General features: G+C 40.0%; 1 protein-coding gene across 2 annotated transcripts; it reads left to right on the top strand.

Annotated features, from left to right (window-relative positions):
- The first annotated feature begins 15,587 nt into the window (after positions 1–15,587).
- Positions 15,588–56,097, top strand: pitx1 (paired-like homeodomain 1). Of its 2 annotated transcripts, none has more exons than XM_070877217.1 (5): positions 15,588–15,742; positions 19,277–19,340; positions 51,512–51,661; positions 52,507–52,712; positions 54,908–56,097. In XM_070877217.1, exons 1-5 carry the CDS (start codon positions 15,689–15,691, stop codon positions 55,454–55,456), a joined length of 1,023 nt encoding a protein of 340 aa, XP_070733318.1. In that variant the 5' UTR covers positions 15,588–15,688; the 3' UTR covers positions 55,457–56,097. The 2 variants fall into 2 exon arrangements, with proteins under 2 accessions (XP_070733318.1, XP_070733319.1); XM_070877218.1 differs by lacking the exon at positions 15,588–15,742 and adding an exon at positions 15,877–15,923.
- Positions 56,098–72,089: the final 15,992 nt, after the last annotated feature.

Below are 72,089 nucleotides of genomic sequence, written 5' to 3'. Positions count from 1 at the left end.
CCACATCCCCTGAATGAATTTTTTTAAAGAATTGGGAAGATTTGATCCAATTTATAAAGCTTAAATGAACATATACTTCAAGTGCTCTATCAAAATTCCAGACATGCATGCCAAAAACTAATGTATTCTTGCACATAGCACATTTTTGTTTGATTCTGCAAAAAAAATTTAATGTGGAGGATATTTTCCCAGTATATGTGATTCCTCACTGCCAGCATACAGTCAGAAAATGACTCACATAATGCACACGCATACATGGACCTATTTTCTGATGTAAAATAGTGGCTTTTATAAATAAAAGTGAATTTGTGGACTGTTTTGTAAACATTTTTACTAAGGTCCTCTATTTGATCTATACAAGCCAGGAAGGTCCAAGGTTGAACCTCAGCTGAGATAACCAATTTCAGCCTGGTTCTGGAGATGGCACTACAGTTAGCCTCAGTATCCTGGGTCAGGAAGGGGAAAATTGCCAGGATTTTCAGCCCTGATCACGATCCAGCAACTGCCCTTTAGAAATACATCTAAGTGGACATCAAGTGAGGACAGCATCAGGCTCAGTTGCAATGTCCCACAGTCAAGCAGCCTACTGACAATAACTGTCAAAGCTCACACATGAATGATGCCCATTTGGACAAGAAGCTGACTATTCTGTGGAACTGTATTCTAGCAAGGAGTCAATACACCTCACGAGAGGAAATAAAGGAGGGAAATTGGCAGTCAGTGAAATGTCTCCATAAAGAATTCAGTTCCATATGTAGTTTAAAATGATGTGCATTATTTTGCAATGTGCTGGCAGTAGGGAAACACACCCACCCACAGAGCTAAGCGATTCCACAACCAATGGATCAGATCAAAGCTCTGCAGTCCTGCCACATCCAGTCGTTAACCAACTAATTATTATCCATTAACCAACTAACAAGAGGAGGCGGCTCTATGACATCCCCATCCTCAATGATAGCAGAGCCCAGCATATGAGTGCAAAAGACAAGGCTGAAGCGTTTGTAACCATCTTCACCTATGTGCCACATGGATGATCCATCTCGGACTTCTCCTGAGGTCCCCACCATCACAGGAGCCAGTCTTCAACCAATTTGATTCACTCCACATGATATCAAGAAACTGCTGAGTGCACTAGATATAGCAAAAGCTATGGGCCCGGGCAACATCCCAGCTGTTGTGCTGAAGACTTGTAAACTTGCCACGCCTATAGCCAAGTTATTCCAGTATACCTACAACACTGGCATCTACCCAACAAAATGGAAAATTGCCCAGGTTGTCCTGTCCAGAAAAAGCAGGACAAATCCAATCCGGCCAATTAACGCTGCATCAGTCTACTCTCAATGATCAACAAACTGATGGAAGGAGTCGTTGACAGTGCTATCAAATGGCACTTACTCACCAATAACCTGCTCACTGATGCTCAGTTTGGGTTCTCCCAGGACCACTCAGCTCCAAATCTCATTACAGCCTTGGTCCAAACATGCATAAATGATCTGAACAGCAGAATTGAGGTGAGAATGACTGCCCTTGACATCAAGGCAGCATTTTACCGAGTGTGGCATCAAGGAGCCCTAGTAGAATTGAAGTCAATGGGAATCAGGGGAAAACTCTCCACTGGCTGGAGTCATACCTAGCACAAAGGAAGATGGTTGGGGTTGTTGGAGGTCAATCATCTCAGCCTCAGGACATCACTGCAGGAGTTCCTCAGAGCAGTGCCATAAGTCCAAACATCTTCAGCTGCTTCATCAATGATCTTCACTCCATCATAAGGTCAGAAGTGGGGATGTTCACTGATGATTGCACACTGTTCAATTCCATTCGCATTTCCTCAGATAATGAAGTAGTCCGCATGCAGCAAGACCTGGATGACATTCATGCTTGTGTTGATAAGTGGAAAGTAACATTCGTGCCATACAATTGCCAGACAATGACCATCTCCAACAAGAGATAGCCTAACCACCTCCCTTTGACATTCAATGGTATCATTGAATCCGCCACCATCAATATCCTGGGGGTCACCATTGACCAGAAACTTAACTGGACCAGCCACATAAATACTGTGGTAACAAGAGCAGGTCAGAGGCTGAGTATTCTGCAGTGAGTCTCACCTCCTGACTCCCCAAACTCTTTCCACCATCTACAAGGCACAAGTCAAGAGTGTAATGCAACAAATACTTTCCATTTGCCTGGATGAGTTCAACTCCAAAAATACTCAAGAAGCTTGAAACCATCCAGGACAAATCATGCTGCTTGATTGGCATCCATCCACCACCTTAAATATTCACTCCCTCCACCACTGGCACACTGTGGCTGCAGTATCTACCATCTACAAGATGGACTGCAACAACTCGCCAAGACTTCTTCGACAGCATTTCCCAAATCTGCAACCTCTACCACCTAGAAAGACAAGGGCAGCAGACGCATGGGAACACCATCACCTCCAAGTTCCCTCCAAGTCACACACCACCTTGACTTCAAAATATATTGCTGTTCCTTCATCCTCACTGGGTCAAAATCTGGAACTCCCTAACAACACCGTAGGAAATCTTTCACCACACAGACTGCAGCGGTTCAAGAAGGTGGCTCACCACCACCTTCTCAAGAGCAATTAGGGATGGGCAATAAATGTTGGCCATGCCAGTGACACCCACATCCCATGAATGAATAAAATTTATACACAGAAATTTACACTAATAGTTCATTTTACTAATTATCGCAAAATATAAAGACACACTTCATCTCTTTATGTGCTGGGCCATAAGGTTTTATAAGAACATACAAGAACATAAAAATAGGAGCAGGAGTAGTCCATTTGGCCCCTCAAGCCTGCTCTGCCATTTAATAAGATCATGACTGGTCTGATCTTGGCCTCGACTCCACTTCCCTGCCTGCTCCCCATTTTGTGGGCCACTGTGTGGGAAGCAATTTCCTTGGCTGGCAAGAAAGCAAAGGAAAGTAAAGGCGTGATGGTGTCATCAAGGTGTGTCAACATGATCATATTGGTTTCCATTCATGGGCAGATCACTACAAGTCACAAAATAACAGACAGCCCTTGAGATTTTTAAAGGGAAACTTCATAACTTTACTTATGGAAGAATATCTTTAAGACATGTTACTGGGCAATGTCAAGTATGTTTTATTGTGTATGTAATCCTGCTATACCTGATTGGGTGTGCTTGATCTGATGCTGAATTTGTAAAATGGGTTAAATTTTGTCAAGTATCTTTGCAAGTTAGTTTATATAACATTGATAGGTTTGCTCCTGGCAATTTCACAACCTCAAAAAAATCTAGTAAATTGGTAACGTGCAATCTCCTGCTTGTAAATCCATATTGCCTTTCATGATCATATTTGTTTTTGATCATATCTGGGTTATGAGTCTTGTAATAATCTCTCATATTTTTATTGCTATTGATGTCTGGCTAAGCACCCCATAATTCCCAGCATTAAAATTAATCTTTATTTCAAAAGTGAATTACATAATTAATTCTTATCTGTAACTCTCTGTAATCCTGAGTGTAGCACAAAGATGAATTAATATTTTCAATACAAAGTCATTTTATTCCAATCCAATAAGCAATCCCCCACTTCTTTGCTGGAAGCAGCCAGTTTATTAAGAATTAATTGTGAATTATTAATGATGAATCACAGAATCAGGTCAAGCCAAACTTCCCTTCCCCTCTTTCCACATGTGCATATATTGAATCACATCTTCATACCGCTAAGGACGTTAGAAAATAAAAATGCTTAACCTGTAAGTTTTGCTATTTCCTTTTCATTTCAGGATCCCCGTAAGTCAGTTTAATGTCGACCAATAAAGTTATTGGAGTTTCCCCATTTAGAAAGTGAGGGACAAGGTAACAGAGATACAGCTGAAGTAGTTAACTGCTCAGAAAGAATTGGGGTGATACTCAAAAAATAGAAATATTTAATATTTCATTTAGAAATGACACAGGCATGACCCTGGAAATTATCAGCTGGTTAGATAGCCATCAGTAGCAATAAAAAAATAGGGATTATTTTAAGACATTTAACCCATATATTTGAGCCAAAACAAATATGATTCATGAAAGGTGACATGGATTTATGAGCAGATGATTATACCATACCAATTTACTAGATTCTTCTGAGGATGTTAAAATGTTAGTAGACGTGAGCAATCCAGTAAACGTTATATAAAGGCACCTGACAAAGTAGTTCTGAAAGCAGAGAGATGAGGGCTCACAGAATTGGTGAAGTGAATAGAAGACAGACTTGACAATAAGAAAGCTGTATCATTATAAATGGATAATCAACAGAATTGTAGTGAAGCAATGGGGCTCCCTGCAGATTAATGCTCTAGTCAATACCATTCACAATCTGCACAAGTGACCTTGAGGAGATCAGAAGCAGAATTACAATGTTTGCCATTGACACAAGTATGCGTGGGAGGGGGAAACGTGTAGCAGAGGCAGATATTAGTTCAGCACGATCTGGAGAGCCTCAGCAGTTGTACTAATCAATGGCAACTGGCATTTAAAGAGGGAGTCTAACCATTAGGATTCCTTTTAAAAAATAAAATGGTTACAAAGAACTATGATTCATTTTAACATCCTTTAGTTTATTTCTGTCCATTTCTGTTTATTTCTGGAATTTTTCTGTTTAAATAGCGAGTTCTGATAAGATTGTTGAGGGAACTAACTAGAAGCAATTACTGTGTCCAGCAATGTAAGGAAGCTGGATTAACACACAGTTTAAATGGCATGATTGCCGAAGCACCCAGGGTTGATGATTGTATCCCTGTTGATGTTAATTCTACTCCCTAAATACTGGTAACTGCTCCAAGCCAGATTCACCAGTGAAGTCTTCAGCATTCCATGTATAAAGAGAAATATTTAAAACATTACCAGAAGCAGGTAGAAAGAATCAAAAAAGACTTAAAATTAATTATTTGTAAATATTTATTTTTAAAAGGAGTGCTGATGCTGAGTGTACCACTTTTAAAGGGATGTCAACTTCAAAGATAAGTGTCTGGCAAGCCTTCATTTGTTTACAAACGTACAATGCAATGGTGCAAATGTTATGAAAATGTATCACTATGTAACTCACGTATAATGTCGCTGTGATAAATATGACACACAATTCTTGTGACTCTTCTAAGAAAAAGATTAGCCAAATTGTCATGCCACAGCACAATACTTCTTTATGTAAATATCTATATCTCTTCAGGATTGAAAAATATTAGATTTTATTACGAAGAAAAATGTTTGTACTTTAATGGGACGGTTGTAATCTGAGAGTGAGGTTTGCTATTGTTGAGGAGGGACAGCAGGGAATCATTTTCTGAACAGAAAACATGGTACAATGAAGAAACAAAATGGCCAAATGAAGAAATGTGAGGTGTATTTTCCAACCAGAAAATATTAGCAACCCTATCTTTGGCAGATATTAACATCCACCAATTAAGTTGATGGCTGAACAGAATTTTTCTGCAGGTGATTTAGTGAAATTTTAGACAAGAAATTGCTATTTAACCATATTGCCATTTAAGTGATGACAAGTTCAGTAATCCAGCTATGGACTACACCTCAGCAAAATCACGACATGGAAATGGAGAAAATCCTGAATTATCCACGTAGTTCAGTCCGCATAAACAGTCAATCTCAGTGACAGAAAGCTGCTTCCTCTACTGGAAATTAAAAATAGCACTGCTGATGTTTAAACAAATCTAATTTGTACATTTTGTACACAAACATACCTGGAAATTACAGTTGTGTTGCATAAATATCTCCAGACGTATAACAGTTACTGTGTGAATACTTTCAGAAATTTAGCATTCATATAAGAATTAATATCAATACATAAATCATGTTTAAAAATTCTAAACTCAGATAATTATATACCCTGTATGCACTTGGTTGATTTAAGCATGAAATATTGCAAATGTCACACAAGAGCCAACACAAATATATAATTCAGACCTGTTGTATATATTTCTATAAATTTATGATTTTGGAAATCAAATTAAATCATTATTACTTATTTATTTTAATGCAGATTTTATTGCATCCATATCATCACTGCAAGGATTCAGTCAGCAATCTCCCTCCATGCAACTGGAGCTTGTGCTTTTACGAGAGGGTGGCCATCAGCCACCTCTTTGTTGCACCTTCTGCAGCAAGACCATGAACTGTTTAGCATTAAAGGGAGCAGTATTGCTCACATATCTCCACTGCATCATTGTGAACAACACTTATCTGTCACCACCACATCCTTCTCTTTAATGGCGAGGTGCCGCCTTGTAAGATTTGTTCCCTCAATGGATTTTCCAATCCATAGGCCAAGCTCTCTGGGCCAGTAGCCTGCTCAAATTAGGAGGACCCACTCCAATCAAAAAATTCAGCGCGCTTTTCCCCGTGAGCTGTTACTGTAGATGAGCCTACACTATGAGCTATACTTACAAAATCAAGGCTAATCAAGTATTGACTGTGCTGGTACTGCTAAGCTTGCCTTTATTTGTATGAAGCGCATTATGTGTTTATGAATGTTTTAAGTGTTATTGATAGGCGCTTTTTAATGAATGTGAAATTCGAGGTAGCTAACATACATTGTGTGGCACACACACCTCAGATACTTTATCACACACTATGATTATATTGGACATGTGCCAGGTACAAAACTTTTAATTATATAGATATGATAGAGAATGTAATCTTATTTTATATAGTATAAATTTACATAATTTGATTTATAGATATTCAATGCTAGTGTATTCATTATATTGCTACAGTTAAATTTTTCATAGTTTGTTAAGATTTTATGGTTATTGTTTTGATTTTTTTTTTGATATGATAATAAATGGAATCATAATTTTGAACAGTTTTATTATATTCTTATTTTCTTAAATGCATCTGTTTGTGGTATCCATTAGGTTGATACTATCTCAAACTCATTATTTGTAGTTTAGAATAAAGCCAGCAGAGAAAGGATACTTTTGTGTATTAGTCTGACTTTAATTCAAACCCAAGTCTCAGAGGTAAAAGGACAATATGTTAACATTGTGTACTCCTCAGTTCCCTCTCCATGATAGCTTTTTAATGACGTATATATATTTTTGATTAATTGTGTGTGCATGCCATAAGTTTATTGTGCAACTATTTTAAATATTGTGGAACATATCAATTATATCCCTTTATGGTTTAAATTCTGTCCCTTATAAGTTAATGTAAACAAATCACTGCCGCCCTGTCTATGATCCTGCTGTATAGGACATCCTACGTGACTGTGACCATGATGCACTCTCCTTCCTCATTCTTCTTGACCTGTCTACAGACTTTGGCATGGTTGACCACACCATCCTCCTCCAAGCCTCTCCTCCGTCATCCATCAGGTGGGGCTGCCCTCACCTGGTTCCATTCTTATCTATCCAGTCGAAGCCAGGGAATCACCTGCATTGGCTTCTCTTCCCGCTCCTGCACCGTTACTTCTGGAGCCCCCAAAAATCTATTCTTGGGCCCCTCCTATTTCTAATCTATATGGTGACTTCATCCAAAAACACATCAGGTTCCACATGTACACTGACGACACCCAGTTCTACCTCTCCAGCACTTCTACCGACCATTCAACTGTCTCAACAAATTGCTTCTCCAACATCCAGTACTGGATATTGGGAAGACCAAAGGCATTGCCTTCAGTCCCCACAATAAGCTCTGTTCCCTAGCCACCAAATCCATCCCTCTCCCTGGCAGCTGTCTGAGGTTTAACTAAACCATGTGCAACAGTGGGGTCATATTTGACCCCGAGATGGGCTTCCAACCATATATCTGCTCCATCACTATGACTGCCTACTTCCACCTCCATAACATCACCTGACTCCATCCCTGGCTCAGTTCAACTGCTGTTGAAACCCTCATCCATGCCTTTGTTACTCTGGACTTGACTTTTCCAATGCTCTCAAGCCAGTCCCCCACCTTCCACCCTACATAAGAACATAAGAAATAGGAACAGGAGTAGGCCATATGGCCCCTCGAGTGTGCTCCGCCATTCAAAAAGATCATGTCTGATCTGATCATGGACTCAGCTCCACTTCCCCACCCGCTCCCCATAACCCCTTATCCCCTTATCGTTTAAGAAACTGTCTATGTCTGTCTTAAATTAATTCAATGTACCAGCTGCCACAGCGCTCTGAGGCAGCAAATTCCACAGATTTACAACCCTCAGATGAAATTTCTCTTCATCTCTGTTTTAAATGGGCGGCCCCTTATTCTAAAATCGTGCCCTCTAGTTCTAGTCTCCCCCATCAATGGAAACATCCTCTCTGCATCTACCTTGTCAAGCCCCCTCATAATCTTATACATTTCGATAAGATCACCTCTCATTCCTCTGAATTCCAATGAGTAGAGGCCCAACCTGCTCAACCTTTCCTCATAAGTCAACCCCCTCATCCCCGGAATCAACCTACTGAACCTTCTCTGAACTGCCTCCAAAGCAAGTATATCCTTTCGTAAATATGGAAACCAAAACTGCACGCAGTATTCCAGGTGTGGCCTCACCAATACCTTATATAGCTGTAGTAAGACTTCCCTGCTTTTATACCCCATTCCCTTTGCAATAAAGGCCAAGATACCATTGGCCTTCTTGATCACTTGTTGTACCTGCATACTATCCTTTTGTGTTTCTTGCACAAGTACCCCCAGGTCCCACTGTACTGCGGTACTTTACAATCTTTCTCCATTTAAATAATAACTTGCTCTTTGATTTTTCTGCCAAAGTGCATGACCTCACACTTTCCAACATTATACTTCATCTGCCAAATCTTTGCCCACTCACTTAGCCTGTCTATGTCCTTTTGCAGATTTTTGTGTCCTCCTCACACATTGCTTTTCCTCGCATCTTTGTATCGTCAACAAACTTGGCAACCTTACACTCAGTCCCTTCTTCCAAGTCGTTTGTATAAATTGTAAATAGTTGGGGTCCCAGCACTGATCCCTGTGCCACCCCACTAGTTACTGGTTGCTAACCAGAGAATGAACCATTTATCCCAACTCTGTTAGTTAGCCAATCCTCTATCCATGCTAATATATTACCCCCAACCCCGTGAACTTTTATCTTGTGCAGTAACCTTTTATGTGGCACCTTGTCAAATGTCTTCTGGAAATCCAAATACACCACATTCACTGGTTCCCCTTTATCCACCCTGTTCGTTACATCCAGCAAAGAACTCCAGAAAATTTGTCAAACATGACTTCCCCTTCATAAATCCATGCTGATTCTGCCTGACCAAATTTTGCTTTTCCAAATGTCCTGCTACTGCTTCTTTAATAATGGACTCCAACATTTTCCCAACCACGGATGTTAGGCTAACTGATCTATAGTTTCCTGCTTTTTGTCTATCTACTTTTTTAAATAGGGGCGTTACATTTGCAATTTTCCAATTGCTGGGACCTTCCCAGAATCAAGGGAAATTTGGTAAATTACAACCAATGCATCCACAATCCCTGCTGCTACTTCTCTTAAGACCCAAGGATGCAAGCCATCAGGTCCAGGGGATTTATCTGCTTTTAGTCCCATTATCTTACTGAGTACCAGCTCCTTAGTGATTGTGATTGTGTTAAGTACCTCCCCCCCTATAGCCCCTACACTATCCACTGTCGGATATTGTTGCACTCTATCGTAGAGACTGATACAAAATATTTGTTCAGAGTTTCTGCCATCTCCATGTTCCCCATTACTAACACATGAAATTAAGCTCATCCAAAACTCATTTGCCCATATCTTAACGTGCACCAAGTTTCATTCACCCATCACCCCTGTGCTCACAGACCTACATTGGCATCCGGTCTGGCAACACCTCGATTTAAAAATTCTCAATCTTGTTTTCAAATCCCTCCCTATCTCTGTAACGTCCTCCAGGATCTCTGGGCTCCTCCAATTCTAGCCTGTTTGCTAGTGCTGTTGGGGAGGAGTTAAACTAATATGGCAGGGGGATGGGAACCAATGCAGGGAGACAGAGAGAAACAAAATGGAGACAGAAGCAAAAGACAGAAAGGAGATGAGTAAAAGTGGAGGGCAGAGAAACCCAAGGCAAAAAACAAAAAGGGCCACTTTGCAACAAAATTCTAAAGGGTCAAAGTGTGTTACAAAGGCAAGCCTGAGGGCTCTGTGCCTCAATGCGAGGAGTATTCGGAATAAGGTGGATGAATTAACTGTGCAGATAGCAGTTAACAGATACAACATGGTTGGCATCACGGAGACATGGCTCCAGGGTGACCAAGGCTGGGAACTCAACATCCAAGGGTATTCAACATTTAGGAAGGATTGACAGAAAGGAAAAGGAGGCGGGGTGGCATTGCTGGTTAAAGAGGAAATTAATGCAATTGTAAGGAAAGACATTAGCTTGGATGATGTGGAATCGGTATGGGTGGGGCTACGGAATACCAAAGGGCAGAAAACACCAGTGGGAGTTGTGTACAGACCTCCAAACAGTAGTAGTAATGTTGGGGCGAGCATCAAACAGGAAATTAGGGGTGCATGCAATAAAGGTGCAGCAGTTATCATTGGTGACTTTAATATGCATATAGATTGGGCTAACCAAACTGGAAATAATATGGTGGAGGAGGATTTCCTGGAGTGCATAAGGGATGGTTTTCGAGACCAATATGTCGAGGAACCAACTAGGGGGGGAGGCCATCTTAGACTGGGTGTTGTGTAATGAGAGAGGATTAATTAGCAATCTCGTTGTGCGAGGCCCCTTGGGGAAGAGTGACCATAATATGGTGGAATTCTACATTAGGATGGAGAATGAAACAGTTAATTCAGAGACAATGGTCCAGAACTTAAAGAAGGGTAACTTTGAGGTGTGAATTGGCTAGGATAGATTGGCGAATGATACTTAAGGGGTTGACAGTGGATGGGCAATGGCAGACATTTAGAGAGTGCATGGATGAACTACAATTGTACATCCCTGTCTGGCGTAAAAATAAAAAAGGGAAGGTGGCTCAACTGTGGCTATCAAGGGAAATCAGGGATAGTATTAAAGCCAGGGAAGTGGCATACAAATTGGCCAGAAATAGCATTGAACCCAGTACTGGGAGAAATTTAGAACTCAGCAGAGGAGGACAAAGGGTTTGATTAGGGCAGGGAAAATAGAGTACGAGAGGAAGCTTGCAGGGAACATTAAGGCGGACTGCAAAAGCTTCTATAGATATGTAAAGAGAAAAAGGTTAGTAACGACAAACATAGGTACCCTGCAGTTAGAATCAGGGAAAGTCATAACGGGGAATAAAGAAATGGCAGACCAATTGAACAAGTACTTTGGTTCGGTATTCACCAAGGAGGACACAAACAACTTTCCGGATATAAAAGGGGTCAGAGGGTCGAGTAAGAAGGAGAAACTGAGGGAAATCCTTATTAGTCAGGAAATTGTGTTGGGAAAATTGATGGGACTGAAGGCCGATAAATACCCAGGGCCTGATGGTCTGCATCCCAGAGTACTTAAGGAGATGGCCTTGGAAATAGCGGATGCATTGACAGTCATTTTCCAACATTCCATAGACTCTGGATCAGTTTCTATGGAGTGGAGGGTAGCCAATGTAACCCCACTTTTAAAAAAAGGAGGGAGAGAGAAAACAGGGAATTATAGACCAGTCAGCCTAAAATCGGTAGTGGGTAAAATGATGGAATCAATTATTAAGGATGTCATAGCAGCGCATTTGGAAAAAGGTGACATGATAGGTCCAAGTCAGCATGGATTTGTGAAAGGGAAATCATGCTTGACAAATCTTCTGGAATTTTTTGAGGATGTTTCCAGTAGAGTGGACAAAGGAGAACCAGTTGATGTGGTATATTTGGACTTTCAGAAGGCTTTCGACAAGGTCCCACACAAGAGATTAATGTGCAAAGTTAAAGCACATGGGATTGGGGGTAGTGTGCTGACGTGGATTGAGAACTGGTTGGCAGACAGGAAGCAAAGAGTAGGAGGAAATGGGTACTTTTCAGAATGGCAGGCAGTGACTAGTGGGGTACCGCAAGGTTCTGTACTGGGGCCCCAGCTGTTTACATTATTCATTCATGATTTAGACGAGAGGATTAAATGTAGTATCTCCAAATTTGCGGATGACACTAAGTTGGGTGGCAGTGTGAGCTGCGAGGAGGATGCTATGAGGCTGCAGAGTGACTTGGATAGGTTAGGTGAGTGGGCAAATGCATGGCAGATGAAGTATAATGTGGATAAATGTGAGGTTATCCAATTTGGTGGTAAAAACAGAGAGACAGACTTTTATCTGAATGGTTATAGATTGGGAAAAGGGGAGGTGCAACAAGACCTTGGTGTCATGGTACATCAGTCATTGAAGGTTGGCATGCAGGTACAGCAGGCGGTTAAGAAAGCAAATGGCATGTTGGCCTTCATAGCGAGGGGATTTGAGTACAGGGGCAGGGAGGTGTTACTACAGTTGTACAGGGCCTTGGTGAGGCCACACCTGGAGTATTGTGTACAGTTTTGGTCTCCTAACTTGAGGAAGGACATTCTTGCTATTGAGGGAGTGCAGCGAAAGTTCACCAGACTGATTCCCGAGATGGCGGGACTGACATATCAAGAAAGACTGGATCAACTGGGCTTGTATTCACTGGAGTTCAGAAGAATGAGAGGGGATCTCATAGAAACGTTTAAAATTCTGACGGGTTTAGACAGGTTAGATGCATGAAGAATGTTCCCAATGTTGGGGAAGTCCAGAACCAGGGGTCACAGTCTAAGGATAAGGGGTAAGCCATTTAGGACTGAGATGAGGAGAAACTTCTTCACCCAGAGAGTGGTGAACCTGTGGAATTCGCTACCACAGAAAGTTGTTGAGGCCAATTCACTAAATATATTCAAAAAGGAGTTGGATGTAGTCCTTACTACTAGGGGGATCAAGGGGTATGGTGAGAAATCAGGAATGGGGTACTGAAGTTGCATGTTCAGCCATGAACTCATTGCATGGCGGTGCAGGCTTGAAGGCCCGAATGGCCTACTCCTGCACCTATTTTCTATGTTTCTATGTTTCTATCCCTGATTTTAATTACTCCACCATTGCCGTACCTTCAGCTACCTAAACCTCTCCTCTTTTAAGATGCTCCTTAAAACCTACCTCTTTGACCAAGTTTTTGGCCAGCTGTCCTAATAGCTACTTGTGTAGCTCAGTGTCAAATTTGGTCTGATAATACTCCTGTGACCTTGGGACATTTTTGCTACTTTAAAGGCGCTACTTAAATGCAAATTATTGTTATTGGTGTCCCTCTTTCTAATTTTCACAATGCACATCCATGCGTTTTATTGTCCAACTACAGACAGAATTAATTAGGAAAAAAAGGGTATAAAATCAACATTTTCTGTAATAATCTCTCCATGGAAATTCACTCATAAATAAGCAACTCTATATTACCATAAAGTTTTGACTCTATTTCTCCATTTAATCAGTTTGCAAATACTCATGCAGTATAGACAGAGCAGTACTATATAGCGGCATGATCCAACAACTGAATTAAAAGGAAATGGAAAGGAAAGGACTTGCATTTATATACAGCACTCTTTATGACCTCAGGAGATCCCAAAGTGTTTTACAGCCAAAGAAGTACTTTTGAAGTGCAGTCATTGTTGTAATGTAGGGAAATGCAGCAGCTAATTTGCACAGCAAGTTCCCATAAACAACAAGAGCAGGAAATCTTTTTTTTTGAGATGTTGTCAGTTGAGAGATATAGATTGGCAAGGTCACCAAGAAATCTTCCCCACTCTTCTTCAAACAGTGCCATTAGTTCCTTTACATTCACCCGAGAAAGCAGATAAGACCTTACTTTAACATCTCATTTAAAAGATGGCACCTCTGCCAGTGCAGCACTTCCTCAGTACTGTACTGAAGTAATGGGCTGGATTTTGTGTTCAAGTCTCTGGAGTGGAGTTTGAACCCACGACCTTCTGACATGGAGGCAAGAGTGCTACCACTAAACCAAGGCTGACATCTAACTAGGTCTATGCATCACACAAATCATTTACATATACATTTCATATATTTACATTTATACTCAAAACAAAATAATGTACTGTAATTAATTGAAATGTGTATATGTCACTAAGACTTTGGTTATATTGCAATACCAATCTGAGAAAACTGTTTAGTGTGTAGCTCAGCCAACAGCATTTTATGCGGCAGACTGAAAATTGCACTCTGACCACCTGGAGAGTGAAGCTCTGTAGATGCTTTCACGTGTGCACAGAGCTCCATTCTCTCTGCCAACACATTTTTCATTTTTTGAGAGCTCAAGCAGAAGTGTTCACTTCATTAAAAAAGAATATACAGTAAGTTTAGAAAGTACACTGGAGGTCCGTCCAGGAGAACATGAGGCATTTTTTAAAACTTACTTGACATGACATTGGAATTTTACTTCGGACAGTGTCGAGCACAAACCTTCCTGTTTGGATCTCACACTACTTGGCTTCCATATGATGGCAGTCAAAATGAGGATTTGACTCTGGAATTATATTGTCACTTTTGCAGAGCTGAAAGTGCTGGGCATCAGTGCAAAAAAAGCAGTAAAACTGCACGCTAAACTTCTTCAGTGGTTAATGAGATGAAGATATGAAATATAGTTTTATTGTAAAATAGTAAATTCACGAAATATATAGCTGACGAAAAACAACATCAGTGTTGCAATGTGTTTAGTTTATAAATAACATTCAATTTAATAAATATATTATCTTATAATAATGTACCTCAAAACACCCACGGTGCAAACAGCAAGGTGGTGAATTATTGGAGCGCCAATAAACTGCCAGGACTTGTGACACGAATTTTAAATGCAGAATTCGTTCCTTTCACCGAGTTACTTATTCCAGTCCGGCTGCAAGGCTGCGCTGTCTCCGTCGGGAGGTTAAGAACCCCGCCCGCCCGATACCTGGTAGCTCCCGGTGGCCAGTTCAGAGCCGCACTAACAGAACCCAGCAACACATTTACCGCAGGCTTCTCTAGCACAGGTGGTGCGTGGCATGGTGAGATCGGTCGCAAAAGGAACGGGTGAAAGTGTAAACACTTGAGACATGTAAAGGGAGCGCTCTCTTCTTGAAAGATTGCAAATAAATAACAAATAAAAGTTCGCCAAACACACCATGACTGAGATTACACACACAAATATAAATAGGTTTGACCTTTCCACGAAGATAATGTACCTTATCCGTTTGCATAGACTCTGGTTTCGTAAAGGATTATAAAGGCAACATTTCAATTTATATTTAAACATAAGTAGATGAAAGGTGTTCATGATTTGCACAGGGTTAAAGTGACGAAGGATATAGCTGCAATCGTTCTTATTATGGGGGATGGGAGGAGTGTTGCCGGTGCTCAGTCAAACCCCAGCCCGGTCTGAAAGAAGCAGCTCCGCTTGTGTTTACCAAACGTATCAATTGCGCCCATTCTCTCTCGGCTATAACTATTGCTTTCCAGCGCACAAATCTGGCACACTCACTCCCCCCTGCAGCCCTCTTGCAAAACCTGTGCTGACTGGGCACTGGGCCATGTCCCGTGGGTGGGGAGGCCTGACGTCATGTGTCAAGGCGAGCAGACAGCTGCCGACCCAGAGCAGCCGGACCGAAACTCCGATCCCCGATTCAGCACAGCCTATCCTGCTGCAATACCCAGGGTTATGGGGGGGGTGCTGGTTTTTGCTATTATTTTAATTAATGTGGAATAGCACGTATCAAGGATACCAAAGCTTCAACTCATACAGATCAATGGTGAGTCCACAGCTTATTCCTAACTGTGTGAAAGACAGAATGAGGAAATGAAACACGTGCGTTTGTACAAATGTTGCAATTTCTCCTAATTAAGCTCAATCACTGCGTGATCCTCGCGGAAAGATTCCCAACATTTCAAAACCATTTCCCACAAAGACCAGCACTCGATTTTGTCGGGAATGTAAGTAAAGGTCACAGTAAAGCAGCAAGTCTGAGGTTTGACTCGTTCGCTGGTTTTAATTCTCTTTCTTCCCTTTATAACTTAAAATGTTCTTTTTAAAAGTGTTTTGTTTGCTGTCAATAGAAATAGACATTATGAAGAGGTTAGTTTCTTGGTTGTAACTCTGAAGCTGGGCTGGGGACGCTCGCCTCTGATACTTTGGCTTATTTCACACTGTGTATAAATTATGTCGAAACTCTGTAGTTTGTCAGACCTGCCACACGCACAAAAAAATGTTCGAAAGTATAATTCCAGAGGGTTTACATCATGGAGAAAAAGCAAGACGCTGATAAGCAAACAAGGGGAGTAAATCATTTTTTGCGTTTATTACCTCTGTTAAAAGGGTTAAACTCGGTTGCTTCCTACTTTGCGATATGTGTTTGAGACCAAACCTCGCCGAGATTTTAAAATCGAAGTGTTAGTGTCAATCTGTCGGAGAGAGAAAGGTGTCTCCCTAACAGCAATATTACACTTACACGAATTAAACACTCAGCATGTACCTCGACTCAACCTGCAAAGCCACCGTCAAGCGTGGTTCAACATGTTACTGTAGTGATGTAAAGAAAGCGAGCAAAATAAAATAACATACATAGTTTAAAACGCAATATGTCAATATGGGGTTAGAGCAGATTGCAGACAGTCAGAGATTCGCACTTAAAAACAAAACAAAAACGCACTATCATAATTATAACCCGGGACAGATCCAACTGGAGAATGAGTTATGTTTATGTGACTGGAATTAAAGGCAGTCAAGACTCAAGATTATACTCCCAGAGAGGAATGATATTTCTATCAAACAGGAGGCAGTTCCCACATTTCCTTGGTGTTGAGGTAAACAGAACCAACTTTGGTTATAGATTTTACCAATAATGTGGGCCGGGTGTATGTGTGGATCAATCGTTATCATGCTGTATTTGCGATTGACTTCACTTTAGTTTGCAAGATTTACGTCAAAATAGGTGTTAAGTGATTCTCTTTTCGGCAAAGCTTCGGAAGCCGAGTGCTCCATAATTGACATTGGACTGTGAAATCGTCTTAAGAAATGCTTTCGATAGTAATTTGTAATTCATTTTTAATTTAAAAATTCAGTATTTAGTAAAATAAGGTGTGTATTGCTGTGTTATACAGTAACGCTCTCGAGTCAGAGAATCTATAACTTGCCAAATATAACCCCAACACTCTAGTTAAAAAAAAGTTAGCGATAATGGAATACTCCCTTTAAATGTAATTTAAATTTGGCCCTGTGAATAATATTTGGCCCTGTGGATAATCGATTGGTGTTTTCTTATAAATGCGTTACCAACTTGATTCGCTGAGTTTAATTATTTTCCACTGTAATATATATCAATTATTGTAATTAATTTAAATTTCAGTTTAATTTAGCAATGGTTATTTTTTTTGTTCAAGTTCTGTCTCCCATCAAATAGGGGAAACGGTAAAATCTTGTTTTTAAATGCCCCTTTATGCAGTATTTTAGAATTGTTTTAGTGGAGTCCTGCAAAGCATTTCCATGAAGTATAAATTTAAACCTACAACATCTTACAAGAGACAAATTTCATGAAAACTGCTTTACCTTGAACAGTGTCTCAAAATAACCGTCGATAAACATTACTGACAACCTTTCAAACCAGCAATGGACAGCGATGCGATTTGATTCAACATTTGTGTAAAATGCTCAACAGCCAGTTCTTAAACACCAGATCTGTGACACGGATAGAAACTCCTTACAGAAGGCCGCATAACTACTTGTTCAGATATGGTGTATATAAAAGAGTATTATTTTTCACGGTCCACGCCTGAGATAATTTCCTACATGAAATATTACCTTTTCCAATAATTTATAACACAAACGCCTATTATATAAATATGTATTTATTGAAACCTGAAGTTTTATAGAAGGAAATGTAGTTGGATAGAAATGGGCATGTTTAGATTCGACACATTTCAAGAACTTCAGTATTATTTAGAAACTGATATTTACAAATTAACAGATGTAGTCGCTGAACCGCTAGCTTTTTCTAAATATTTAGTTACATTGTTTTTGTGATAGTGAATTCTTTAACACTCATTTTTAAAGTTACCTACGTGCTTCAATAACTGAAATATCGGACACACAACCATGTTATGTGAGTCATGACGGAAAATCATGTTTTATGCACTTAATAAACAATCAAGTAATAGCTGAGAATTATATGGCGTCAGGTACTTACTTGTGTTTCGGAACCAACTCCGGGATGAAAAGGATGGGGTGGGGGATCGGTTATGGGTAAAATGTTGATAACTGATAGCCAGTCCTTTGCAGAGAGTTCTGTTGATCGTATTATTCCATTGACGCGATTTCTATCTAGGGTAACAATCGGGCCGGTGTATTTGTTGCTTTTCTACTGATGGGGTACATAAACAGATACAGTACACTGGTGCTTCTGTCGGCATAGGGGAAACAAACTGGGATCTGTGCAACCAAGTATTATAGTCAGCATCATCAAGTAATGTTATCGGCTGAAGGAAAGGATTTGTTTCGCAAATTATCGATACAATTAGTTTAGTTCATTGCAGCCCTTGTGCCACTGTTCGGTGTCGCTTGTAATCTGGGACCTCGGGGGCCAAAGTACAAGGGTCAAATGGCTTGACTGCTCGATTTGCTAATTAACTATCAGATTTCAGTTCATGGAGAACACTGTTACGATTCTGTTTAAAATGTTTGTTGTCTAGACTTTTCTAGAGTTTGTAGCTTTTGGAGCAGAGAGAAATCAGGAGACCAAGAATATCTTTACAAAATCGTGACCAAACAAAAAAAAAGTGCTGGATCTGCGGTCGGTATTCAGTGATTTGTGCACGGAATCTGACCATCAAATATTGACACAGATTCCTTTACCTACCACGGGCATCTCCGGAAAAATAATTAACTGCAGCGAAACGAAAAGCTATTAATTTCGACCAATTGTTTCCTTGTATATTTTTATTCTTACTGCCGCCAAACGCTCAGGCATGTGTCGGCTTCCAACTCGAAACACTTCCATATTAATTCAAATGGAATAATTGCAGTAGCAACATGCACGAGGCTTCGGCAATTCGTGGATGAATTTACTGAAATAACGCCAAAAGCGAACCTATTAAAGTAACAGCAAATAATAATTGTGGGCCTGTCCGCTCACTTTACCGTTTCTAACTGGTGAAATAAGTTGACTGAGGGAAAGTGCTGATCGTACACAATCGGCAGTAATGACCCAGCACGTTAATAATTCTACACACCTCTGTTAGCAACCAAATGATGAGACTATTTTCAGCAAATTTCTGTTTGATTGTTTTCGCAGAGATCCAAATTCTGCACCAAACGGAAACGTCACCTGAAGAGTTTGCCCGTCTGCGTAGATTCAGGTAAGGGACATTTCCAAACGTCTCGTTTATCGGAAGTTCTTTATCGTGGAGCAAATGGGAAACCGGATCCAGATTGACCTCTGTTTTAAAAGCAAAATGCTAAATATTGCTATGGAATTCAATCAAGTCAATTGAACCCTAATAACTAAAGTTCAGAAAGGGGTTTATGTACAAACCATCCTCCTGAATCACGGCGATAATTAATGAATTACATGTTTAATGTATTCTACTTATTAATTGGGATTGTTTGTTGATCTTATTTTCAAGATCCCGATGACATAGTTGGTCTGTGAAATGCCTTTACAGTTTGAGTAACGTATATTTTAAAGGATGTTTTAAACATAGAAACACTCCCACAAACGGGCAAACGATTCATCCCAACTTCATTCGAGACGGGACAATCGTACTTGAAATTCAGAAATACCAACCATTAGTATCTGATCTGTTCGCGCGTTTTGAAATGAGATATTGAAGAGTAAACACAATTCCTTTAGACTTTTTTTTAAAGGCTTTCGATATGAAAAGACCACGTACAGTATTACAGATAAGAGTCGGCGGTTAACTCATCATGTGTCATCTTCATATAATAAAACTTATCAATTTTGTCCAATTATCATTTTACAAACGCATGCCGATCGAAATAAAAATCGCGACTAAATTAAACTATCAGTAACCACAACCACTTGTACAATTCGAATTGTCATTTATCAATAATCACACTAGTACTCGGGAATAAATGCCGAGGTTAGAGACTGATAATACTGTTTTAGTGTTGCACAGATCTGTCTATAAGATTCATTACTTTTCCCCTTACAATTCTAAATTACTTCATTTTGTTTTTGAATAATACCAAAAAAATAAACGCTTTGTCAGGTAATGGTAACGGACAGAATAACCGAGTACATTTATAGGTTACATCTACTTGCCGATTCAAACAATCTAGGATCTGTAGAAATCAGGATTGAAATAGAAGAAAGATTACTTCAGCAATTAACATTAAAAAGAGAGAATCTTGTGTTTCAGTTTTTCACTTCTTGCAATTATAAACAAGTGATAGTGTACATTAAATATCTAAGGCCTCTGATCTCTTACATATTCTAAAGTTTTCAAATAATGAAGTGGGTTCTCGGGTTCAATGATAATCACCTTCACCATGCATGTGTTACTGCGGCCACAGCTGTAAAAGTGCTTGAGGATCAAAGAAACCAAACCAAATATCTGGAGGAATATCCTCTTCCACCTCATGAACAAGGAATTCCAATAAAGTTTCAATAAGCAAAAATAAATTGGCTGCTAGTAATTTCTAAAGACTTCACATCTTGACTGAAATGTCTGTCATTTACAATTGACTAGAATCATCTAAACAAATTCTTTAGACCAGTGTGATTTTTTTTTTAAAATTAAGATAGAATTGGAAAAACTCTCCCCAACAGCTGTGAAACATTCAAAATGCTAGCAGATGCCTAGATGTTGTTAGTTTGTATATCTTTTCTTGCATTATCCTTAATTCATGGGCATGCTTCCTATTTGTTCTCTAATTAAAGTTTTATTTTTTTTCCATTTGAATTACATTTTATTTCAAAAGCCAAAATGTTTCACAGATAATAAGATAGCTGGAAATCTGCAATATAAACAAAGTGTCAGAAATCGAAATGTTATTTAAGTAGATATTTCTTCCTTTAGATTGTCTTAATTGCCATTCTGACTCTTCAATTTTAACAAAAAAAACTTCAAATGAACAAATATAATATCCAAAGTACTGTTGCTCTGTAAAAAGGTTGCTTCCCATCCACTCCTGCTAGTACTAAATATAATAATCTCCTGCCTTGTTCACTGATGACAACAAGTATTAATAGATACAATTCAATAGACAGTGCAGCCTGGCTATGTGCTCAGCGGTCTTTCATTCCTTTTCCCCCCATTGTTAAAGATGTTTTTGCAGTGTAACCTTTTTCAGATTTAACATGCAATAACTCACTTCCAATCACATACTGCAGAGTTTATGTGAAGCTGGTATGTCAGTAATGCATTTTGATGAAATGGGAAACGAAATACAGTTTCCTGAGCGTGCCAGTCACCCTGGGAGGGAGTCTTGCCAACAGTGCATCTTTTAAAAGTTAATCACAAATTACGTCTAACTTCAACATCCATTTTGTTTCGTTTTTAATTTGTCTACTTCTGTTTTAGTAGCTTTTCTTAAGCTGGAAGGGGGAACTAAGTGGGAGGAGTTACTGAGTGTGAGATAGCTGAATTATCATCAGGAGATACTCTTGTTAATTCAGGGCTCTTCAGTTATGATGTCATTTCAAGTCTATATATTAATTTATCTCCTTCACACTGTTGGATGCAGTATCTTCTCCAAGCCAATTGACACATAATCTCTCTCACTAACCCAGGGACTGGGAGAAATTTAGAACTCAGCAGAGGAGGACAAAGGGTTTGATTAGGGCAGGGAAAATGGAGTACGAGAAGAAGCTTGCAGGGAACATTAAGGCGGATTGCAAAAGTTTCTATCGGTATGTAAAGAGAAAAAGGTTAGTAAAGACAAACGTAGGTCCCCTGCAGTCAGAATCAGGGGAAGTCATAACGGGGAACAAAGAAATGGCAGACCAATTGAACAAGTACTTTGGTTCGGTATTCATTAAGGAGGATACAAACAACCTTCCGGATATAAAAGGGGTCAGAGGGTCTAGTAAGGAGGGGGAACTGAGGGAAATCTTTATTAGTCGGGAAATTGTGTTGGGGAAATTGATGGGATTGAAGGCCGATAAATCCCCAGGGCCTGATGGACTGCATCCCAGAGTACTTGAGGAGGTGGCCTTGGAAATAGCGGATGCATTGACAGTCATTTTCCAACATTCCATTGACTCTGGATCAGTTCCTATTGAGTGGAGGGTAGCCAATGTAACCCCACTTTTTAAAAAAGGAGGGAGAGAGAAAACAGGGAATTATAGACCGGTCAGCCTGACCTCAGTAGTGGGTAAAATGATGGAATCAATTATTAAGGATGTCATAGCAGCGCATTTGGAAAATGGTGACATTGATAGGTCCAAGTCAGCATGGATTTGTGAAAGGGAAATCATGCTTGACAAATCTTCTGGAATTTTTTGAGGATGTTTCCAGTAAAGTGGACAAAGGAGAACCAGTTGATGTGGTATATTTGGACTTTCAGAAGGCTTTCGACAAGGTCCCACACAAGAGATTAATGTGCAAAGTTAAAGCACATGGGATTGGGGGTAGTGTGCTGACGTGGATTGAGAACTAGTTGTCCGACAGGAAGCAAAGAGTAGGAGTAAACGGGTACTTTTCAGAATGGCAGGCAGTGACTAGTGGGGTGCCGCACGGTTCTGTGCTGGGGCCCCAGCTGTTTACATTGTACATTAATGATTTAGACGAGGGGATTAAATGCAGTATCTCCAAATTTGCGGATGACACTAAGTTGGGTGGCAGTGTGAGCTGCGAGGAGGATGCTATGAGGCTGCAGAGTGACTTAGATAGATTAGGTGAGTGGGCAAATGCATGGCAGATGAAGTATAATGTGGATAAATGTGAGGTTATCCACTTTGGTGGTAAAAACAGAGAGACAGACTATTATCTGAATGGTGACAGATTAGGAAAAGGGAAGGTGCAACGAGACCTGGGTGTCATGGTACATCAGTCATTGAAGGTTGGCATGCAGGTACAGCAGGCGGTTAAGAAAGCAAATGGCATGTTGGCCTTCATAGCGAGGGGATTTGAGTACAGGGGCAGGGAGGTGTTGCTACAGTTGTACAGGGCCTTGGTGAGGCCACACCTGGAGTATTGTGTACAGTTTTGGTCTCCTAACTTGAGGAAGGACATTCTTGCTATTGAGGGAGTGCAGCGAAGATTCACCAGACTGATTCCCGGGATGGTGGGACTGACCTATCAAGAAAGACTGGATCAACTGGGCTTGTATTCACTGGAGTTCAGAAGAATGAGAGGGGACCTCATAGAAACGTTTAAAATTCTGACGGGTTTAGACAGGTTAGATGCAGGAAGAATGTTCCCAATGTTGGGGAAGTCCAGAACCAGGGGTCACAGTCTGAGGATAAGGGATAAGCCATTTAGGACCGAGATGAGGAGAAACTTCTTCACCCAGAGAGTGGTGAACCTGTGGAATTCTCTACCACAGAAAGTAGTTGAGGCCAATTCACTAAATATATTCAAAAGGGAGTTAGATGAAGTCCTTACTACTCGGGGGATCAAGGGTTATGGCGAGAAAGCAGGAAGGGGGTACTGAAGTTTCATGTTCAGCCATGAACTCATTGAATGGCGGTGCAGGCTAGAAGGGCTGAATGGCCTGCTCCTGCACCAATTTTCTATGTTTCTATACTGTCATAAAGGGAGATATATGTGTGCTTATTGATGTCTTTCAGTCACCTCTGTTACCACGGCTTAATGCTTCAAAACTATTGGTTTTAAGCATCCAAGAAACTGACATTTGGTGTAGAACTCCCCTGATGTGTCACCAGGATGTTTTTCCATGATAACATTAAGGGTGAGAAAACTAGGCAATACTTCTCTACTCCAAAAAGTTACAGGATATCTATTTATTTATACACTACATTCACTTATAGTGACACATTTAAAGGACATCTATACAAAATATTTGCCCTCAAATTGCCCTTAATCAGCAATTTTAAAGCATGGCACACAGTAATAAGGGACAGCTGAGGCTCCATATTGCCACTTTGATGCAAAGTGGTTTTGGTTGAGCATCAATGCAAGAGTGGCAATATAAAAGCAGCCTCAGTTATCGCTTAGAAGACTGTCGAATGCATTAAAGCCCTAAGGTATAAGATCCTCAGGAGGCTGTCTCCCACCATTTTGAGTTCCCAAAGAGTATAATATAAATTCAGTCTGAGTGGCACCAATAAGTGTACAGGTACCTTTCTTTATAGCATTTTAAAAAATTTAACAAGGGAGTAGAATGCATGTCCCCTCTAAGTGTAGAAAACACTAAAATGTACTGAGATTTGGAGTAACTACAACAATTTTAAAATTGTGGTTCTATAGATCTTTCTAGTTCAGTGTAACATAACAGCATATTTGATTTTGTTGCTTTTTCATCCTTGTTTTCATAAATATTTTACTTTGTTATTGCTTCAGCTCTGCTATAATTATTTGTTGGCTGAGATTGAGATTATGGTACTGGTGTGGAATTAGGCAGAGTTTGGAAAGAACTCTTACAGATCTAAAGTTATACAGTTTCAGTCCCCATTACAACCATGAATCATAGAGTAATGAATTCAGAAAGTAACAGTCTATACTAAGTAAGCCTGTTTGCCACCCACTAACAAATATCGTTGTTGCAGTTTATTTAATATTATGATTGGCACAGTCTCAAAGTGCATTAGATTGGAAAATCCCCAGGTATAACAATCTGTATTTGTTGTCATGCCTACTTCGAAAACCAATGGTCACATTATCACTAACTCAATGTAAGATGCCAACAAGATATAAGCCAGAAGCTGGGGCTCAGAAGTGTGGAATTAGCAAGCAGTCATTTCACCTATTAATCTGGGTTCCAATCCAGCTGAGACGAGTTTTTTCTCTATATAACTGTGTGCTGTAAAGGTCTAAACAAAATGAGTTTGGGTGTGATTCAATCCAGTTCCTAGTGAATGAGTTCAAATCACAAACTACCCACAAATTGACCTAAATTGGCAATAAATTGACAAGGTCAATCACAGGGCTGGTTAATGTAGGAAATAGAAATCCTACACTCGTTCAGTAGGAGGGAGCTCCTCTGAGGTTAGGTTTAAGGCACACTGAGGAAACAATAGCTCTAGTTTCTATGTGTAGCAACCTTGTAAAGACATTGGGCCATAATTTGCGACCCCTATGGTGCGTATGCGCCCGGTGGGGCCGTGCAGGTTCTGGGTTTTCATATGCATGCATGAAATCCCAGAACTTGCGATCTGGCAAGAATTTTCTTGGCAGATCCAACGCATCCTTGGGAAAAGGTCATTCGTGGGTGAAGCGAGTTGGGCTATTCCCAGCGAATGCCCGTGAAATTCTTACGCCTTGTAAAATTAGTTGTAAGTCCTGCTTTTACCAGTGTAAAAGTTTTAAAAAAACATTAAAATAAAATTTTACCAATCTTTTATACATTTAAAAACCCTGTGCAATAAGGAAAGTTTATCTTTAGCCCTGTTAAAACAGGTACATTTATTTTTCAAAACTTAAAATTTTTTTGATTTCAATATTTAATTAAATGCCATTTTAATTAATTTTTAACTATAATTTTTTTAATTGGTTTGGGTATTTCCATTCATACTTATGGGGTTTCTGTACATACGGAATCCCCAATAGCATGAATGGGGATTCTCTTCTATCATTTGTTGGGCCAGCCCTCATGATCCCAGGAGTACTTGTGGATCGCCTGAGCCCCAAAGACACATGGGCCTCTTCCCGTGGGTACCCGGAGAGTCCCTGGACTGTGAGTCTCCATACCTCCTGGAATATCAGATACGTGGGCATTTTATTTGCCGATCGGAGGCAATTCCCCGTGGGAAGCCTCCGACCGCAAATTCAAGACCATTATTTTTCAATGCATTTGCAATGTCACTAAATGTAGTTACTATTACTATGGACATTGTTAGAAGTTCGTATATGACTGTACTATACCTGACCTGGGTGTGCTTGATGTTGACATTTGGTTGAAATGTTTTCCATTCCCTCAAACTAACATTTCTCACTTCAGTGGGTATAGAAACCAAACAAAAATATAAATTTGAAAAAATATATATTGGGTAGGTATGATTCTAATTCTAGGTCGAAGATGCAATCTTATCATGCAACAGAAATAGTATTAAAGGTTAGATTATAAAGCTAAAATCCTAAACACTAGACTGGAAATATTTGATTGTATATTTTGTAATTATCCCTGTTGTTCTAACAGATGGCTCTTCCATTTATTTTTACTTGTCACTATTTTCTTAAATATTTTATTACACTCATTCTTTGTGCCATCTCCTAGTCAAAAGTATAGACAGGCCTCTGATAATGCTACTGTTGTGCCACCTTCTAGGTGGTGTGTAACAATTCACTCCCCCTTGTGTTGATTGTATATCTGGGGAATGGCCTTGCCTTTGCTCAGCATTTACCTGTTACAACAACAACAACAACTTGCATTTATATAGCAGCTTTAAAGTAGTAATGTCCCGAGGTGCTTCACAGGAGTGTCATCAAGCAAAATTTGACATCAAGACACATAGGAGATATTAAGACAGATGGCCAAAGGCTTGGTCAAAGAGAGAGGTTTTATGGGGCCTCTTAGAGGTGGAGAGGTTTAGGGAGAGAATTCTAGAGCTTAGGCATGGCTGCTATTGAGGTAGCGATGAAAATTCGGGATGTGCAAGAGACTAGAATTGGAGGAATGAAAAGATCTCATGATTGTAGGGCTGGAAGGGGTTATAGAGATAGGGAGGGATTTGAAAACCAGGATGGGAATTTTAAAATCGAGATTTTGCCGGACCAGGAACTAATGTAAGTCAGCGAGCACATGGGTGATAGGTGAAAGATATTTGGTGCATATTAGGATATGTGCAGCAGAGATTTGAATGTCCTTAAGTTTACAGACAAGGTGGGAGGTCAGCCAGGAGAGCATTGGAATAGTCAAGTCTAGAGGTAACAAAGTCAGGGATGAGATCCAGAAGTTATTATTGTGGAGAATCATGTGCATGAACCCAGATCCATGCACTCTGTCGTGTATTGATGTTCCAAGGTGCTGCACTACTTCAAATGTGGTTGTTTGACCACATTTATGAAAGTATTTTAATAACTTCTAAGTGACCAATTCTAAAACTGCTTCTATAAATATCATATTGAATGGTGGTGCAGGCTCGAAGGGCTGAATGGCCTTCCCCTGCACCTATTTTCTATGTTTCTATGCTGTAATCAATAAAAACTAATAGCATTAAGACAATTGATGCTTTACACAGAAGTCTGCACAATTCTTCTTGTTGACATGTAATATCTGAAAATATTGTTATTTACATTGGAAATGTCAATCTTTTTCAAGATTATGACTAACATTTTATTATTATTCTTTATATAACATGTTTGAGAACTCCAAAAATATTTTAATTATATCCAAACTAAAAAGATAATTTCAAAAATATGAATATCATTGCTAGTTTGTGACACACATTTTCACTCTGGAGATGAATCTTAACTTGCACTCAATTTCATTGTTCATGTGCCATCCAGCCAGCCTCACATATGCAGATATTTATTACATCCTCTACATTTTTCAGGAACCAAAATGTAGCTTGATATCTGCAGAGAAGATAATGCATAATAATTTTCTGGGTATGCTCCAACATTTCTGTTTTAACTATTACTGTTTAATAGAGTCAAAAATAAAGGTAATTTTGTGGCGTAGATTTAAGACATAGCTATTCCAACCAGCTGTGCTATAGTGCAGAAAGTATCATGGCTGCACCTACAACAGTGAGTCCATATGGTGAATGCCCAGTCTCAGCCATACTGTCAAGAAGATGTTACGGGGAAGGAAAAAAAAAGTATAAATTACCCCCAAATTGTTTTCTTTCTTATCCTCTTGCACACCACTGTCAGAAACCTGGAAGCATGTTGCTCACCAGCCTACCCTCTCAATGTATAATGAATGTAGTGCGAGAATCCAAAACTCGGATTCATAAATATAAGATAGTTACTAATAAATCCAACAGGGAAATAAGGAGAAATGACTTTACTCAGAGTGATAGAATGTGGAACTCGCTGCCACAAGATGTGGGTGAGGTAAATAGCTTAGTTGCTTTCAAAAGGAAACTAGACACATACATGAGAGAAAGGGGACGAAAAAGATGCGTTGAAAGGCTGAGCTGAGGCAAATGGAATGGGAGGCGACTCGTGTGAGTGTCAACATCAGCACAATCTAGTTGGGCAAAATAGCCTGTTTCCATGCTATATATTTTCTATGTAATCCTATGTGTAGCTTGGCAATACATAATATACAATGGGGAAAATATATTTTACAATTAAACATGTATTAATATTTTCAACATTTGTCCTCTAATTCCCCATTATAAAGTGGGTGCAATCTCATGCACAGCCAACAAATCGCACAGTAGAGCCTTTGCACTAATAGAGCAAGTCTCATTATTTAACTTCTATGATCTTTTCAGTGCAGTTTCTCAATATACACTTTGTTCCACATTAACAGTTATAGCTATTTGAGAGCACTTCTAAAGCATTTGGGGTATATTCACCCAACTGTTCAAACCAAACAGCTTATCAGGCGAATTAAATTATCACTGACATTGACCGTAGTGACAGCTGATATCTCCCAGGCCCAAGGGCCACTAACATGAAAGCAAGCTCTTTATTTCCTTACAGTATAATATTGCACAAGAATTCTGCAGCCCTCAACTGCTGCTGGTGGTGGAGTTATTTTAACCCCCTGCTCATTTTCTGTGTTTACAGAAACCTTTTAAAGATCAACTGCTTCAGTTGTTCCAGTCTATTACTTTTACTGCAGTTGTCTCAAAATTGATTTCCCAATTGTTTTCCCAGTACAGGTTGAGCGTCTGAAATCCGGAGTTCCGGAATGTTCCGGAATCCGGACACCGGGCTGATCCGTGGCGGGGTCATCTGGAATCCAGAAAATGTTCCAGAATCTGGACTTCTTTTTAAAACCGAATTAACTGCTGAAAAAGAATTTTAAAATAAAAACTTTAACTAACTTACCTTTTTTACAGATCTTCAAGGCAGGTTTTTCCCGGCCGCTGACACCTGACCTCGGCCCCCTCCTTGCCCTTTCCCAGGCATTTCTGAATTAGGGACGTCAGAAAGACGTTCCGGATTTTGGGTATTTCTAGATTTCGGAATGGCCTCAGTCCCGAGGTTTCCAGATTTCGGATGCTCCAACTGTATACCTGTATTACTTCTTTATAAAATTTCTGATTGTTGTTTCAATGAGTTGTAAGTTGCTGTCAAATATTTATAGAACCAAAAAACATGCACAGAAGTGAACCTTTTGCACTAGATTTTATACAGCTGCCATTTGAGCACCTATTAGCATTTTGTCCTTAAAGTAATAATTCCAAAACACACAGATTTCAGAAAATTGACTAAGTGCTTTACATCATGGTGGAAATATTGGTTTATCTGAACATGAGATGATATTGTGCAATGGTGCCCCTTTTAATGAAAAGCATCAATCTGATCTTGTTTTCTAAGGCTCAAATTATTAGCTTTATTAAATAGGTTTACTATTAAAGTAACTTTTTTTTAAACTAGATGCATGTACACACTCACACATAAATATATATATATATATATATATACATCTCAAGGTCCAGGTCGCTGATTGTAACGTGGGCAGGTACAGCAGGAGCGGCGAGTGATTGGGGCCCAGGAGAGGCGTGAGTTCGGGGCCTAGAAGAGGCGAGGGCCCAGGGGCAGCACGGGCCAGCCTACACTGTGATATGTGTGCGCACTAGGTCTGTGCAGCAGAGCTAGTCTCCAGTCGTCTTGGTTAATCCTTGCCACTGGAGCAAGACCTAGCTCTGTCAAGCCCGTGTGGTGGCTGGTGTTCAATGGCCATCACACGTTTTTAAAAAAAAAAATCCATGCACAGGCATCTTCCACTTTACAAGATTTAGTTCTGGACTTGGAATATTAGGTCCTTCATTGAAACACCTGTGAACTTTTTGGCGTGGAAGCAAGTCATCCTTGATTCAAGGGACAGCCGATGATGATTATGATCAAGGTAGTCCACCAGTCTAGCCAATAGTTTGTTTTGGGCTAGATTTGTTTTTCAAGTGCAGCTAGCTTAAATTAGTCAGCAATCAGTATATGGCAGGTGCATACCGTGTAAAATTGAGATCCATGATCTGGCCAATTGCCAAACAGAGGTTTCTTGACTGAACACCCATTTGGCTGAATTAATTTGTTTAGTGGCTTCACTTCTGTTATATTTAGAAGGGGGTTCATCCAGTTCTTGTAGTTCAACCGAGTGTGGTAGAGTTTCTGCTATGGCCGCAATCGCCGATTTGGACATAAGCTGCACTCAAAATTGTGCTAATTTTGTGAAGTTTATTTATTTTCTCAAGTTTCTGCTCGAACTTACTTGCATATCGCTGAATGCAAAATCTACCATGAATCAGTGCAATTGAGCAGTGTTTTAGAATGTAATTTTTTTGCTTTTTAAAAAAAAAAATTCCTTGATATATTTTAGGAGTGGTTACTTGGTTCAGTTTGATACATTAATACAGATGAAAGTGGGTTTATCACAAGGAATAAGCATTTTAATCAGAGTATCTAGTCCACCACATGTGAGTAAACTGATTTTAAATAATTGAATATGAATTTAGAAAAAACTGTACAGAACCATTTGCTAGTTACATTGGGGTATAGTAGTCAATTCATTAATATTTAAAAATGTATATTTAACAGCTTTTAAAATGTGCCTATCAGTGTCCTTTCACCCAAAAGAACCAGTTTGATTTTTAGAGCCTCCTCGACTGAACACCTTAAATTTTCAGTTGATCAGAGAGAGCAAGCATGGATTTGTGAAAGGTAGGTCGTGCTGAGAAACCTGATTGAATTTTTTTTGAAGAGGTGACTAAAATAGTGGATAAGGGAATGTCTATGGACTTCCAGAAGGCATTTGATAAAGTCCCACATAGTTAACAGTCTTTTAAGGTTGAAGCCCACGGAATTGAGAGCAAATGATTGACCTGGTTAGGAAATTGGCTGAGTGGCAGGAGACAGGCAGTAGGGATAATGGGTAAGTACTCAAATTGGCAGGAGGTGAGTAGTGGTGTCCCACAGGAATCTGTGTAGGGGCCTCAAGTATTCACAGTATTTACTAACTTAGATGATGGCATAGAAAGTCACTTATCCAAATTTACCGATGACACAAAGGTAGGCAGCATTGTAAGCAGTGTAGATGGAAGCATAAAATTACAAAGGGATATCGACAGATTAAGTGAATGGGCAAAACTGTGGTAAATGGACTTCAATGTAGGCAAATGTGTGGTCATCCACTATGGACCTAAAAAGACTAGAACAGGGTACTTTGTAAATAGTGAAAAGCAAAAGGTGGAGGTCCAAGGAGACTTGGGGGTCCAGATACATGGATCATTAAAATGTCATGAGCAGTTACTGGCTAGCCTTTATATCTAGAGGACAGGAATACAAGGGAGTAGAAGTTATGCTGCAGCTGTACAAAATCCTGGTTAGACCACACCTGGAGTACTGAGAGCAGTTCTGGGCACCACACCTTAAGAAGGAGGGAGTGCAGTGTAGGTTTACCAGAATGATACCCAGATTCATGGGTTAAGTTACGAGGACAGATTACACAAATTAGGGTTGTAGTCCCTAGAATTTAGAAGGTTAAGGGTGATCTGATCGAAGTTTTCAAGATATTAAGGTGAACAGATAGGGTAGATAGAAACTAATACCACTGGTTGGGGATTCTAGAACTAGGGGGCATAGTCTAAAAATTACAGCCAGACCTTTCAGGTGTGAAATTAGGTAACACTACTACACACACAGGATGGTAGAAGTTTGGAACTTTCTTCCGCAAATGACAATTGATGCTAGATCAATTGTTAATTTTAAATCGGAGATTGATACCTTTCTGTTAACCAAAGGTATTAAGGTATATGGGCCAAAGGTGGGTATATGGAGTTAGGTCGCAGATCAGCCATGATCTCATTGAATGAATGGCAGAACAGGCTTGAGGGGCTGCATGGCCTACTTCTGTTCTTATGTTCCTATGAAGGTCTGCAAATGAGTGCAATTAGCGCAAACTCCCAATGATGATTGATTCGATCTGGTTGGGATTGTGGGCGGGGCCTGCTTCTAGCCTTATGTTTTTTAAACTAGCACAAAAGATAGTGGAAACTTGATTTGCACTAAATGTACTTAGCACTTAAAATTCTGCGATCTTTTGTGCTGGTTTTGCCGATTTTGTGTGAATTGTGCCAAAAAAAACAATGCAACCAAGCAGAAACTCCAGGCCAGTATTTGCATTTGAAAGAAATCACACCTTACCACAAACCAAAGAAACTTCATGAATTACTGTTCAAATGTTTTCATCCCTATTAAGATCTTCAAGAAGAGAGGGAAAATGGGGGCAGGGGGTGGGGGCACGCGTTGGGCAGTTGGGAGCTCTCACTATCAGGACTACATTTAATGAGAAAGACCTGCCATCAAGACTTCTTTGACAGTGGGATTGTGTTGATCATGACTCTCTTAAAGAAGAACTATCATCACTGCGACTGTTTGTAATATGCAAGAAGATGAAGACAAGTGGACAGATTTGCCTTGTTAGTGGGTGCTGACTGGTGGAGTTCCACAAGGATTTGTTCTCACAATATTCATAAGCTTAAGGAGGAAGATGCAACATTTGCTGATACAGGAAACATATTCCATTATGTACACAGTTGATGGGTGCTCATTTCCAAAGATACAAGAAAGAGGGAAAAGTAAGATTATTACCATTCACTGAAAATATCTAGCCAACGTCAAGACTGTTATCAACAAAGCTAATCATGTGCTCAGATGCATTTGATTGTTGTATCCCTCTAACATATATTGAGGTTAGATTTGGAATACTGAGTGCAATTTGGATTCCCTACCATCAAAAAAAGATTGTTGCAATGGAATAGGTTTAGAGAATTTGATTTTCAATTCAACAAGGAGTTTTGCTTGATTTCCATTGAGCATCAGAGACAACTTTCACAGATCCTGATCATGCTGAAGGTTACCTGTGGTTAGTTGGCTACCTCAAGTGAATGAATGGATTGGGTAGTGACCATGCTGGGCTAAATCATAAATCTGTGGAGGCAACAAGCTTCATGTATTGAATGTCTTTTCTTGTTCCATACTTAGACGTTGTTGGAAGGTTAGGCCAAACGGCCTCTCCCATTCAATAACATGAAAAAGTATAGAATTACATATTAATAGCAAGAAACCGTCTTTAGACATCATGGACCTTCCTATTTGAAAGTGATAATAATGCAAAAACAAGCTTCTCCTCCACTGTTTTTTTTGTCTTAGTGCTATTTTAAAAAAAAAGCACTATCAATGAGTGGGTTAGAAATGAAATAAGACGCGGCATAAGCATAATTTGTAAACATAAACACATACATAGTCAAAAGGCTTTTTAAGGCTTAGTTAATGTACAGAGTATTTGGTTTTGTTCAGCATTACTACCCTACAGTAATTTTGTCATTTTAACAGTGTGGTCTGACAATCTAGCTGACTAGGAAAGATTTATTTTACACTTTCATTTAATGTGATTTTATGGATTTTATAAAAGAAAAATGGTAAATTTATTCCTAAAAGCAGCCTTGTGCATTTCTATTTACTACAGAGAAAACATTTAATTTTATGGGATTTACATGTTCATGTTTTTAAAAATTGCCATATTCATTGAATTTCAAAAAAAGTCATGCCAGTAGGAGACCAGTTTGACAGTATTCAATCTCCATTTCTCCTCCCTTTTTTGCTTCCTATACATGTTCCATCAAGTACATAATTATAGGACTGCAGCAGTTCAAGGCGGCTCATCACCATCTTCTCGAGGGCAATTAGGGATGGGCAATAAATGCTGGCCTTGCCAGCGACCCCCACATCCCATGAACGAATAAAAAAAAAAGTTTACCTGTTGCCCTCTGAAAAGCTTTTCTTTTTTTATTTTATACAAGAAATATATGCACACTTAGGGCTTGGTTCCATACAGAGTACAGGCTAGAGAACACAATTCCCAAAACTTGTGGGAAAATGCAGTCACAATTATATAAAGTTAGAGTCCTATATGTTAGTGTGAGCAGTGCTAAGTAATAGGTCTGGGTCTTTTAGGGAGAGTGTGAAGAGTGCAGTAGCAATAGGTTCTTGTTGGTATTGTGCAGGATCTTGAAGTGCCTCCTTGGGTTATCTGTGGGCTGGTCTGGTTATGGGTGGGAATGGCCTGCCTAACTGTGTTTCTCCAGCTTTAAGCTGTGCCTGGCAGATGTTCCACATGTACTTGTACCACATTTGTTGTTGGGTGTCTTCGAGGGTGCCACAATGGCACAATGCATTTTATACTGCCAGGAATAACATCTGTGTGAACTTGAAAATGGAAAACAATGTTCCAGGATTCAGTGAATACAAAAGTCTGAGCCTTAAAAGTAGAGTCAACTTGACAAATCTGAGTTAGCAATGCAAACAAGGTAATACAAAAAAACCTCAGATTAGAGGGGAAAAATTGCATAAACATCACAAAAAAATTCATATAAAAAAAATGGAAATGCTTCTTTTCAACTAAACTTGTAGGAAGCTCATAATAGTGGTCAGTGCCAGCACCCCTGTAAGGTGCTTGGTTCTGTTCTGTATCTCCTTACGGAAATGCAGCTGAAATAGTGAAAACAAAATCGGGGAATGGGTGAACATTGAACGCCGTCCCACTTTTCCATGACACTATAAAATAAAGCTTCAACATCCTGCATTAACTCCCACAGTCTTTTTAAAAGGTCAGCAACTACAAAAAAAAACTAAGTAACAGGCTTTGTTTTGTTCTGTCCATTCCTGTTAATTTTTTATAAACTTTGTTTAAATATAAATTCAAATAACATGAATAATTTACTGAACCCAACAGTGTGAGGGAAGTAAATGAACAAGTAGTCATACAGTCATAGACCCAGTGATGATTCAGCATCAACAGTTTGTGTTAAATTAGTTCCCTTAAGTTGAACTCAGTATCCCTAGTGAGCCCATTCCATCAAAAATGACATCAGTACCTATTTTGTTAAACAAATATATCCAAAGAAATTTTTCTGGATTTAAAAAAAATAATTTTTTATTTTTAATATTGCTCCTCTATGATGAGATTCATAGAATCATAGAAATTTACAGCATAGAAGGAGGCCATTCGGCCCATCATGTCGGTGCCAGCCAACAAAGAGCTATCCAGCCTAATCCCACTTTCTAGCTCTTGGTCCATAGCCTTGTAGGTTACGACACTTTGAGTGCTTATCTAAGTATTTTTAAATGCTATGTGGGTTTATTCCTCTACCACCCTTTCAGGCAGTGAGTTCCAGACCCCCACCACCTTCTGGGAAAATATTTCCACTCAAATCCCCTCAACCTCCTACCAATTACTTTAAATCTATGCCCCCTGGTTGTTCACACCTCTGCAAAGGGAAATAAATTCTTCCTATCCATTCTATCTAGGGGTCTCAATTTTATACAGCTCAATTGGGTCTCCCCTCAGCCTCCTCTGTTCCAAAGAACACAACCCCTGCATTTCCAATCTTTCCTCATAGCTAAAATTCTCCAGTCTAGGCAATGGCCTCATAAATCTCCTCTGTACCCTCTAGTGCAATCACATCCTTCCTGTAATGTGGTGACCAGAACTGCACAGAGTACTCTACCTGTGGCCTAACTAACAGTTCAAGAATAACCTCCCTGCTCTTGTATTCCAAACCTTGGCTAATAAAGGCAAGTATCTCGTACACCTTATCTGCCTGGCCTGCTACCTTCAGGGATTTGTGGACATGCACTCCCAAGATCCCTCAGTTCCTCTACACTTCTCAGAGTCCTACTATTTATTGTGTATACCCTTGCCTTGTTAGCCCTCCCCAAATGCATTACCTCATACATCTCTCGGATTGAATTCTACTTACCATTATACATTAATGATTTAGACGAGGGGATTAAATGTAGTATCTCCAAATTTGTGGATGACACTAAGTTGGGTGGCAGTGTGAGCTGCGAGGAGGATGCTATGAGGCTGCAGAGTGACTTGGATAGGTTAGGTGAGTGGGCAAATGCATGGCAGATGAAGTATAATGTGGATAAATGTGAGGTTATCCACTTTGGTGGTAAAAACAGAGAGACAGACTTTTATCTGGATGGTGACAGATTAGGAAAAGGGGCGGTGCAACGAGACCTGGCTGTCATGGTACATCAGTCATTGAAGGTTGGCATGCAGGTACAGCAGGCCTTCATAGCGAGGGGATTTGAGTACAGGGGCAGGGAGGTGTTGCTACAGTTGTACAGGGCCTTGGTGAGGCCACACCTGGAGTATTGTGTACAGTTTTGGTCTCCTAACTTGAAGGACATTCTTGCTATTGAGGGAGTACAGCGAAGGTTTACCAGACTGATTCCCGGGATGGCGGGACTGACATATCAAGAAATACTGGATCAACTGGGCTTATATTCACTGGAGTTCAGAAGAATGAGAAGGGATCTCATAGAAACGTTTAAAATTCTGACAGATTTAGACAGGTTAGATGCAGGAAGAATGTTCCCAATGTTGGGGAAGTCCAGAACCAGGGGTCACAGTCTAAGGATAATGGGTAAGCCATTTAGGACGGAGATGAGGAGAAACTTCTTCACTCAGAGAGTGGTGAGCCTGTGGAATTCTCTACCACAGAAAATTGCTGAGGCCAATTCACTAAATATATTCAAAAAGGAGTTAGATATAGTCCTTACTACTCGGGGGATCAAGGGGTATGGTGAGAAAGCAGGAATGGTGTACTGAAGTTGCATGTTCAGCCATGGACTCATTGAATGGCCTACTCCTGCACCTATTTCCTATGTTTCTATGTTTCTATTCTATGTTTCTATGTTTACCACTGTTCTGCCCACCTCACCAGTCCATTGATATCTTCCTACAATCTAAAGCTTTCTTCAGTGGGTAGCACACTTGCCTCTGAGTCAGAAGGTTGTGGGTTCAAGTCCAAACCCAGGGACTTGAGCACTTAAATCTAAGCTGACACTCGTGCAGTGCTGAAGGAGTGCTGCACTGTCGGAGGTGCCATCTTTCGGATGAGATATTAAACCGAGGCCCCATCTTCTCTCTCAAGTGGACGTAAAAGATCCCATGGCATTATTTCAAAAAAGAGCAGGGGAGTTGTCCCCGGTGTCCTCGTCCATATTTACCCCACAATAACATAACAAAAACAGATTATCTAGAGCTTGCTATGCGCAAATTGGCTGCTGCATTTCCCACATTACAACAGTGACTACACGATTGGCTGTAAAGCACTTTGAGATGTCCGATGATCGTGAAAGGCATTGTATAAATGTAAGTCTTTCATATTTCTTATCAACCTCATTGTCGAATGGTACAAACTGCATTGATTTTTGCTGGAATTTAATCTTTGTAAACTTTTATAATCAATCAAATCATAAAGATTATAATAAATCATGATTTCTAATGTTAGATATATTGTCACTAAATATATAACAAATATAAATTAATTTTCAAAATACATCTTAAATGCACTATATACTACTAGAATATACAACAGGCAACAAGTGAGAGATGATAATAACCAATGTTCCCTTTACGCTGCGCGGCCACGCAGCGCTCTGAAGGTCCCGCGCAGACAGCTTGCCGACTTTTAAATACAAAAAAACGCGGTATTTTGAGTGGGCCTCGTGGCTCCCAAAAAAATTACAGGGAACATTGATAACTAATAAAGCATGGAATAAGAAGTGTTTGGGCCCCATCATTTTACAGACCGCACACAAACTGCGTGTAAACTGCTCTATCATCTCTACCACTTATTTGATTTGGTGCAAAGCTCTCCAACATTTCTTTCTGACACCCCAAAATCGTGGAGCAAAACTCCACAATATCCATTAGATTTAATCTCTTACCACAGATGGCATTTGCACAGCTCCAGCAATTATAGTTTTCTGCAGAGATTTTGATTACCTCTATGCTTATCCCTATACACTTCAGTCACATCCATAACCATACATTTACCAAGTGGGAATGGATTTTTAGAAAGCAGCTGCCTTAATTGCAACAGAAGTACAAGTATAAATATTGCTGAGTTTTACCCAGCTGTCTTTTAGGGAAGGAGAAAATTTACAAAATTTTCCCTCGGTGATTTAAGGTGAAAAGAATTCATGACAGTGAAAAATCTACATAGTCTGTGGAAAGAGCAAGTTTGATGGGCCAGATAGTTTCTAGTTTCATCCTTTATCATGTTCTTAGTTTTCCCCTCCCTTTTGCTATTTCTTGTCTTGCCCTCTTCCCTCATTCCATCCCTTCCCTAAGTTTCAAGCAGAAGCGAACAACATAAATGGAAGGTTCTATCTTCTGCCAACTCATAGCTCGCAGATAAAGCTGTTTTTATGTTTTGCTTTAACATATGCAGAGCCTTCAGTATCTCTGCCACCCATCTTTATATTTGTTCAACCTATAATATCGTTCAGTGAAACAGTTCATATCAAAAAGTGGATTGAGGATTGGCTAACTAACAGAAAACAGAGTCGGGATAAATGGGTCATTTTCCGGTTGGAAATAGTAACTAGTGGGGTGCCACAGGGATCAGTGCTGGGGCCTCAATTATTTACAATCTATATTAATGACTTGGATGAAGGGACCGAGTGAAATGTAACCAAGTTTGCTGATGATACAAAGATGGATGGGAAAGCAAATTGTGAGGAGGACACACAAAATCTGCAAAGGGATATAGACAGGCTAATTGGGCAAAAATTTTGCAGATGGAGTATAATGTGGGAAAATGTAAGGTTATTCACTTTGGCAGAAAAAATAAAAAAGCAGATTGCAATTTTTCTCCATTTTAAATTATAATCTGCTTCAGTACAGAGGGACCTTGGGGTCCTTGTGCATGAAACACAGTTAGTATGCAGTTACAGCAAATAATCAGGAAGGCTAATGGAATGTTGGCCTTTATTGCAAGTAGGATAGAGTATAAAAGCCAAGAAGTCCTGTTACAACTGTACATGGTATTGGTGAGGCCACACCTAGAGTGCTGTGTGCAGTTTTGTTCTCCATATTTAAGAAAGGATATACTTGCATTGGAGGCTGTTCAGAGAAGGTTCACTAGGTTGATTCTGGAGATGAGGGAGTTGACTTATGAAGATAGGTTGGGTCTATACTCATTGGAGTTCAGAAGAATGAGAGGCAATCTTATTGAAACAAATAAGATAATGAGAGGGCTGGACAAGATGGATGAAGAGAGTATATTTCCACTCATGGGGGAAACTAAAACTGAGGGCATAGTCTCAGAATAAGGGGCTGCCCACTTAAAACTGATGAAGAGCAGTTTTTTCTCTCAGATGGTTATAAATCTCTGGAATTCACTCCCCAGAGAGCTGGGTCTTTGAATATATTTAAGGCGGAGATAAACAGAATTTTGAGCGATAAGGGGTATGGGGAGCGGGCAGGGAAATGGAACTGAGTCCATGATCCGATCAGCCATGATATTATTAAATGGTGGAGCAGGCTCGAGGGGTCAAATGGCCTACTGTTCCTATTTCTTGTGTTCTTGAAAGCTAGGAGATTGTGTGGCACGGTTGGTCAACATATTACTTTCACTTCTGGGTTTAGATTCAAATCCAACCCAATTTGTGAAATGAAGGTCGCTTTGCTGCCTATGAAGCCCCTATATGAATTACATTTGGACAGTTATAGCCCGGTTATATTGGGATAGATCCATGGCACAAATTGTCAATAAATAAGCAGTTTTACTTAGAGAGGGACTGCAAGGATTAATATGTGAGGCAAAAAATGGCACATTCGTGCAGAAGGAGGTGATCTTCCTGGATTGTGGCAGTTACATATATGCATTCTCTGGATAATGATCAGGGAGCATTACTGATTTTGCTTATCCCTAGTCCAGAAAAGCCGAGATCAATTATAGACTGAACTAAAACAAAGATTTTAAAAAATACTTGCATTTATGTAATGCCTTATCAGAATCATCACACAAGCATTTCACATGCAATTAATTAATTTGAAGAGTAGTGACTTTTGTTATGTAGGCAAAGCAGCAGCCATTTTTCAGACAGCTGGATACCTACAATGGGATAAATGGCCAGTTAATTTGTTGTTGTTGATTGAGGGAGGAATATTGACCAGGACACTGGAATAACACTCTGCTCTTTTTTAGATAGTGATTAAATGTTTAATATTTAATATGAAGAAAGGACCTTGGTTTAACATGCATCTAGAAATTACTTAAAGCAGATCAGGCTTCAAATTTGGGATATTACTGGTCTGTAAGGCACATTATGCTTCCATTGAGCTATCAGAAAGGGAAATCTGTCATTCTAAGAGTTAAACATGTATATTAAGCTACAGCTTGATTTTAAATATAGAATGGTTTTTCGAAATGTGTGTTAATGTATTGGGCTGTATTAGTAACTACTCGAATACAATAATCAAACTAGCAAAGCAACAGTCTGTATAATCCTGCTTGAGCATATCTTAGGCCTGCTGTTTTTGAAGAGTCATCAAGACAAGCAACAAGTGACAATACAGACATACACAGATCCATGCTGTGCAATCTGAAAATGTCTGTCTTTATTAATGAACCTATAGAGACATGGGTCTGTTTACTAAAGATATTCAAAGGCACTATCATTTGTTACAGGCAGTTTACAAGGACATAAATTATGTCAACATGAATCATACCTTCACTTGCATGTAACATCATGGCAAAAATGATGTATGGTTATTTCCTTCTAAGTTTGCCAGGTTTGTCCAATTCTAATGAATGGTTACATTAACACACAAGATGTTAACCTAACTTTCTATTTCAGATCCTGATCAACCTGCTGTCCATTTGCAGCTGTTAATGTTTTTATTTAAGATTCACCAAATACTTTTTTTCATGAAGACAATGCCACTGCAACTCATCCAACATAGCTGGAATATTCAAAAGCAGAAAGAACTTCCTTCATAAAAGATTCTCTAACCCAGCTGCAAATCCAGCCCTTGAAATAACTGGTGTGCAACTTTATCAAAACGTTAAGAACAGAACAACACATTACACATTTACTGAAATTGCTCCATTTTTAAAAAATAACTCTCTAGTCTTTATCGGTGCCAACATTGCATCAGTACAAGGAAGGTGAGGTGATGCAATATAAATGTGATGATTTTTTTAGATGATACAAGCTGTAGTTTTCAACTGTCAGAATGATCAATTACGTTTGGTTTTTAGAAAAATGCCTGGGTTCTTCACTCAGTCAAGAATGAACTTACTGTTATGGCACCTGCTGGAGTCAAACGGTAACTTTGTATTCTCAGGTGCCCTATGCTGAAATAGAAGCAATGTATTTTTTTTCTTAATTTATAGGACCACATTTTCAGTAAAGTTGCTAAGATCTACAATGTTAATAGAGAACACTTAGTGACTCATTTCCTCAGGTTGTTAATGTTCTATGTTGAGAAAGAATGTATTGTGTCCAATTAAGAATTGGACCATTTTTTATTTATATTGACTGTTACCTAAATGTTAAAAATTAACAAGCTGGATTCGTGCCAGACTGCAATTAGGCAGTTTCTCCAGGTCCCATCTCTCTCTCTCTCTCTCTCTCTCTCTCTCTCGCTCTGTCGTTATACTACCAATTTAGTGTTAAATTTTCATCAGCATTCACATACATTTGACACTAAATTGGTGGTGTAATAGCCCAGTAAACCATTTTCTTTTCAAACCAATGTCCCTACAGCATCTCTAGTTGGAACGTCAAAAAGCAAAGTTCTACTGAGCAATAATGTCTTTGCTCCAGTCGGATAGTTATAGCCAGCCTAATCTCCCAGGAACCTAATCACAAAGATGGTGGATTTGACCAGCGGAACCATTGTAGCCAATGCCATGCCTATAGTATTTTGATATCTACCAAATTGCCCCCTACCCAGGCAGTTGACTCAGTATGTGCAATTGTGCAAAGCACGCCAACGCAACTGCACTGGGATATTAATGATCCGCATTAAAAAGCACCTGCAAAATTTGTATGCAATAAACTTCCCACCTATAAAAACACCCGGGAATAAACATTTATCGAAACAAAAGTGTGATTCCCAAAGAGTATTTTAATCCCTGGGTTGGTACCAAAAAAGGAATTCAAACTACAGTTATCCTAGAATAATTTAAAACAGCTTAACAGACTCTCACACCTTCTGGATATCTTTCTAAAGTTGACAAATATTGCAGGCACTGTTCAGAAAGTTAAATAATTAGTCCAGCTTATATCTATGAAAGTTAAGATCCCGGTTGATAGAAACACTGGTATGGACAAGAGCGAGACTAATAATTACCAGGAGCAGTTTTGGGACTGGCAGCGTGTTGCTCCCCCAATGCTACCGGCAAGTGGGTGCCTAGGGCTATGTTTTCTCAAACTCAAACATCACGTACTGTACACCGACGCAGCGCACTGATAATTCAAGTTCCAAAAGAAACCAAAGCATTAATCATTCTGGGCAAACGTAACGTATGCGCTGTTAGCACAACTTTATACTGCTGTCACGCATAGAACAGTCTAAATGAGTATTGTTCCATCCCCCTAAGATTTGAGCCGCAATATTGAGTTGATCTCCTTCATTCGGAGAAATAAAATACTGGTCGGGATTTTTTAAGACCTGTCCCGTGCATGGAACATGTAAGCTTTCTCTCTTCTCTTCTAAAGCCTTATTTGGGGGAAACCAATGGGCCTCGTTGTAAACTATCTCCTTCCAACTCTCAATTCCAAGACGAACGACAGGTGGATTTTAAAATGGCAATTTTAAGATCATCCAAACATATGCCATCTATAAGGGAGCCGGTTAAAATAAAGCCTATAATAATATCCTAATGCAACTTCCCTATGCTTCCTTTGTTTCTATAATCTTGAGTTTTGTATAAAGAGTCAAAAAAAAACCTCAACTATTCAGTTAGCGGAATAAAGGCGCCACATTTTACTCACTGAGCAATTATATTTCTATGAGAAAACCCCAAATAAACCCTACATTTACAAAGGCCTGGCCTGATTGAAGGTTGTGTCTCATAGAATGAAAGGGCTAGTGTAGAAAGCATTGTATGTGTGTGTTGTAAAAATGTCAAGAACACTAAACGACAGCCTTTTCGCTAAACATTGTTACTTTTTTCAAAGTAATTGCTACATAACATTAAAACAAATTTCTGAGACCACCTACACCCTGTTGTACTGAACTGCTTCCCATTTTGATTGATTTTATTGCAATATAGCTTTCAACAAAATAGCTATACAGTAATATTAAAATCCCAGGATATTATTGTTAAAAGGTAATCACTAAATCCAACTTGCTTACCTCCTGCTGCCATGAGGAAAACAAGTGGGATTTTAATATTTATTTAAGTGTATAGAGCCCGGCAGTACTGGGATCATTGGTACTATCCACTAGATAAGGCGAGAGAAATTTCGTTTCTAATGGGTAAGAATAATCTGAAATTGGAAAATAAGTTTTTTTTTTTAAATGTTAAACAATTTCACAGACCAGAAATGGTCCAAATTGCAGCAACTTCGTCAATTCTGGAGCGTTTTTCCTTGTTGAGGTACTGGTGAACATTAATTTATCTCCATGAACCTGGAACTGCTCGTATATCCAAGGCAACAGTAAACTTTCAGTTTATTTGACATGAAAATAAATTAAAACGAGTCAAAATGTTTGAAACCTTGGTAACAATTAAGTAATACAGTGTCATGGATCTTACGAGCTTCTCTACTGTAAGTGTTAAAATACCTGTTAAAAATGTAATTTATGGATTTCCCACAAGGATCAGATCGAGTGGCCCTGGTATGTGAGATGATAAATTACAACCGCTGCTCGATCACTTCCCGTACCCACCAGAAAGGGCTAGCATGTTGTGGGGTTTACAGACCTGAGCCCAAGAAAATAAAGCGCTAACTACAGGTGTGAGATCCCTCGGGTGAAGGATAAACCCGTCTAATTGATGCATCAAAATGAAAGTATTTAAAACTAATACTATGCAACAACAGCAAGGAGTATTTATATAGCACTTTTTAACGTAGTAAAACGACCCAAGGCGCTTCACAGGAGCATTATCAAACAAAACTTGACACCAAGCCACATAAGGAAATATTAGGGCAGATGACCAGAAGCTTGGCCAAAGAGAGAGGTTTTAAGGAGCGTCTTAAAGGAGGAAAGAGAGGTAGAGCGACTGCCAAGTTTAGGGAGGGAATTCCAGAGCTTCGGGCTCGGGCAGCTGAAGGCACGGCAGAGATCTCGAAGGGTTGTATACAGACACCTCTCCGTGTTAAACGCCCGAAACAATTGATCTCAATTATGTCTGTGATTCCTATAAAACAGCAGTCCGATTAATTTTGTTCGAAGTGAAATTATTATTTGAAACTGTGCTTCGTTTTAAGATTCCAGTGTATTATCTCATTTAAATGTAGTATTCCATATTCAACAAATATTAGCACGGCGTGTTAATATTTTATACACTTATGAATATTATAGTCCTTGCTGGTTTGGTACCGATGCCAACACATCGATTGAAACTGCCCCAAAAGTTGACCTAGACTTTGTTTCCACCGTTTGCTCAGGCTGGTAATAGCTTATTAATACCGATCCTGCTATCTTTACAATATTAATAGTTGAACGATGCACTGAGACAAAAGAAATACATAAATCAAAGGATTATGCTTGGCCAATTCATGCATATATATATATTTTTTTAAACTTTCGGCACATGTCTAGATTTGATTCTGTGTTTTTGACTTGTAGGTCACAGCGCAAAGATAAATATATCGTCCGTTCATTCGGCACAAAGCATCGGTGCCACACTAGGATCCAGAGCAACAGTTGTGGGGGGGGGGGGGGGAAAGCACCTGAGCCTTATCAGGATTTTTTTAAAGAAATTATACTTGCCATTTCTTATCGCGTCAATGTATCAGTTTTTCCCATAGCCGGGAGGCAATGCCCTCGCCACTACAACTCGGCAGCCTTGTAACGCCAACTAAACAGCTGAGCTGCAATGAAAGTGCATTCAATGAGAGCCGGGAGCATACTGCCCTGTTTATCGGGGTCGCCCTAACATCGAAGAAAATAGCAGAAGAACAATCTCTCCACAACTCTGACAAGAAAATTACTACATAATTTACTCATTTACTTATTTCGCCGTTTGAGACCCAATTTAAGGATTTAGACTAATTTGACTCCCTGCTTTTCCAGACCGAAGGGTCAAATATCGTCGTAAACCTGTTAGTTTGCAAAACGCCTTCTGTGTTGCTCTTCGCATGGTGCAACTCACATCCCATGATTAATTAAACAACTTTTTAAAAAGAGCGCGAGAATATTGCTTCCCTGTGCCCAGTGCATATAATCTATGTTAAAAGATGTGCCATTTTTAAGCTGGCCTTCCCCCCCCACAGATATCTGCACCCCACCCCACCACCACATTTATGGCTGTGTGCGCGCCGGCTTGGTGAGAAGCTGGCTGGTCAGTTCATACCGTTCTGCAATTAAAAAGGCACGACATTTTTTCTTTAGAAGAAAATATTTAGAGATTTCAGTAGCCAATTACGAGGTTTCAGGGCAATTTCACTTCTAAATCTTTCAAAACACCTCCGAATGAAGAAAATGCGAGAAATAAAATACAGCAAAAGAAAAAGCGGGAAGATGCACAGAACAGTACCAGCAGGGAGTCGGATTTTCGGAATAGAGTTGATCAGATACACTACCTGATCAAACACGGAATCCCAACTTTCAATTCAGATCCGTTGCACTGCAGTGCATTCCCAATAATGCAAAGTTTAAATTCTGATCCTTTTAAACTAGGCATTATTCTCCGTTACTCGTGTTTAATGCCCATCTCCTGGACCGTGATCAATGCGTTCCTCGTGTGTACAGACACCGACTCATGTTCGACTCCTTGTGTAAAATTTCCGTTTGTTAAGGCTTCCCTATCCGATCCGAATGACCGATTAAACTGTGGTACAAGGATATTTTTAGCTCGAGTTTGTAAGTTTCTTGATCCCAGCATAATCCTAATTCATGCAGAACATTCTTGGCTAAGTAAATATGTTTTGGGCATTCTAAAATGGAAGACAATGTAGGTACACTCCCCGTGGTAAATCCTTTACAAGGATTATTGTCCGATTCATTACAGTTTTTTTTTTGCTGCTAGGATTACACAGCGTGGAAATCTGAAGCACTAATGTAAATATAATTTGCTTAAAATAGTTAATTCCTTTGACATCAGTCAGTGATCTATGTCAGAAAATAACTACGGTAAGTCTTTGGAATGTTTAGTCGTCTATAAATACCCCATTAATATTGTCCTTTTATATTTCAAAATGTAATTCTTTCACATATTTAAATGAAAAACACTTTAATAAGGAAGACGTGTCACCATATTCTGCCCTACCTTTTACCATTTCAGTTTGTAAACAGTGTGCTATTGCCTTCCAAAGTTGCAACCCAGCTATTTTCAATAATGCAATTATCAAATCCGGATTTGCATCGCTTTTGTTTAACGAGTTTGAATTGTTCAGGCTTTTCAGCAATATCTGCGTTGCTGTTTTCCATTTTCAGCCCTTTCTATTTGATAAAAAGTACTGCTGTTTCCTCAGAGCGTGGGAGAGTGAAACGTGCATTGTGAGGTTTTGAGAACAGTCACGTGGTCACAGGCATGCACCTGGGATCAACAGCTATAGATTAAAAACCATCTGTGTCTGAAGCTGTTTTATAACAAATACCAAAATATATCTAAAAGAAAGAACCATGAATTAAATTAAACCCAGTACAATGGCGAGAATGCAACGGTTATTTCTCATCTCGTTTAAAACTCGTAACTTTGCTTCTGAGCTTGGTAATTAATTTAATTTGTTGAAAGACGTACATAAATTGGAATTTTACTTTGAAATAACGGCACCAAAGTTTTATGTCAAAAGAGTAGGGGACAAAAACAGTGAAATTATGTCTGTTAAAAATGAATAAATGACACCATCAACCTGATTCAATGTATTACATGGTATGATACCGAGCCTTGAAGACCAAGATAATCCCAAGACCAGCTCCTGGTCTGTGCAAACCTAACTTATCAGCTGGAATGATGGTGGAGTCCTTGGGCGAGGAAGGTCAAGAATTAGCCAGTGTGCAGGCTCCTGGTGGAGGTTTTAAAAGTTAGGGATAGTTTTGATAGAGTGAATAAAGAAGACTGAATAAAGAAGACTAACTCCTCTGCTTGAGGAGTCAGTAACAATGGACGATCAATGTATTTTCTTATTTATTTGTTCTCAGGATGTAGGTAACGCTGGCAAGGCCGCATTTGGTACTCAAATTTATTAGCCAGAGAAGGTAATGATGGGCCTTCTCCTGTTGTCAATGAATTTCAGTGTTTTTACGTCCATCAGATTTACTAGTCCAGTTTACTTCACTCTAATACAGCAGTTTTTCCCAAGTCAAGATACCCTCCATGCTTCTTCTACCAATTAGAATAAATTTGACGATTGTACGTGGAATACTTTCTTTGTTGATCCTCACCAGATGGCCGATCCAACTCCACTTCCTTTTACCGATCGCACCTTCTATTGGGGTTATGTCCATTTCCTCATACAGTTTTCCATTTGATAACCCATTTGGCCAAATAAATTATTGTATAATTATAATTGAAAATATCTCACGGTCCAGATATCAGTTGCAACCTTCAATTCTCCTCCTTTCTTACTGCATCAAAATATAAAACAATCAGTGTAAGAAAGAAGTTGAATTTATATAGAACCTTTCACGACCTCGGGGCCGATAAAGTCACTGTTGTAATGTAGTGAAACACAGCAGCTAATTTGCTCACCGAAAGGTCCCACAAACAGCAATCAGACAAATGGCCAATTTAACTTTTTTTAGTGATGTTGGTTGAGGCATAACAGTAGGCCAAGACATCATGGGAAATCGCCTCCCCTTCTTCAAAAGGGAACATCGATCTTTGACATCCACCTAAGAGGACATACAGAGCCTGGGTTTAACATCCCCTCCAGGCATCTCCAACAGTCCAAAATCCCTCAGTCCTGCACTGGAGTGTCAGCTTGGACTATGTGCTCAAATCCTGGAGTGGGATTTGAACCCACAACCTCTGACTCAGAGGCGAGAGTGCTAGCATTGAGCCAAGACTGACACACTAAGATTTGAGTGGGGCAATCATTTCCACAATTGATGTGTTCTCATATTTTAATTTTGTAGCCAGAATTAAAACATTTTTAATATTAGTAGAATATAATTAAAAAAGCAAGTCCTGATCATTGCATTATTTGGACTGCAGTGTTTCTTACTAACCACAGAATCTGAAGATTATAGGCATTAATCCCACATTCTATGTTAGATGGGCACTATCTTAATGAAAATGTGTTTGACAAACCCTTCCAGTATTGTGTAAAACAATAAAATTACATAAATTGTGTTAAAACTCAAGTCACTCGTGTGATATCAACGTGAAGAAAATGAAGCGTGTTTTTCTTTTCACCAATGGCAACAAAAGGCTCACCGGACAATTCTCACGGAGAGGGTCATTCGTATTAGTTTAATATTAAGGTCGCTGATTTGTAGTTTCCATGAAAAAATGGATGTTGCATGATATGGTCTCCCCAAAAATCAGTAATTCTCCAGAAAATCCTGTAATCCCATGTAATAAAAACAAATGATGGCTTATTCAGTCATAGATAAATAGATGAAATTATGGAATTGGATCCCCAAGTGCAGATGACAATCCCCCAATTGCATGTAGTGAAAACAGCATTTTAATTATTCAGTCAAGGTTAGCATTGGGGCAAAACTATTTAAAATCTTACCAAATGGAATACTTTATAGTGATGTAAAGCACCATAATTAGTGTCCAAGGTTATGTTTATAATACAGTTGAATCGTCCCATTCTTTTTAAAGAAAACATATATGCAGCTAAGGAAACACGCAAAGGGTCCAAGCTATGATTCCAAATATCCAACACCATGCCAGCTCCTCCTTAGTATTCCTACACTGCGTAATGCTCGAGGCAATGGCGACAATAGTGGGCACCTCTTCTACAAACACAATTGCAGCCAGAAAGCCACGTAAGGAAAAGAAAATAACTTCCTGCTATCCCGGAGACGCTATAAATCCTTACATGAGTCAAAAATACCTCAAGCAGAACCTCCACTCCAAATATTCTCTAGAAAGACTGAACATAAGTAGTTAGGCCATAAGTAACTAAATCACGTTGTTACTTATATAAAATCTGAAATTGTATTGGTGGAGTTCCGTGGATTATTTGCACTGGGTGGGTAGGTGATTAGTTGGTCAGTTGGGTGTTACTGTATTGTGATGATACAGAGCTCTGAAAGATCCAGTATTGCACAGCAAGAACAACCATTCCACAATATGGCTTCATCTGAATGCCACGAATGAAATGACAGAATACGTGTGTGTTTCCTAACAGTTAGAAAGCTACTGAAGCAAACTCATACTGCACAGTTGCAAAGAAAGGACAACATGACTGTTTAAACATTGCCAACGATTGCAAATCTATATAATTTTACACAACAGTTGTATAAAAGTGTAAACATTTTGGCTGCAACACTATGCTAGTTTCAAATGACTTTACAATCCGCTATCAAGCTTTGTTCTCGCTATTTATGATGCCGTTTGAACCCGATGCAAAATATTTCCAGATATCCGTTATTTATTGTATAATTCCACTTTCTAACACTGTCTCTCCTTGTGCCCCATTTACTGTCTCTCGTATGTCTATCTATCTATCTAAATATATATATATATAATACAAAAAATAAAATAAAAAACAGAGCAAAGCTTGCTAATTGCATAAGATAAATTCATTGAATTTAAAGCTCTGACCAACCATCCCTTCCTCGTTGAAAACCCTATACCAATGTCACTATTTGTAATTATCATAGCTGTCTACGTAAATCATGCAGGGTCTGGTACTATATATACACAGTTGCTAAGCCACTTCATTATCCTAAAACGGGCAACAATTTGGCCCCTAAGAAAAAATAAGAAAACGTACAATGGAAACATTTTGAATATGTTTATTTAATATACGCAGAGGAAAATTATGGTAATAAATATTTTATGTTGTGTCCACTTTCTCCATATACCTGTATCACATATGTGGCCCCAAAACTGTGGGATATAAATCATATTTTCACACGTGTGAAGTCATAAGTATATTCAGCTGCAGAGCTAGGACTACTTTCTAGCTAATTCATCTAGCCCGGTAACTAGAATATGAGCCAGCCTCGAACGCTCCCAAGCCCCGTCTGCGGCAAGTGCCACGGTGAGTGGCGCCCCAGCCTCAAACTCAACCTAACAGATATTGGATTTATTTCTTAGTTGTCCTGCTCATTTTAAATAATGTAAAAAAAAAACACATTTGTTTGAATGCATCATTGTCCTTGTAGGGGAAACCAAGAGAACCCAATTACTGAAAAAATTAAGATTGGTTTTATTTCTATGTTAACAACATATACTGACTCTGCAATTGGGCATTGATATGAAAGACCGACGAATTCAATACTTCATCCACATTTTAAGGCATTTTGAAGAGTGTAACGATTTCTGAAGGGAGGCGAGAAGAGCATCATAACGTAATGGAGTTATAAAGTGCACTAAACGCTAACAATAATCCCCATTCAATTCATATAAAAATCTATTTTTGAATTCATTTATTAATTCAACTGTTTTACAATCAGAATAAGGAATGGTTGGCTGCCGGAATCCTGGATTATTCTATGATTTTAGTTCTGGGAATATTGTAATTCATTAAATTATCGTTCATAGTGCATTAATTATGAGTGTAGTGGTACACAGTTAATTGATTGAATAATTCAAAGGTTTTAGGAATTCTGAAATCTTAATTCTCTGGGTCTTTACTGCAAAATCTTTAATATTAAGTTGTAATTATTGTCGACCTGCCGCTTTATTGAATTTGGAAAGAAAATCCTTAATCGCCACTTTACAATTGGACTTGTTTAACGGGCCCTGTTGAGGTGAATTGTGTCTTGTGATTTGGCGGACGCTGGGAGCTTGTTTCCCCAGATTAGCTCAGTCGAGTACTGATGTTTTGTGGGTGGTGACTCATCAGCAAAAACTAGGAGGAATCTTCTGGCGGTGGGAGGAGTTCTATATCAGCTCCACCACCTTATCCAGGCGGGTCATTCCTGCTCTCCGCACAGTATACAAATCCAGCTCCTGCCTCCCTAACATAATCCACACAGGCTTCAAATGTTCGGCTGAAGCATTCAGCCTGACTGTTAGAAAAGACATCATGTTTCATTGAAAGAAACAAATATATATTTATTTTATCTGAACATTCGGATCTTATCCTGTGGATATAAATTAAAAGAAAAATCGATGAAATAGTAAAAGAACGGTGAACTGTTTTTCAAGGTGCGATGAATGTGGAGCGACTAGCTGAAAGCGGAAGATCCCAGGCGCCTTGTGACATGGCAGCTTCTAGTTTCCCTTTGCTGCGGTCGGGTGAAAGCAGAGAACGATTAGAAAACACAGCTAGCGAATCTTCGGACACGGAGGCTGCAGGTAATGGGTGCACCGAGTTCCTTTATGTTGGTATAAGGAGTGCTCCGGAGGGAACAAATGATCTTCCGACCGTCTCTGATATCAAGTCTCCGGAATAAAGCCAGACACCAAGATTTATTAGTGTTTGCCCCTCGTGTAGAAATGAAAGGAATGATAACCGTGCATAATTAAATCTAAAAGTAAACGTCAGATTTCCGTGAAGCTATTTTTACCTTCTGTTCATTGCATGATAAAGCGAGATAAATACGTGATCGAGGGATAAAAGCTGTCATCATAAAAGCACATTTTGTTCTGTTAAATGGTAAAAGTTAATGTTTAACCCAGTTCGTTGACAGAGTGACAGAATGAAACAGGTTTACGTGTTGCACACATGACTGCCGTTTTAGGGCTGTTTGCGAATGGCTCCTTGGTCAGCGGGTTTGTCAGAGACGATTCTATGATAAAGTAAAATGGAGCCGCGTTGTATGCTCTGAACCGTCAGTATACAAATGAACATTAACCGTCGATAAACTAGCATTAACTGCAGCTTTCTGTGACCGTGAAGTGTTTTCTTCCTCACAACAATCCGCGTGCCTTAGAGCAATTCCTAAACAGAGCAATCTTGATTTATAGTAATATTGACACTTGGCCACTGTCAATAATTATCTTTTACTGATCCCTTGTTGCTATTGCCGGTCCTGCACGTGAGTCAGTCTCGTATTTTGATGGAATTTGATCACTGATAACGCACTGTGTTCATAACAATGAACTGTTTTCTTTGGTAATTGTACCACCGCTTTTTTATCGGGCTCTGGCCGAGTTATTGTAATGTGCAAATGTTGCATATCTATGTTTGTGTTTTGTAGATAAAGAAAAGTCGATGCCGAACAAATCAGAAGATTGCAATACAGACGATCCATCCAAGAAGAAACGGCAGAGACGTCAGAGAACACATTTCACCAGCCAGCAACTGCAGGAGCTGGAAGCGACCTTCCAGAGGAACCGATATCCAGACATGTCAATGAGAGAGGAGATCGCCGTTTGGACCAATCTTACCGAGGCCAGGGTTCGAGTGAGTATCTTTAACCTCTTGATTAGTTCCATTTATTTTTGTAAATACTGACATGACAAACTCAGAGTATCAAGGATTAAATTGCACAGCTAGGGATCTAGACTTCACTATAGCCATATGAAATATTTCCTTATTGGCCATCCTACAATGAAAGTGTTGTTAAAATGTTCGACTTACGGTGAGATTATATAGCTAAATATCGCAGTATTTCTTGAGATTGTAACAATAAAAACCATGTGGAATTAAAGTACCTTTATATAGGAAAATACTATTTGCTGCAATGATGCTTATGAGATTAAACGAGCTAGCCGAGTAGTTGTTGTAGTAGTGCAATGGGAATCAATCATACAGGACAGTCACCGTGCTATGGTCCCAAATAAAGTAGAACAGAACCCTGACTGTCTGAACCGAATTAGTCAGGCAAGCGCCATTTATAATAAAATATGGAACATGAAAATTTAATGCATTTCCTCAACATGGCTGTCTTTTGGAGCTTTATTCGAACTCCAATAATGCCCCAAGGATATATTAAGAATATTTAATCAGAGTAAACTGTCCGAGCTCTCAAATCGCATGTTCGTGCAAGCCTTGGTGATGAAGATCAGTGGATACGAATAATATATTATAATCCACATGGTTACATCATGCATTTGTCTTTAAATAAACTCGTGTGTTTGCCCCTGAGAACTCTGTTGACTGGTAAGCAGACAAGTTTTAATGTGTTGCAAACATTTGCAGTGTCAGCTCTATAGATGGAAGAAACCACTGTTAGGGAATATTTTTGTATTCCAACAAGCCAAATTGAGATCATGGCGGTTACAACCATTACCAGGGAAACAACCCGTGTTAGTGAGCGGGTAATAAGCACCTATATATTTCGCAGTGTGTTTTCACCTGAAATAATGACAATAACCCCATTGTCTAGTATTTTTCAGACCGTAAAATTAGACACACATGTTTTGAAATTTCTGTTAACCCTGCTATTACGACATCTTACAACATTCCCTAAAACTAATAATTATCCAGTTAATTTAAATGTCATATTCTATTAATTTTCAGCAGTAAGAATAGCAGAACAGCTCAGTAAATTAAAACGAGCTTCCATAATTATAGGATCATTGATTTATTTTCTACATAAATGCAGCTTACGAGAAGGTCCATGGGAATCGCTATCAATTGAAGAGCGAATTATTCGAGAACCTCTGCTGGTCATATAACTTTCTCCTTATCTCAGTTATACAAATAAAATGCGATTTTAACTGAAGAAAATCGGGTGGGTTTCGCCGGTTGGCGCTCATTATATTGCTGCTCCAACAACGATATACTGTCCTGTCATTAATTATGCGTTTAAATATTATTTTATTTTCACTGGCGGGAAATGAATTTTGTTCAACGTTGCCCTTCTTCCCGGAAACAAAGTGAGCTCGATCAGTGGGGCAGTGATTTTACAAGTGACATTAATCGCAGGCGGAAAGTTATTAACGATGAGCTTTACTGAGTTCAGAGGAATAGAAATATATCGAAATCGCATTATAAAATAGGCAGAATGTTTCACATCTGAACAGTGGACTGTTCTAGAAAGGAAGCGAAGCGTTTTCTCTGAAACTGGTCTTTGAACCCTTTCTCAGAGCGCTCGTTGATCAGTTTAATGAAATTCAGAATCAATCATTTTGGTGCTTATCAATGTAACTCTCTCTATAAACAGATAAGGTCACGGGCACCAAACCGCACGCCTTTTAAAAAATCCTGCTAAATAAGAGATGGAAACAAAAACCAAGCGAATGGCAGTTTAAAAAAAGAACGATTATAGTAGTAGTTTGAATCGCACAAAAATAAACTACCATCTGTTGGCCACTGTTGACATCTCGAACATTTTCAAATCGACGGGTTTCTTCTGAACATTTATATCATGTGATATTCATACTGCGAATGCGATCTCTTCGTCCGGAGTGCCTGTACTCAAGTCATCTATAGGAATACAGTGAAACGGTTTACGCTCTTAAGTTTACACTTTTTAAAAAAAAAACATGAACTGCCAAACTTTTTGTGATTTGTTGCTGCGAACTCAGCTGTTTTAAGCAGAAGCAGCAATTTCTTATTTCTTGTCGCGCTATATCACTGACAGCCTCGTGCAGTATATATGAGTACAGCATTGATCATGTTTAATTCTGATTGGGCACTGTCTTCCTCTATAGGTTTGGTTTAAGAACCGCAGAGCAAAATGGAGGAAGAGGGAACGCAATCAGCAGGTGGATTTGTGTAAAAATGGATTTATGCCGCAGTTTAACGGCCTGATGCAGCCTTACGATGACATGTACACCGGTTATAGCTACAACAACTGGGCGGCCAAGAGCCTGGCCCCAGGCCCGCTGTCCTCCAAAAGCTTCCCATTTCTCAGCTCCATGAACCCATTGTCTTCTCAATCTATGTTCTCTGCTCCAAGCACCATCTCCTCCATGACAATGCAGTCCACTATGGTGCATTCGGCTGTACCAGGAATGCCAGGCTCGAGCCTCAGTAACATTAATAATCTCAACAGTTCCTCTCTCAATTCAGCCATGTCCTCGGCTGCCTGCCCGTACGCACCACCGACTCCTCCTTATGTTTATCGGGACACTTGTAACCCAGGCCTTGCTGGTCTCAGACTGAAACCCAAGCAACACAGCAGTTTTGGATACAGCACTTTGCAAAGTCCAGGGTCTAGTCTTAATGCGTGTCAGTATGCAGTTGACAGACCCGTGTAATATGCAAAATAACTGGACATTTGATGCAGATTCACAGAGGGGGGAAAAGCTCCAGTAAAATAGGATTTTATTGCAACATTTTAATGGCGTGTGCGGGTTGCCACTCTCCTGGATTTCAATCACCATTCTGTTCAATTCTCGGAAAAAAACATATTTAATTGCAAGAACTTGAGTGCGATTTCTTTTTAATATTCAGTTGGGTACTGTAGTCCGGGTATCCGTGAAAGTCTTTTTTAAGCTTAAGTTTACTATTAATACTGAACAATTGAAAGTGGATTTGTGTATATATAGAAATCAATTCTATTATTGTTATATGTTGCAATACGTTGATAAATATAAAGTTTTAAAAATGTTTAAACAAACAAAAAAATTGCATGTCTATTGCTGTACTTCAGATGAAGGAATGTTATAAATTACCGCCATTCCTAACTCCACAGTAAATAAAACCTACCTCTAGCCTGGGATTATTTCACCCCAAAATGAAAATAACTCGAATTTTAAAAAGTAGCATGCTATTAAAAATGGACTGTGTTTTTACATTGAATTGCTTTTAACGGGATAGATTTTTTAAACCCCCACGGAGAGTATAAATATTATCTATATATGTTTTAAAAGCTGAACTATCTTTGCTATGTCTCCACTTCCGGTCAGTGTCAAAAACGATGGCCGATTTCTCTTCCTGGTGGCAGTTCGGAAGCAGGGTTGTACAGTGTAGATTGCTGTAATAAAATCTGAAAACATTTAAAAAGAAAATTATCTGGATGAATTGATTTCTCTCCACCCCGGTCCCCTCAGAATAAAATGTATTACAATCGGCCGAAAGTTAAGTGCAGTCCATAATAATAGTGACCCAACTCCTCTTGTCCCTGATTAAGTAGGGCCCGCGGCTTTTAGCACCAGTAAGATATCAAGCTGTTTCTATTCGAACCGTGCTGGACAATGTGCACCGATTGCATTTTTATACATGTGTCCAATTCATAAATTTCACGCCCAGTTGTAACTTTGTACCACAATTTATCAGGAAGAAAGCTTTAAAACAATTCTTCGACCGCATGCTTTGGAAAACGATATCAATTTGCAAATGTGTAAAGATATAACCGTGACCGAATCATAAAAAATGTAACGCTTACAAAACTCCACGAGTCATTCCTTTATCCGCCGTCAAATGCCCACAAAAAACCAAAAGAAATAAACACACAGAATTGAAATAGGCCCTTAGTTAGTTTTCGTCTAGGGAACTGACAATGAACTTACAAGACTGGCAGAAATTGGAATTATAGTGAGACTATGATCGGAAAGTAATGCACTCGGATGCAATGGACTTTCATTGTTTTGAAGATGATATTAACCAAAGCCCAGAGTACAAAATATAAAGCATAACTCGACGTCGTAAATAATAACGAGACACCGCGTACCATCCAGTTTTAACAGTGATTTTTTAAATGATACGGTTTATGAGTTGTGTTAGTGCAGAGAAATGATTTGTTCCACCTCATACATCGATGTCAAATTTTACCTTGTGTAAAGTCTAGCATTTAAACGGTTCACTCGAAGCAATTTATTAGAAAATGCCCCCACCCCCTGTTAAAATCTGTCTCCTGTTGGGTTTTGTTAATAATGTAACAGAACTTTTCCTCCAAGCACCGTGTTTTTAATAGCGTCATTATTAAAACACGCAGAGATCAGGGGTTGGTTGGCGTGAGGTTTTCTACAGCATATGTAAAATGATTTTACTATAATTCAATCGAGAAATATTAAGACGAATGTTCCTCCTGTGGCTATTCACAAGCTTGATTTTGCACAGCCAAACTAACTAGCGAATTATTAGATTCGAAATTACCGATCACATATAGAGTAATCATTTGTACAAGGAAATATAGTGTAGATATACAGTTATGTACACAAAACCTCACACGTTTAAGTAAAAGCAGTGTTTTTAAAATATTATTTATGAGCTTGACATTGACTAGACTGTGGTGCAGTGTCTAACACTCAGGCAGGCCAGGGTAAGAAATAGCCGGTGCAAAACTCCTCATCCACAAACCAACTGGAACTAGAAAGCCGTTATTATCTCCGACTCTCTACAGACCCTCTGTGAATCCATTAACAGTTAACATAGAAAACAGGCAAAGTAAGATCGGGATCATTACCGAAAGGTCCAAGCCTTAAAGTGACCAAAGTAAAAAAAAAAAGGGTGGGGGAAGGGGGCGAGGAGTGACATAAATCCCAAGCGCCCCGGGGCCAGACACCTGATTTTTTTTTAGAGATTGTATTTCAGTTTGTAGGATTAAAAGGAAAACGTTTAAGAAATTAAGTCTGGGGCGGGGGAGAGGAGGGGGGACTCCAAACCAGCTGTGAAGGATTACTGGCAGTCGGCGCCAGATCGAATTGTTTCTGTTAAAATTGTGTTCGAGCGGTGCTGGCCTTCAGAAGAGGCAAACCGAAGGATCTTGACCTCAACTTGCACATCGGGGTGAGTGAACTTCCTTATAATGTCGCCTGCTATAAATATACAAATAACGTCGAAACGGTCTCTTCTTTTTAACTTCGCAACTTTTCCCGTTTGCTTTATGTTCTATTTATTTGTATGTACTTTTTTATACAAAAGTTATCATTCTCCAGTTGACCCAGAGCGGACCTTCCATCTGTTTCCACGTGGTTGCATTGCAAAGAGCAGCGACAGGTCTGCCCTTTCAGTTTCAAGTGGCTATCGTGGCCTTTTTACCCGAATCTGACTCCCTTGTAAAGTCAGGTTGATGCAGAAATGCATTAAATCTCGATTACAGAGAGAAAATAACGGGAAATGTTTCAAAGCGTTAAACTGGTTGCAATGAAGTCTGAGACAGCCTCGTTGGGAATAATATCGTTCAGTTGGGTTTGAAGATTATATTCAACGGGGGTGGGGGGGGAGTTTACAGAATTCGAATATGCAACGTGTGTTTGTCAGTTCAGCATAATGCTTCGAACTGTTCCCAACCACAGGGTGACCCAAGGACAGAGCAGTCAGGCTTTCAGTGTGCGTTGAGATCGCCTTTGTGTTGACAAGATCGAGTGCTTTCCTCAAGTGCCCTATAAATTATGAATTTATAATAGTATCATAGTTTGACTCCTTCGATTGCAATTGTTATTGTAAAAGTCAGTCATGATATTTGCTCGAAGATATTGCATCGTGATTCCAAACAAAGCCCGCTGCCCTTTTTACATTTTTAACTTTGCCCCATTTCAACAGTCGCAGATACGCAGATCCATGTTACTGCTATTTTTATGAATCTGCTTTGAACATAACATCGAGGTAAATGTATTTTTTTAAGAGACTAGTTCCAATGCTAATTAATTGTTTTTCATTGAGTTCGTGATTGTGAATAAATCGTGCCCATGAAACAATATTTACTGAAATATTATTGATTGAATGTGACACGCTGCCCTGTGTTGTTTCCTTTATTAACAGGCCTTTGTGAAATCGGTGCTATGATTGTATTGACATTTTGGCCTAGGAGACGGCAAAACAGGCGATGTTTTTTTTCATTTAGTAAACTACGCGTGGCTTTTTTCCCCACCTTTTACAATTTTGTTTCTAAAATAAGAATCGCTAAAACTTAAACGTTGTATTTATTTGGGACTCAATGTTAATTACGGAGGACGAAAGGTTTATAAAAATTGGTACACTACAGAAGGTCTGAATTGAAGCAACGTCCAGTATTTATAACCATGTAACATCTACGCTGTGTATAACTAGGGTTAAATGTGAAGACTTCAGTAAACCATGCTTTTCGAAGTTACTCGAAATAATTGTAGACAGTTGAAGTACAGAGATGTATCTTGCGCTGGATTCCAGATTTAAATGTGGGCCTGAGTCATGATGAACCCGTCAGACCTAGCTACTTTATTAGTAAGAGAATGCACTTTCTGCACTGCGCTGGGAGCGCCCAGAACTGTGACCAGAAGCATAAAAGACAAAAGCAAACCTGCGAAGGTACGCGGGGGAGGATAAATTAAAGGGTATAAATACATTTAAAACGACCCAAATCAAAGTGACCCCTGGGGAATATCTGCTGCTTTTCAAATTAAGGTTGCTTATTTCCTTGTTTTTTTTTGTTCAAAACCTTTTAAATATGTTCAGTTTCTGACTCAGCCGTCCTTAATATCCCAAATACAATTTTGGAAGGTCTATAATCAGCTGGAGTTAGTAAAGTTTATTTATAGAAGCTGAGTCCATAGCTGGGACTTTTTCTACATATTTCTAGACCTTGATTATTCCTAGTTAATTACATTTCTCTTCAAACCTGCTAAATCACAGAAGCGAATTTGCAACTTGCTTTTGCTTAACGGGATGGGCCGAATCACGCAACAATTTGTGAATATTTAACCGGATTCATTCCGAAACTGATATATGAAGGGGAGGAGGAGGGGCGAGGGGGGGGGGGGGTGGTGGTGCGGGAGCGGAGTAATTAATACCCATCGGGGACCTCCCGCCGGCAATACCATGCTGCCTGAGTTGGAATACATTCTGTGGAAACTCAAATGTCCATCCCAGAGAGGCCAAGGGGTGGGGATATTTTAAAGGCGCCACTAAATTCATAACATCTTTGGCATCGTTAATTTGTCTGAATAGTATTCTGAATTTTTATTTGGTGCATTTGATTTTTGTTGTACTGCAATCACTTTATAAATGTGGACATCATTATACATATAACTATATATAGATTTGATTCATCGTATATCTTATATCATATTTTATGAATGCTGTGTGCTGAAATATTTGTTAAAAGTAATGTTTGCCTTTTGTCCTCGACTCCAACAGGATTAGTTGACGTAAAGGACTTCGATTGGACCCATTTGCTGCTAAAAGGCATATCAAAAAACAGAAATTCACAAGTTGATCACCTGATAATGTTGATTTTGCAAAGTATATAACACGCAGTTTATTGGGAAGATTGCTTACACCCTCTGCACTGAATGCAGAAAAAGTATCCTGCGCATCTGCACCTGCAGAACTCGTTCGTATATATTTAGGTAATTTAATGTAACGTTTAATCTGCCCCAAAACGTTCAAGAACACTCAAATCTTGTGGTTGTCGAGCGTAATCCGCAACCGATCTGCCGCAACAATTAAACCTGGAAATACTTTATATTGGATGCATATTTAATTAATTAAATATCACAGCGCATTTCTTGTTTCCTTTCTAAAATCGGTTACAGAGCACGTTGAGCACAAAAATGCTATAAAAATAAATCGGTTCTGAACTAACAAATGTATTACAGTTGTTTTGAGTGACTCCGCGTGGTTCCCATCCCTCAATACAGGAGCATCCTCTTGTTTTCGATCATTGCAGCATCTTGAATTTACTGACAAAACCGGCGATGTCTCACTCTCGATAAATACATTTCTTACTGCGGTGGTGGGTTTGGGAGGCGGGAGTTAATATTACCGGTTCTGTTCGTTGTGTCCTCAATTTTAAACAGTAAAGAATTGATGGTCAGTATTTCATATATATAAAAAAATATTGTTTAATTTCAGCCGCAAGACGCTAATTTAGCTATCACTGCTCTAGCATTGATAGCCAATCCAGTTAAAAAGGATTGAAGTGGAATGTTTTCTGTACACTGGCTTTGCTATGTAGCGCCATGATCACAGTATCAAATAATTCCGCCTCCCTCAAAAACCCGAGCACAATAATAACTTGAATTCGAACAAAAGGTGGAAATAGTGGCCAAGACATTATTCAAACGAAAGTTTCTGCTGAAACCAGGTCGCGTTCGGATGCGTGAAACCTACAGGTGTCTATTTCCGTCGGTGGTGGATTTCGGATAAAATTCGAGCGTTGCTCCATCACACTCCTGAAGTAAACGAATAGCGCTAGTAATAGGAATGTTGTTCCTTCGCGTGGACGATTGCAGTTACTCAATGCTCACATTTATCTTTGTGATTACATTTATGATTACATTTATGATTGCTATTTGATTGTGATTATTTGAGAAGTGGAGTATAGCACGGGAATTCCAAAAAATGTGAAACGAAGCAATGGCTGCTTGCTGGTTAATAATAACATTGTTATTTATTACCTTGAAATGTTTACAATCGTCTGCAAGGATCAGTAAGTCGGCAAGAAAGTCATCGCAAGGTTGCATAGGTAACTCCATCATTTATACACGAATGTTATTGAGTTTTACTTACTGGGACTTTGTATTAATTAATGCATTTATTTTTTATCAGTATCATTTTAAAAGAATGGAATAATAACGACAGGCACATTAAAGGAAAAATAATTATAGCTGATAAAACCACACAATTAAATGAGACGCAGGAAGAAGCAATAAAGATGAAAGCGAACGATGCTGCAATTGATTGAAGTAAATCAATTACCGGTGTATCTGGAGCACAAGCTGTAAACACATCAGGACGCAGTATTACTCATTTCTGCAATACTTGCAAATATCTTGTTTGATACACACATTGATCGTTGACAGAAATTGACAACTATGTTTTTAATGTTATAGTAAGTATACCTATAATTAAACACACATCATAAAGTCAAACGCATGCCCACGGACCTAAATGCAACCCAGCAAAATACTATCAAAACATTTCCCTACACACCCTTCCCTTCCTACACAGGCGATCCCTATTCTCCATAAACTTCGGCTTTAAAATCATTCAGATCCAAGCATAGCCTTTTTTTTTTAAACGTATAAACGGTCCTCACTGTCGTGTAATAAAGAAGTATTGAATTATGGGAAACGGCGATTGTGATGCTGCATTCTAAGTCTGCCGTTATACTCGCACTTTTGCGATGCAAAGCAGTTGCCCCAAGCACGGACACGAGAATGGTAGCATAAGTTGGGAGCCTTCTCCCACTCTGATTTCCAAGTGCACCAAAGCCAGATGGTTTGAGATCATGTTTAGTGGATGGTTTCACACGCTCAGGCTTTGTCCGGACTGTTCAATAATCTCGGCTACGTTTAAAAAAACATATCCTAACAGTCGGTTGGATCTTCTGGGAACTTAAATTTAGTATGGAATCTTATTTTTTAGACTGCAATAGTTTGATTTCATGACCTGACCGGGGTAAGACTCCTTCCCCGAGGGAGGCGAAACTGTTTGGCACCAACACTCAGGTGCAACCTTAACGTTATGAGAAATAGCGTGCGTCTCGCGTTCTCGTGGTGTTAAAAAAAACAACCGGTCCAGGGAGCAGGTATGCATTCAAATAAGAGATTTCTGACTTCAATGGCAAGTGCAACCAGCAATATAACTCCGGGTTAGGGGATTGCACATCGCACTAGAGATATCGGTTTGTCAGGAGTATCGGTAGGGTAACTAGCAATTATACAAGTTAAATTATTATGTGAATACAATTCACAACTCGAACACTGCTCTGTATATAACAGCAAAAGACGGGCACTAGGTATATTGTTAAATGTTCGCGTTCCACAATCGGTGAATACAGCGTTTGTTTAGATGTTCAGCAACACCCGTATCATAACTAATTTAAAAAAATACTTTATGCATCTTCAAAGGTTTTGCGCCGTCCCACAAAGGGATCGTGAGGATGCAGCGCTGCTAATTGCTCACAAGACTCAAAGTGCCACCGCAACAACCCTGGTTGCTAAACCCCATGATGACAGGCCAAGTGTCAAGGTGCTACGGTTTTCATCCTGAAGGTGTTTACCGATAGTTTTGGAAGCCTAGCCTACACGTTCTTAACTTTTCAACCACAAGGAAGGTGGTCGGATATATGCCACGTGCAAAGGCTGAAAGATGTAAAAGGACTGCCGGATTTCGCAACTCATTTTCGTGACTTCTCGGAATTTCAGTTATGGTGAGCCGACAGCTGCTGGGATGGCAAAGGAAGAAGTGAAAGTAGATCCGATCACAAGGTTATTCAGTTGCTTATTGTAGAATATTAAAAACAAATCTACGGAAGGGGATTAAAGAGTGAACAAGTGCTATACTGCAACGCGTAAAATACTACGCCACAGAGAGAGTAAAATGCTGCAATTCAATCAACGGCTCCTGCTGATGTGTGTACACTTATGTGCCTGTCATTTATTTTAGGATTCACGATTGGATTTCTCTCTTCTAATTCTCGAACATTATTCCACTTGCTGCAAATGTGTTGTGTGTGTTTCCTCTTTTTATGAAGCGATTGACTTATTTGGCTTTTATTTCTCTACAGCCTGCATACATACAATCATTTATTGAATGTGGTACACACAGGTACCCTGCGCTCGTTAAATGCGTCTTGCAATACGATTTTTAATTTTCGCACTGATTTCCCATTCTTGTTTTGAAATGTTTTGTCATTATAATTATGACCATCATTTCTACTGTTACATTACTGGGTATGTAATGATTCTGCTCCATTCTCTCTCATCCGCCTCTGCCTGCTATGAATTGATTCCATTACCACTGAATGTCTGATGGCCTCATGAATAAAATTGTACAACTTCAGACCCAAGGCAAAAAATGATTTGCTTACAGTCCCAGAAATGCAATAAACAATGGCCGGATCCACAAAACAAGGACTGGACACATACAAGCAGTGTTGAGTGTATGAAGGTTTACCTGGCCGCTACAACAGGCCCTGCTGCTCATTGTGACTTCTGTGTGGTCTGCCTCATGTTTATGCCTTAGAGCAAGGCTTACACGAGCATGTTAGCAAAGTAAAATGGAAGATACAAAAGATACACGGAACGCAAATTTACGAGTTGAGTAAAGCCCCTGGGATTGGCTTCGAATTATTGTATTGATCATTGACCGTAACTAACATACAGGTACCAAATTGGAAAAGAGCTGATTCCCCCTGATCTTAACACATAACAGCCCCAAATGCACTAGTATTGCATGATCTTATTAATGCAATCAGGTAATCCACCTTTTACTTACAGATCACAGCATACACTTTACATTATTTTAATGCAACTGTGCCAGATGATGCAAGCGCCTTAACCACAATCTGCTGCGAGCAAATTAAATGAATATAAACATTTCACAATTACTTTCTATTCCTACATCTTCCTTCTGACAGTTTATTTCCTTTACCTCTCTCTCTCTCCCTCTGTCCGATGACTCGTGCTGGTTGCTGTTCCATGAATGCCAGCAATCCTTCAGGACCACTCCAACTGGCCATTTCTTATGTGAATCGGAACCGGGAAGATCAGTGGGCTCTTCAACCATTTAGTTGGAGGCCTTTACGGCCAAACCCGAAGCTTTTCTCGCCCAACATCCAAATAAATCAATTTCTAGCAGCCCTTGCTAAATTGAGTACAAGACTAGGAACCCTAAGTCATTTTGATGAACTATTCTTTATTTACTTCTCATCGTGTAGGCGCGAAGTGGGTAGCAAGCAGGTGCAGGCACCTTTAACCAATTGCTATAAGCTTGTTCCCAATCCGTTGGTTGTGGTGACGACTTGCAGAATAAATTGAGCACATTCGAAAACAAATAATCAGAGTATTTGTCCCATGGGTTTCACTTAAGAAAAACGTTTGGAGTAATTAATTAAATAAACTTGTTTGGGGGGAATCTGGTTCTTAGTTCTCACAAACTCACAGCCCTGTTTTTATAAGATCAGTAACTCCAAAATATTACAGTATTTCATTTACAAATGATCTAATGCAGATCCTCCTCACATCCAATTTTCCCTCTTTCCCACTCCATTGAAATGTCAGCTGTTTCAATATAAATGCAAAAAATAGCCAACTGTGTTTTGACAGAAACATAGTATTATGAGAGATCAGGCTGCACACATAAACTGTCTAGCAAATCTAGCTTGACATCAAATGAGAGTACATCCCTTCCCCAAACTACTGTCAAAAATAATTATCTGGACATTTTATAATGCAGTGGGTTACCACGCCATCCTTTGACCTATTAAGACTAGTTAAATACAGAGCAGAATGATGCAATTAAATTCTTTTCTCTCAGCTAGCTATAATAGTCCTCAATGCTACCAATTTTGCATAGTCTGAACCCAGTTCCGAACGGAAATTACATTGCATTGGTGTCAGCCTTGGCTCAGTGATAGCACACTTCAGGCTAGAACCTCCACTTTGTGCTTTTCACCCAAAAATGGATGTTATTTCCAGCATGGGCTTCAAAAAAGTGTTTTCAGATCGCTGGCTTCTCGCCTATTCTCAAAACACCCAGTTTACATTTTTGAAAATGGACGTTACCGCGACGATATCAAATAGGCGGTAGCATTACATTTTTCTGACCTTCTGCCGTAAAGTGTGGCCGTCCTTAGCAACGGCATGGCAACGCTCAATTCCCGTGATTCAGGAGGTCAAGGGTCATCATGACATGTGCAGAAGAGGAGACAGAGAAAGAGGGAGCTCAGAGGCACTGAAAGCATGTGTGGCTGTGGTGTGCACTTGTTTGGCTGCTGTGGGAGGAACGATGGAGATTCACCAGCAGCAAAAAGCCCACTAAGCACCAAGAACATAGTTGGCACTGAGTTTTTGACAAACAAATAATATATAAAATGGAAGGATGGAAGAGGCCCTGGAGCTGGTAGCCAGGAACACTGGTGGCAAAGGGCTCCCAGTGGTCCTGGAGCAACGCACTGCACCCCAAGGTGACGCACCACCATTGCCAACCACACATGGAGAGCCAGCAGCAACATCTTGCTTATGGCTCGGAGCACGCTCCCACCTTGGCACCATTCTCTCCCGTATCTGTCCAAGCAGCACTTCGGCCATCACCCCCTACCCAATGAAGCATCACCTGAGGACCTCCTCGACCAGGTGGCTTGGAGTCAAGAAGTCAGGAGGGTAAGGGGAAGGCATAGAGGTGGGGAGGAGAAGCGGGGGTGGGGAGGGTTGGTTTGTACAGAAATACAGATAATTTCAGACTAATGTTCAGTTTAAATGTTTTTTACTTAACAAAACATTGCAGCACATTGACTCAGATAGCTGCGCCATTACATGGTGGTGATTCTTTAACATCAAAAGCTATAATTACACTTACCTTCAATCAACTTAAACTTTAACTGTCACCAAGGTGATGCCCACCATTGATGTATGACCTGCACACCCAGCAGTGTGTCGGCCTTGTAAATAACACCGACGTTCTTTCAGGCAAAGCGATCATTGATGAGCTCCTGATGTAAGGCTCTTGCAGCTACCATGCCACTATGGGCCCTTTCATGTGGTCTACAGGGGGTGGGGGCATGGCTTCCTCATCAGCCTGATTGTCTGGCCTGATGTCAGCGTCCACCTCCTCATCCTCCTCTTCCTCTCTGTGGTGAAGTAGACTGTCAGACTTATAAGGAAATTCCTGTCCCCTCCTGATAGCCAAGTTGTGTAGCATGGAGCAGACCACCACGAATTGAGTTACCTGCTCAGGGTTGTATTGAAGCTCGCCTCCTGAGTGGTCCAGGCAACTGAAGCCCTGCTTCAGCACTCCAATGGTTTTATCCACGATATTGCGAATTACTCTGTAGCTCTCGTTGTATTGCCTCTTTGCCTCAATGTGGTTGTCACGCAGTGGGGTCATCAGGCAGGTGGCGAGGCCATATCCTTTGTCCCCAAGCATCCAACATTGACCTTGTGGCTCATTGTCAAACAAGTCAGATACAGTGCTGTCACGCAGGATGTGCGCATCATGTATGCTGCCCAGAAATTGAGCATTTGCTGCCAGTATAATTTGCTGGTGGTCGATAACCAGCTGGACATTCAGGGAGTGGAATCTCTTGCAGTTCCTCAAAACCTCAGCATCCTGAAAAGGTGCCTGCATCACGATGTGAGTACAGTCTATTCCTCCCTGCACCTTGGAGAAGTTTGCAATTCTGGAGAAACCTAGAGTCCTCTCACTCTGTGCCTCCCTGGTCATAGGGAAACTGATCAAGTCCCTCCTGCATGCGTACAGGGCTTCAGTGACATGTCTAATGCAGCAATGTGTGGCATGCTGAGAAAGTCCACAAATGTCGCCAGCTGTGGCCTGAAAAGAACCTGAGGCATAGAACGACAGTGACTTTGACCTTGACGGATAGTGCAGTTCTGATGGTGCTGGCAGGCTGCAGATCTGCACTTATCAGCTGGCATACCTCAGTGATAACTTCTTTGTGGAAGCGCAGTCTCCGAAGGCAGGTGGTGTTGGGCAAGTCGAGGTAAAAATACTTCTCCTTGTACTTGCAGAGGGTGTAACATCTGGTCTTCCTCATCTGTCACTTCGTACATTAGGCACATAATGCACTGCAGTGTTCCTTCGGCAATGTCGAGTCTGCTGCATGAAATTGGTCACCAAGAGAGGGTGAGAAAGAACATTGCAGTAGCTCTCTGTTTTCCACCAATTGCACACAAACAAGGAATGTCCCGACGAATACACTTCTTAAATTATAGTTGGTCACAGTGTGGTCAAGATGTTTTTCGAGATGTTCACATCAACTCCAATGACCTGCAGAGCACATCCGAACTCTGCCGAAGTTGAAGCACAGCAGCCTTTTAAAGGGTGCGACATATGATTGACAACATGGCATCCATAACGCTGTGATTCGTCCACTTTTTGTGGGCAGTTTTTTAAGCGAGCGATATTATAGGCGAAATGTGTGCGAGGTGGTGAAATTGACGATGGTCGATCTCCATGGCTGCTAGTTTAGGTAAATTTACTCTTTATGACAAAAAACAGTCGCTGGGCGTTACTATTGAATCTCGGTGTTAATTCTGCGTGGAAAGTAACGTTGGGTGATATTGTGGGCGTTGAATTCACCCATTCTGCTGATTCCGCCCCAAAAAAGTGGGCGGGCGGTAATATTTTTTCTCGGCGTTAACCACATGGGGAAAGTAACGCTCAGCGATAAGTTTCCAAAAATTGCCCACCAGTTTCCGTTTTATGCCAAAATGGACGATATATGGGCGTTATACATCATTTCAGTGGTAAAATGGGCATTAAGTGGGCGTTAAGCAGGCAAAAAAAGTGGAGGCTGTAGCCCTTCATCCCTGAGTCAGAAGGTAGTAGGTTTCATCAATGTCCTCATCCAGTCTAGCATCCCCAGCATTGAAGCACTGACCACACTCGATCAGCTTCACTGGGCAGGCCACATAGTTCGTATGCCAGACATGAGACTCCCAAAGCAAGTGCTCTGTGCGGATCTCCTTCATGGCAAACAAGCCAAAGGTGGGCAGCAGAAATGTTACAAGGACGCACTCAAAGCCTTCCTGAAAAAATGCGACATCACCACTGACACCTGGGAGTCCCAAGTCAAAGACCGCGCTAAGTGGAGAAAGTGCATCCGAGAGGGCGTTGAGCACTTCGAGTCTCAATGCCGAGAGCGTGCAGAAATCAAGCACAGGCAGTGGAAAGAGCATGCGGCAAACCAGTCCCACCCATCCCTTCCCTCAATGACTATCTGTCCCACCTGTGACAGAGTCTGTGGCTCTCGTATTGGACTGCTCAGTAATCAAAGAACTCACTTCAGGAGTGGAAGCAAGTCTTCCTCGATTCCGAGGGACTGCCTATGATATGATGATGAGTAGGTTCAAGCCCTGCTGCAAGAGACTTGACGGAGGTGCCAGAGGATTGGAAAGTGGCACATGTGACACCCTTGTTCAAGAAAGGGTGTAAGGACAATCCTAGAAACTACAGGCTGGTCAGTTTAACATCAGTGGAATCGGGGAAAAAATTAACAGGCACTTGGAGAGGTTTAAGTTAATTAAGGAGATCCAACACAGATTTGTAAAAGGCAGATCGTGTTTGACTAATCTAATTACATTTTTGATGACATAACAGAGAAGATTGATGAAGGGAATGCAGTGGTGTTGTCTATATGGATTTTAAGAAAGCATTTGACAAAGTGTCACATAAAAGGCTGGTTAAGAAAATTGAGGCTCATGGAATAGGAGGGTCAGTGTCAGCTTGGGTAAGAAATTGGCATAAGGACAGAAAACAGCGAGTCATGGTAAATGGTTGTTATTCAGACTGGAGGATGGTAGACAGTAGTGTTCCGCAAGGGTCAGTACTAGCACCACTGCTTTTTTTGATATATATAAATGACTTGGATATTGGAATACAGAGTAACATTTCAAAATGTGCCGATTTGGAGGTGTGGCAAACAGTGAGGATGATACCAATCGACTGCAACAGGACATAGATAGTCTAGCAGAATGGGCAGACAGTGGCTGATGGAATTTAATACAGAGAAGTGTGAAGTGATGCATTTTGGCAGAAGGGATAGGGAGAGGCAATATAGACTTAATGGCGCAGTTCTAAAGAGTGTGCAGGGACAGAGAGACCTGGGGGTTCATGTGCATAGATCTTTGAAGGTGGCAGGACATATTGAGAGAGTAGTTAGCAAAGCATATGGGATCTTAAGCTTCATAAATAGAGGTATTGAGTACAAAAGCAAAGAAGTTATGCTGAACCTTTATAAAGCTCTGGTTAGGCCATAACTAGAGTATTGCTTTCAGTTCTGGTCACCACACTTTAGGAAGAATGTGAAGGTCCTTGAGAGGGTGCAGAGAAGATTTACCAGAATAGTTCCAGGGGATGAGAGATTTTAGCTACAGGGTTAGTTTGGAGAAGCTGGGGTTGTTCTTTTTGGAGCAAAGGAGGTTGAGGGGAGATTTGACAGAGGTGTACAAGATTATGACAGATTTGGATAATGTAGACAGAGAAAGGCTGTTCCCATAAGCTGTTGTTACAAGGACTAGAGGGAAAAGATTTAAGATTTTGGGCAAGAGATACCGGTGGGATGTGAGGAAGAACATTTTTACTCAGCGAGTGGTAATGACCTGAAGCTCACTGCTGGCGAGGGTGGTGGAAGCGGAGACGATCAATGAATTCAAAAGGAAATTGGATAGGCACAAGTGAAATAAACTTGTAGGGTTACGGGAATAGAGCGAGGGAATGGGATGGACTGGATTGCTCTACAGAGAGCCAGCATGGACTCAATTGGTCGAATAGCCTCCTTCTGCACTGTAATGACAATGACTCTATGACATAATCTAAGCTAACACTTCAGTGCAGTACTGAGAGAGTGCTTCACTTTTGGAGGTGCCATCTTTCAGATGAGACATCATGGCCTGAATTTTCTGTACCTGGGGGTGTCGGGTGTGGGTGGTTGCTGTGGCGGGTCGCGACCTCAATACTCATTCCATTCCGCTCCTGAGATAGAGTTTCCATTAATGGGGACTATCAAGCCTGCCTTGTGCATTACCTGGCTCTATTAAATGTTGCGGGTCTGATGACATATTCGATGACTCATTTTCAGCCAGGATCTTCAAAGGAGCCGTGGCCACATTGCATTTGAAGGTATATGTAGGATTGTGCAGGCACTGTACTGCACCACTGGAGTATTCCAAACACTTGCAAATACGACTGTACAGAGGCAGAGGGCTGTACCCAGGTTCTCAGGTAACTCTCTTCATATGCTAGTGGAGGGAGTCAGAGCATGCAGGGAGGTCCTCTTCCCATCTGATAAGAACATAAGAACATAAGAAATAGGAACAGGAGTAGGCCACATGGCCCCTCGAGCCTGCTCCGCCATTCAATAAGATCATGGCTGATCAGATCATGGACTCAGCTCCACTTCCCCGCCCGCTCCCCATAACCCCTTATCCCCTTATCACTCAAGAAATTGTCTATTTCTGTCTTCAATTTATTCAATGCCCCAGTCTCCACAGCTCTCCGAGGCAGCAAATTCCACAGATTTACAACCTTCTGAGAGAAGAAATTCCTCCTCATCTCTGTCTTAAGTGGACGGCCCCTTATTCTAAGATCATGCCCTCTAGTTCTAGTCTCGCCCATCCTCTCTGCATCCACCTTGTCAAGCCCCCTCATAATCTTATCTGTTTCGATAAGATCACCTCTCATTCTTCTGAACTCAAATGAATAGAGGCCCAACCTACTCAAACTTTCTTCATAAGTCAACCCCCTCATCCCCGGAATCAACTTAGTGAACCTTCTCTGAACTGCCTCCAAAGCAAGTATATACTTTCGTAAATATGGAAACCAAAACTGCATGCAGTATTCCAGTTGTGGCCTCACCAACACTTTATATAGCTGTAGCAAGACTTCCCTGCTTTTATACTCCATCCCTTTTGCAATAAAGGCCAAGATACCATTGGACTTCCTGATAACTTGCTGTACCTGCATACTATTCTTTTGTGTTTCATGCAGAAGTACGCCCAGGTCCTGCTGTACTGTGGCACTTTGCAATCTTTCTCCATTTAAATAATAACTTGCTCTTTGATTTTTTTCTGCCAAAGTGCATGACCTCACACTTTCCAACTTTATATTCCATCTGCCAAATTTTTGCCCACTCACTTAGCCTGTCTATGTCCTTTTGCAGATTTTTTGTGTCCTCCTCACACATTGCTTTTCCTCCCATCTTTGTATCATCAGCAAACTTGGCTCGTTACACTCAGTCCCTTCTTCCAAGTCGTTAATATAGATTGTAAATAGTTGGGGTCCCAGCACTGATCCCTGCGGCACCCCACTAGTTACTGGTTGCCAACCAGAGAATGAACCATTTATCCCGACTCTCTGTTTTCTGTTAGTTAGCCAATCCTCTATCCATGTTAATATATTACCCCCAATCCCGTACATTTTATCTTGTGCAGTAACCTTTTATGTGGCATCTTGTCAAATGCCTTTTGGAAGTCCAAATACACCACATCCACTGGTTCTCCTTTA

This window comes from Pristiophorus japonicus, chromosome 4, assembly GCF_044704955.1.
Source record: "Pristiophorus japonicus isolate sPriJap1 chromosome 4, sPriJap1.hap1, whole genome shotgun sequence".
Taxonomy (NCBI): Eukaryota; Metazoa; Chordata; class Chondrichthyes; family Pristiophoridae; genus Pristiophorus; species Pristiophorus japonicus.
This window is presented reverse-complemented; position numbering and strand designations above follow the sequence as displayed.

What these genes read in the sequence shown, in the direction of transcription:
- pitx1 (XM_070877217.1), top strand. Translation starts at nt 15,689, where the DNA reads ATGTGGAATAGCACGTATCAAGGATACCAAAGCTTCAACTCATACAGA. An exon ending in TTCGGACACGGAGGCTGCAG is followed by an intron (nt 51,662 to 52,506) that starts GTAATGGGTGCA and finishes TGTGTTTTGTAG; the next exon opens with ATAAAGAAAAGTCGATGCCG. An exon ending in TTACCGAGGCCAGGGTTCGA is followed by an intron (nt 52,713 to 54,907) that starts GTGAGTATCTTT and finishes CTTCCTCTATAG; the next exon opens with GTTTGGTTTAAGAACCGCAG.